The sequence below is a fragment of the Leptosomus discolor genome, chromosome 10, assembly GCF_034619465.1.
Source record: "Leptosomus discolor isolate bLepDis1 chromosome 10, bLepDis1.hap2, whole genome shotgun sequence".
Lineage (NCBI taxonomy): Eukaryota > Metazoa > Chordata > Aves > Leptosomiformes > Leptosomidae > Leptosomus > Leptosomus discolor.
In genome coordinates this window covers 10,405,138-10,467,294 of record NC_141400.1, presented here as the reverse complement: position 1 = coordinate 10,467,294, position 62,157 = coordinate 10,405,138, and the positions used below count along the sequence as shown (strand labels likewise).

At 43.2% G+C, this 62,157-nt stretch overlaps 1 protein-coding gene across 1 annotated transcript; it reads right to left on the bottom strand.

Moving 5' to 3' along the window:
- Nucleotides 1–3,639: 3,639 nt before the first annotated feature.
- On the bottom strand, nt 3,640–60,421 carry ERGIC1 (endoplasmic reticulum-golgi intermediate compartment 1). Its single transcript, XM_009949006.2, has 10 exons — nt 60,201–60,421; nt 38,470–38,531; nt 31,596–31,668; nt 21,221–21,315; nt 20,461–20,585; nt 17,844–17,948; nt 13,836–13,896; nt 12,554–12,654; nt 9,690–9,812; nt 3,640–3,987 (listed from the first exon to the last, which is right to left on the bottom strand). Exons 1-10 carry the CDS (start codon nt 60,419–60,421, stop codon nt 3,880–3,882), a joined length of 1,074 nt encoding a protein of 357 aa, XP_009947308.2. The 3' UTR covers nt 3,640–3,879.
- Between the last annotated feature and the right edge of the window lie 1,736 nt (nt 60,422–62,157).

Below are 62,157 nucleotides of genomic sequence, written 5' to 3'. Positions count from 1 at the left end.
ACTGAATGTCCAGACATGACTCAGTTCTGATTACAAAAGAGCCTCATGTTAACTTTCTACACAGTGACCTGGCTTACAGTGATTTCATTGTGCGATAACGCTTAGTTCACTGAAATAATAATTAAAAAAAAAAAAAGCCCTTTTAGATTGATTTTGAAATAGTAGTGCAACAAGAAGCCAATCAAAACACATGAGAGTTTTATTTTTAATTATAGAACTAAAAAGGCTAATATTTTATTAACAGAAGGTTGCAAATTAAAAGGGAAATGCCAGAACTCCTTAATAATCTCCACTGTAAAAATGCAAAAGACTTGTGCTTTGAACATCGCCATAACACACTACAGGATTACATCCTCCCTCCCCTGCCCCTCTCTCCCTTCTTTCAAGGGCTATTGACAAGTACCTCATTGACATATTTCACCTGAAACTCCAAATGACTATTCTAAAGCAGATACTCATCACAGTCGTTTTCAGCCCAAACAGTTTGTGCGTCACACAAATAAAAAGCAACTTTAAATGAGAAATACTCAGAAATTAACTACAGACATTACCATCTACACCGCAGATTTCACTTTTTACAGAGCAGCAGTTGAATGCAGGTATTTGATAGATCAAACATTCACAAATGCATCTCTTCCAATTTTTTTCTTACCCCTTTTCCTTTTTTTTTTTCTTAAAAAATAACCTTCAGCAGTCCACCAACTGCCTAGAATATACCTAAGCCTAGCTTTCCCTAGAGCTAAAAACTTTAACTCCATCATTGCAAGGCATCCTACCCCACAAGTTCTCACCGTATGATGCAGCGTAGCTTTAGAGGGGCTTATTTAAACTGGAACATATACAAGTTCTAAATATTTTACTTCCTACAGGGATGCCTTTCTTGTAAAACCACAAATACTTCTGTCAAAATCCTGACTTGAAAGAGGAATATGGATGAGCACCTATGATCGATGGTTTTCCTTCCACTATGGCTTGAAATTATTTTTGTTTGCAATGATGTTTAAAAGCATAACTAAGCTCATGTTGTCTCTAGAAAGTGTTTGAAAATAAAAGTAAAATCTAACGAGACACGTATGCATGGGATGGGACTGCTGTATCAGTAACTACCTCCCTTTCACATTTGGAGAGATGAAGAGCAGATTCTTCTGTAAACACACAATGCAGCATCGTTACGCAGCCCAAGACAGCCACGTCTGAAGGACAAGCATGCCGCAACTTACAGCAGACCCAGAACGTAGCCTTGGCTTGGCAGTACTTAGCTTAGACCTGGTTTAGACAACTAAGGTGCAGACTGTTTCTCCAGCAGTTTTGCCAGAACTTGAGTATAATTTGGTTTCCACATCTAGCAAAAAAAAAAAAAAGCGATTTATTAGGTTATTGCAGTGGACATTTTGGCACAGAAAGCAGGCACACTGAAGTATGCATCTGTTATTTCCAAAAAAGCCAAACAATTTCACTGGTCTGGTTTAGAGAACTGGCCTGGACTGCACAGAAGGCAGTGTTTAATTCAGACAGAGGACAGAGAGAAGGAGAAGGGCAGAAATAACATACCAGGGACAAATGAATCTGCAACCAGCTTTGCTCGTTTGTGTCAGGGAAACTGTACAAGGGAAGAAACTTCAGAAAACTAACAGTACAATCCACCACGCTACAAAGATCTCCTCTTGCACGGCTCAGGAGAAGGACACACTGCTAAGATATCAAAAATCACATCCTTGTAATCCACTGGGTTCACAGGCTGTGAGCAAAGACCCAACAAATTCAAGAGGGAAAACTAGGACATTTTTGCTGTAAGCTTCAGCTGGTCACAGTGGATTAGAGGAAATCCTTCGGCCAGCAAGGGAAGCAATTGCAATGGAAAATCCCGGCTCCCACCAGGCAGCCGCCGCCATCCAGTGGGTACCGCTCGCGGGCACACAGACATGCACACCGAAATGAAGACAAGCATCTCGTTTTCAAGTTGAATTTTGTAAATGGAAAAAAAAAGTATAAAATCTATCCATACATTAACAAATACAGGAAGTTACATGATCCAGTTTACACCTAAATAATAGCAATCAGTCCATAATAAGAACAGGGAAAAAATTCCAATGCTGTAATTTGTTCAAAGTCACTACAGGGCAGAGGACGGCAGGGGGAGGGTGGCTGGCGGCTTCTTTTTGGTGCGTTGATAAAACTGGCTACCTTCCCTACTTCCAAAGCTATGAGACAATTTCAACAGACACGCATTAAGATACTTTTGAAATGCATCTGACTCTAGCATTAACACTGAATATTCAAAGGTTCATATTATTACAGCATAATGTTTGCATACTTTTGCCTCCAGGAAAGGGCAGTGGGCTGTAGGTATTACCCAAGAGAAATCCTGCACCTGTCTTAGAATTTACAGCATTGATTGAGTTAAAGATTTTTATTTTATGATTTTTATCCATCTTGGAACGCTTAAAATTTGTGTATCCTCAGCTCAGACATTTACAAAGCATGCAGAGGCTGTTAGGGACATTTAGGAGGTTATGGAAAATGTGCTGGTGGGTATCGGTCTAATTTTAGTGAACTCACATCTACCGTTACATGCAAGCCACACCTGGCAGTAGTTTTCCCCTCACGCCTCCATTTATTGGAGGCCCCAGAAGACAAAGCTTGAATGAATAGGCATGGAAGCTCAGGTACCATTTTAAGGAACAAACCAAAACAACTACTAGCAGGGGCCAGCTTGTGGGAATGCCTGCCCTGCTACTGGTGTACCTGTGGGTGAACGGTGTCAGTCTAGGGCTCAGAAAAGACGCCTGACTGAACTTTAAAGGAAAAGGGAGGCACCTTAAACCCTGGAAAGACAGATTTCCTGTGTGTGACAGGTGTATCCAACATACACACACAAAGCAAGTGAGTAACCTGTGCTCATCCACCCAGAAGGCTGCACCATTTTTCTGAACACATAGAATACACAACCCCTTTTCAAAATAACAACAACAACAATAATAATAATAATAATAAAGCAGAAGTGCAGAATCCAGACTGTTGGGTGGTCTGTGTTTAAAAAACATAGGAAAGAATAAAAGCTAATGCTGTAAAGACAACTATTCCCTTTCAAAGCAAAGGCCACATAAAACTGTGTTGCTCAGTTTGGTTTTTACTTCATGCCACCTGTAAACACAAGACTGGATATTCAGTTTCTGGGAAGAAATGAAACCATTTTTACATCCAGAGTAAAAGAAAGGCCCTCCACTGCCTGGATCACAGATTACCCAGGAAAAGGTAGCTGGGGGAAGGCTTCCTCTTCTTGGTTACTCATTTCATTAGAAAGGTCATATCTGAACAAAAGAGCTTTCAATAAAAGCACAGAACATTTCTTGATGCTATTTCTGCCCTCTGTCTCTAAAGTTTGCTACGGGGACTAACACTTTCCATTCCTCACCAATGGATACATCACCTTTTTGGCACCACAGGTGGAATTTCTCCCTAACGTATAATTTTGCCTTATACAAAAGTCGATTGTCTAATCATGCAAATCCAACAGAATTCCAAAAAGTGCCACAAGACAGCTCAATTCTTTGCAATCTACTACCTAGTTTGTACACTGCCATAGGAACCTCCAAGAGAACAGACCGTCATCCTTACGGTGTACTTCATAATGGCGTTTCAACCTCTCTTTCTGGGGGGAGAGAATGGAAGTCCACCCCCTGGTTCCACTGATTTTTCACTCTCAGAGCTCTGAAATGCATGGAGATTTCTTTGATTTGTTGAAGACGTCTTCACTGAACTGACTGATTTGAGAAAAACTTACTGATTCAATTAAAGAGAAAATAAAGACAAAAACAGGTAGTGGTAGATTTCTCAATCTTCGCTCCTGTCCTTGGAGACTAGGGTAGAGTTTCACCGCTATTGCATTTTCCCCAGCTGGATCTTCTTCCAGGCCTCTGAAGCTGTGAAAATGCAGGAGTCAAGGATCCCAGCTACAGTGAATGTTCCTCCAATGATGGCACATATCTGGAAAGTACAGAGAGGAAATGGGTTTGTCAGTGATGAGGGAAACTACGCAGCTTGAAACTGAGGGGAAAGGATATTATTGCCTGCTGCTAGGGTATTTTCTGGAAGCATAGTAAGAAGTGGGTAACAGTACTGGGGACGTAATTACATGACAATCATTCAGGAAAACCATCCCCTACAGTGGAACAACTTAGTGCTATCCTGAACTCATCACAGCCTGAGCCAATCATAAATCCCAGCTCCTAGGAGCCTACAGCATGAATGCTGTTCCCTTCTGGGCTGAAGTCCACCTAAGAAAGCCTTCTAGAAGCTCTGTGTTGCTCATATCTTCCTACTACTGTTTTCTATTATAAATACCACGGCCTTGTAGTCTTTTCCCTATTTCACAAGATACAGCCTTTGCAAACAGGCAAAAGACACTTAAATAGCACGTGAAGGACAGTGACTAACAGACAAACCTAGCTACCAGTGACACCTACAGCTAAGTCTGTCTAACACTTTCCATTACAAGGGCTGCTTACAAAAGCACTGCCAACTTAACTGTTTGTGGGCCAAAGTTTTCCATGCAAGATGTCTCGGGTTGAATTATTTAAACACCAGTAAAAACATGTAATCATTTTCAAGTACAAAGCCTGATTAGCGTAACAGCCTACTTCAGTTCTCAAGTGCTAGAAAAGTGCAGAAGTATTCTGACATGTCAAACTAAAGGTACTTTGGCTTGGAGCACCCAAAATCAAGGGGCACCAGTTACAGACTTTGCAACGCATTGCTTCAATTCCCTTATCTATGAAAAGGGACAACGCCAAACTTGCCTCCCAGGGAAACTGCGAAGACAAACACATTTGAAGGGTTCAATGCCATGACAATAGTCATCCCAAAGCCTTTGGGGAAACATATGACTTGTACTCAGGACTGGGTTAGCACAAACCACCTGCTAGTAACAAGGCAGCAGTCAAATACTGTAGGATGTGAAGAAACGCTGCTCACAGGGCGCCACTCCACCCCACACACTGCACAAGGCAGGGTTCACACGGAAAGTATGACACACAACCATGTAACCTAATAACATTTAACAGCCAAGTTATAATTACACAGGACCTGGCATTTCCTAACTCCCACATTTTTGACTTCATAACTGTGATGCTCTTTTAATTTGGTCTTTACATCATGTAGGATTAGGGGGCTCTGAGAATAAGAGACACCAGGTCAGCGAGAAGGGGACAAGATACAGAACTCATCTCCTGAGAAGGACCTAGGACAAGAGGGATTTTGCTGTGAGCTAGAAGCCAAGAGAGAGAGAGGAACCCAAAATCAGCAAGCCAATGTAGGAGGGTCTCAGGGAAATGTAATACAACTGACACAGAAGGGCACCGGTGCCATGCTAGACCTACCATACCAGGTCTCTTCTCCCACACAGCACTACGCCCCATGAGCAAAGTTACAGACCAACGAGTAACGTAACAGCAGCAGCGTTCAGCTCGGCAGGAATTAGCAGCGGCAACAGAACAAACAGTTCATTAATGGTGAGTGAAGGCCACCAGAAATAAAGCGCTCATTTACATGCATATTTATAACTGGGACATAGGCGTTTAGTGAGCCTGGTGAAATGATGAGCTGCAGCAAACACGGCTTTTGCAGGACAGCTCGCGTTTCAGCAGCTAGAGGCTTCAAAAACCAGAGCACCAGCCTGAGGCAAAGTTGTTATTTTTAGGGGACAAGTCCAGCTCCTGCCCCCCTCCTTGCTATCCCTCGGAGCATGACGCAGGGTGACTTTTCAGGGAAAATGACCGCAATGGAGTTGGGTTATTTCAGTCCACAGCAGCTCAGCTGACAGGAGATGTTACACCGCAAGCAACAGAAAAACGGTCCAACACTAAGATTTTGCATCATATGGTAGGAAAATCTGATTTCAGTGCAGCAGTGCAAAGGGGTGGGGAATAGAAAAAAAAAAAAAGATTCATCTGCACAGCTCTGTACTGCTGAGTGTTTATGAGTCACACACACCTGGCATTCGCTTGGAGCCTGCCTCCCAGCACGCACACAGCCCTCTTGTTTCATCGCAACAAAAAAAACCTGGCAGCACCAGGGTTGGTCTCCAGGTCAGCACAGAAGCTGCACTACCGTATTTCTTTATCATCACAGTTCTAATACGTATGCAGTGTTGCTGCTTAGCAGCACTGAAGGAAGTTAGGCATCACGCACTTATTTATGAGTTTTATACTGGGAATGGTCTGCATTTGGCTCCATGAGGTTACAGTTTGACTGAGACCCAACTATTGAAGGAGGAAGGAAAAGAAATATAGAAGTGTAATAATTACAGCAGTGAGAGACCATGCAATGTGGGGTACACACAAGGGGTTGGAACAGAATACAATTATAGGATAGCAGCCGAGATGCAGGCTGAAGTCTGAAGGAAAACAGGAGTGGGTATGTATGAGGAGGCAAGGCTGCAAACAAGATGACAGAAAGGCAAGTGTCAGATACATAACTATTGACATCTGGGATGTCTTAACATCTGAAAATTACTTTTAAGAACAGAGGGGACCAGTACGACACCCAGGTAATTCATAGTAAGGTAAACTGCAGAATCCCACCCAGAGATTTCTGGCTGACCTGCAGCACATCTTTCAGAACAACACTATCTTCATTTTAAAAATGCCACAAGACTGAGTCTATGATACTTGTCGGTAACAGGTCCCACGGCTGAAATTATTCTCCGGGCAACCACTCCTCCCCCCGCATTATTTCCAGTTTAATTTTTTCCACATCTAGAGGGCAGACGAGTCCTCTTGTATCAGTAAAAAATTTCTACTCTTCTCTTTGGATTTTGAAAGCTTCAGCAGAACTTTGGCTTCTTTTCCGCCTGCTCTCCCCTCCCAGCCTCTAGACTGACCTCATGATAAAACCTTCTTTCAGTTTGGCCACTTACAGGAACTCATAAATTTTCAGAAGTGAAACTTTCGCCCTTGCTCCATAACCTCAACCATGAGGCCATGAATGGCGTCCCTTTATGGGGAGATGCCTTGATTTTAAGCAGTACTGTTTAACAGGCAAAAACTACCGTACTTAAGACTCTGCCAAGTGTCTGTGGCTAACCCCAGGATTCGTGGCAAATTCACAGCACAGTGACAGTGGCAGCACTGACCCACAAGCAACACAAAATCTTTAGTACTGAATTTTTTGAAGTAAAAAATTTACTTTATCACGTAAAGTAAAACCTATGCTAAACCAATGCCTCTTGTCCTGCACAGGAAGCACTTCTCACATAGTACAGAAAATTAGGATAATTCTTCATACCACAAAAGAACCAGAAGTAGGCATGAGTTAGAGTGGGTCCGTTGGGAACACAGAAGACCTGGGAACACTGCTGTGGTGCTATAAAGCTGCTCTTAGTGGCACTGAAGTTTTTGGGGAGCAACCTCATTACTAATGAAGATCATCAGATAACCTTCCCAGCAGCAGAATGAGATTCCTTTGTTTCTCTGCTGAACAGCCAACACTCCTCTCTCATCTGATCTCTCCACACGGGATCATCCCACCACAGTGTATCCTTCCCTCCAACATCAACACTTAAGTCTCCTTCAAGCCCATAGGATCCTCCCTCATCCCCGGGACACATTTACATTTACGAAAAGCCACAGTGAGTTGCAGGTGATCCTCCCCCTACCCCAGAGCCCCTCTTGTGGTTTTTAAACTAAGCAGCTGCTGCTCAGAAAAAGCTGATGCTTTCCACGGCCAGCCCCATTCAGCAATGACTCCAGATGCCCTAGCACAATCTCTGTCTGGACCTCAGCCCAGTGCTGATTATCACTAACTGGTCTCCAGAGCAACTGTGATGCAAAAGGCCACGCTGGAGATACAGGAAGGGGCTAACGCACTGGAAAGGACAACGGAACAGATCATGTCATCAAATCAGGGCAAGGAAACCTAGGACAAAAGGTGTTTTGAACCTCTGCAGCACTGCTCCCCCCCTCCAACCTTTTCAATGCCACTTTGAACGCTGTAAAGCTTTAAGCGTAGCACATACACAGCCAAGGCTGCCCTACTGTAAAACATTCCTAGCCTAAATGAGAGCAAGAGCAGGGGCCATCAGATGGTCCAGACTGATAGCCACGATATAGCATCTGTAACAAGGACCTGCCTCTAAGTCAGCCACATCTGCCAAGGGTCTGGCACACCTGTCTGACGCAATGCATAACAGCTACTGCACATATCACTGTCATCCACATGTCTCCATAGGAAGGATGTGCAGTTTGAATGGCCCCAAGTGAGCTGCTTGAGGGTGTAGACATTTACAAGACCAAACATAGACAAAAATAAATAGTAAAACTCTTCTTCAGCAGTCCAGCAGCTAGCACGTACCTGGCTAACTTCACAAACAGGATGGGGCAAAATTCTAGCTGGAGCCATCTCAAATCCAAAAGGTCTTTGTGGCAAACAGTGAGGAGTCCTGTGGACTCCTTATGTAAACTCTGAAGCATGGTATCAAATTCAACAAAGACGCTATTTATATGCATACAATGGCACATCAGCAGTAAACCAATGCTAGCAACGGACTTGACAAAGAAAAATGCCAGCTATCTATCATTTGCAAACAGTGTTTCCTGTTAAAAACACCTCCACACCCTCACCCCCAACAAGATGTGTAAGAAACCTATGACAGCATATTGCCAGGGAAAGTATTAGAGGCAGTATGAGACGCCAAGTCATAAAATGCTGATGTCTGACCTTTTTTAGGATTATGTTTTGAAACCAAACAGACGTGCTAAGAACAGAAAGTCTTAAACCACGACATTTAGATTTTGCTTCAAGTCCCGTTCTCTTGGTATTTGTGTATCCTAGAGATCACACGCATTTCTGAAGTTAAGTGAAGGGAACCTGGTGTTTATCAGAAGCTGCAAAATCAAAATCTTCAAGTGCAACACAGCCGCGCTGTTTATGTTACTTGCAATTAAAATAAACAGTTTAAAAATAAAAATCTAAGGTTTTCATTCCAGCCAATTTATCCACTACTTCTACCATGCCTCACTGGCACAGCAGACTGCAGCTTAAATTTTAAGCCAACTCCCTCAGGACACATTTTTTAAAGTTCTGGAAGATCTTTAAATAGCTCTTTCCCTAACTAGCAGTTTGGACAGTACAGCTTTGTTATAGATGCTGAGATCAGTACTGCAGGATGTTATCTGGGCAGATTAAAACATAAGTCGTCGGAAAGCACCTCTGGAATTTGATAATGCAGTTCTCCAGTCTACTCAGGAGTAAATGCTTGGAACTAGTATACCCATATTAAGCCAAGCAGCAGCACTGAGTAAAACAACTGCCCTGCATTCTCTGCAAGTTAGATCTCATCATTAGAGAGCTGGTTTATTGCAGCACGCTTTACTGCATACCACATTAGCTTTACTTCCAAGTTTCTGACATGTTGCAGTAGTCAGCTCATCCTGCCTAGACAGAGTCCGGCACATCTGGAATAGGGTAGTTTTCTTTCTTCTCGTGCCTAGCTATTAAATCAGATTGTCATTGCATAGGGCTCACCAGTTACCTCACTTACACTTCAGTACAGTTGCGGTGATGTACTGCTTTATTTCAATCATGTCACAATGCTCTGAAGCAGAAACTCAATTCTTCTGGACAAGAAAGGCTCAGAAGAGAAATGAAAGGCAGGCAGGAGAAAGGAGAATCAGAGGTTTAGAGTAACTCACCGATGTGATAAATCTGTACAAAGGCTGTCGCCTCTCTGTATATTTCACTGTGATGGGGCTCAAATCATAACGAAACCAGATAGCTGGGATAATGCGGCCAGTGTGACTGTAGGCTACGTACTCCTAGAAAAGAAAGTGGGGGGAAAAATGGCAGAAAATGTGAGCAATCTCATTCCAGATAGTGTGTCTGCAATAAAACTGCTTTTGTGGATCTGGCCCTTACTCCACTGTTTGGTACTAATGATCAGACTGAAAGAAGAAAACAGTTAATTCCTGTATAACCTCCTAGCCCTCATTTTTATCAAATAGGAAAACGAATTCTTTACAGTCTGATAATGATATAGCTGGGAACGGAGAGTGATGGTGCTTACTCTCACCTTCATTCAAAGTTACAGAAGTAAATAGAAAGGCTGTCATTGATTTCTCTAGTTATATCTGCTCCATTTAAACACAAAGAGCCTCTAAGTGGTTGCAGGTTAAGTTTTTGAACAGCCAGAGTATAAATTGCATACTGGGATATTCATCAAACAAAAAGAATTTAGTTTGCAAGAACCTGAAAATCCCTTGTCCATGCACTCAGAACAGCAAGCAGCAGCTCCATTCTGTAAGGCCCCTTCACATTGGGACCAACAACGTGAATGCTTTGCCTATTGAGTATGAATCACATAGAGCCATGTTTAAACCATGTTTAAAAATAATGCTGAAAGCCAAAATGAAGTTGTATACAGAAGAATATTGGCAAAGGTTCAAAAAATATTCCAGACTGGTTCGGGACAGACATCTTCAGACTGCCAGTGATAACCTCCTTTAATCCACTTCTTCAACAACAGGTACAGTGCAATCAATCAGCCACAGGACAACACCCCAACAAGACATGCTGCACAATGCCAATGTAGAACAGACACTAACATCAACTCAGTATCAGAAGTCACATCTTTTTGAGCCAATATTTTGTCCGTGCTCTCAGTGAAAGTATGTATCACTTTTCAAGGATCAGGACATTTATCTTGACAGACTGAAGAAAAGTCAAAGAAAAGTAGGCTGGGGACTCAGCAATCCAGTGAGAGCCATCAGCACCGGCATGACACACATTGCCTCTTTACCCAGCTGCTCTTCCCTTCTTTAGCCCTGTGACATGCCTGCCAGCTCAGATGACCTCTTCTGTTTTAATTCTTCTTACATAGAGGCAAAGATAACCTCAAATACTTCAGAAAGATGAAGAAAGGACAAGCAATAGGACATTCATGAGCATGATACAAAAAAAGATAATTTTACTCTCTGTGAGCTCAGAAGGAGCTAGTGAAACAGCACCTATCTCCTTCATTAATCTCACATAAATCCCAAATTTTCCTCTATTTTTTTTCCCCATGGATGACAAGAGAAGCACAATGAGGCTGAAGTCCCAAATCATAACATTTTCAGGGCTCTTATGGCAGCAGTTCTGCAGCATATCTTGGGACAGTGGCTACTTGGGGAAGTGAGGAAACAGAGGGTTTAGGAGGTAAAAGGGCAGAGGAGACAGACAGCCCACACTTAAAACTCTTAATCTCTCCTTACTAGTCAATCTGTGCCAGACTATTCCAATGGCTTCCAATTTCTGTTTCCTATCAATCAGTATGGGAGACAAGGAATAAAGCACTGACAAGAGATTTTTATATTTTTAATGAGAAGAAAACGCAGAGGCAGCATGGCTTCTCTGCACTTCAGTTTTGATAGAACTGACCTCATTTTTTCCTTCCTCTCCCCTTTTCCTCACCAGCAATCCTGCCCTAATGAAGTCAGTCTTGGCCAAATGCCCCAATCTGCAACCATGCTCACAGAAGTGTCAAACGCTCCTGCTGCCTATTTTCCAAATTACTTTCAGACCTTGCATCGCAAGAGTCTTATCAGAACAACAGTTGTGACATTAAGCAGAACAAATACATTGTAATGTGAATAGAGGGAGACATCCAAATCATTGGGACACACTGTACAAGCAAGCCCAAAAGTCACTAGACAGGAACATTAATCTGAGAAATAGTCCATGAGAGTGTACGCTTGATTCTCACCTATGGCAAACTAGCAGTAGTTAGATTTTATAAAGAGATTCTGGACTGTCATTTAGCACCTGACTGGCAAATTGTTTTAAATTGAAAGAGGCTTTTTACCTTAAAAAGTAAATAAGGTTTTGGTTTTTTTTTTTTAAAGTTCCATACATTGAATTATTAAAATACAAATATCTTCACATTTCATGTGAATTAATTTAAGATTTATAATTTTCATAATCCACTCTAATAAAGTAGGCACTGTGAAATACTTAACCAGTACATATTTGCTGCTGCAGGTTCAGTGGCTTAATATTCGAAATCAGTATTTGTAAAAAGCTAAAAACTGTACTAACTTATTTGTCTGATACATCCATCACAATTGAGACTGTTTTATTAATAAAACTACGTGTAAGTGCTGTTTTGTATGTTCAGCTGAATTGCAATTTCCATCCAGATGCATCTTGACACAAATCACAAGAGCTCCTGCAGCATGAAAAAGTCTCCCACAAAATTTATAGAAATCTAGGTCAGTTAAACCGACATAGGAAAAAGTCAGGAGTAAGAATACCTTTCTAGAATTAAAACAATACCACCACCTGCTCTGACAAGCCCTCACAACCCCAGCCCTGGTAAACGCCAGCACCAGGAGCAACAGCAAGCCCCACTCTGAAGAGCTTCAGTTCCTCCTTCTCCCAGCAGAGGCTACTGCTCACCCACAAACAAATGTACATGGCTGCGGAGCAGAGGAGCGCGTGAGGAGGAACGATGACTGAAGATCCTCCATGCATCCACTGGGTTGCAATGAGGAGCTTCTCTGAGAACTACCTGCTTCTTTACCTTATTTGCTACAGTATATTGATATGAGTATCGCTGCTTGCCGCTCATGTCTTCGTACACCGTCGGGACTATCTTTAAAATGTAATCGTGAGATGCAAGAGCTGTGGTCAGGAAAGGAAAGGAAAATATGCGTTAGCATTCCGAGAAGGAAATCACAGCCTATACAACATTTCAAAGTAAATGTGCAAAATCAACTACAAGTCGGTCATAGAAAAGGTATCTCCCTCCTCCTTATCTCAGGTTCTGTGACAAAGTGACAATTTCACATCCTACATTCATGCCCTTCGTGCAAAACTTTGTAAGGCAGTTGTATGACACCAGCACCTGCCCACCATTCTAAGACTTCTGTAGCACCACAACCCACGGGGATGAGTTTGGGCCACTTGAACTCTTCCTAACTGCTTGCAAGCATAAATGGTAAGCACCACAAAAAGCTGTCCTGGTTAAATCAAAAACTAGCTACAGTTCGAGCTGCAGCTCACTAAGCTTCTATTGACAGAAAACGCTACAGCATCACAACTTGTGTAGTCCCATTTCTTGTGCACCCATCTTTCTTTCTTTCTCTTATTCCTTCTCCTATAGCTGCTTAACTATTTTTTTTTTCATGATTTAAATGGCTTGTGCCATTTTTTTGGTGTCTGCTGAAACAGTTCTAGAACAGAATTCTAAACCATTTATCTGCAGGATCCTTTGGACAAGTGTAACACAATGACATTTGGCTCCTGGAGGGTAAAAAGCTGTCTAGCTTCAGGAACAGCCACAGAAATTTTGTTCCAAGAAGTGGACAAGACTAATATCCTGCAGGAGCCTGAACACTTGAAGGAGAAAAACTACACTGAATTGTAGCATGCACTGGAAATTTCCTTTTGTGTTGCTAGGCATAAAGAAGGGCAATGGAAACATCTACTCGTCCAGTCACGGGGTAGAACTTAAGCTAAGAGCTAACTTGCAACATAAGAACATGGAAGAGTTCTGGTGGTGGTGACAGAAGCAAAGGGAAGCTATAGGAACAGGATATAGATAAAAAAAAAAAAATCAGTAATTCTGAATTGGTCATAACAGAGCTGGAGACAATGTTCAAGTTGCAGAAGGGCTGTAAAGGACTTTTTGGGCTAAGCCTTCTCTATGGTACTGGAGAAAATGGAAATGTCAGTCAGCAATGTCAGGATCACTTTGGTTAAAGAGGCAAATTAAAGACTCCTGGATTCACCACTGTTGCATGAATGGCCCTGTTTTCCCTCCTGCAGAGTGGCTAAGACCTGTAATCATCAAGAATACATACGATTTGAGCTGAGTTTGTCTGCTCCCTCCAAGGCATTGAATGCTCCATGAACATTATGGACCTGGAAAGCAAAAAGGTGTATGAAGAAACTGTGCTCCAACTTGATACTCTTGATCTTTGTTTCCCTATCCTAGCCTGTAACCCAGAGATGAGCCTGATTCAACCTTTCCAAAAACAAAGCCTTAACCCAGTAAAAGATGACTTGAAATATCTTTCAGTGACCATCACCACAGAGGTTGGTTCCAAGGAAAAAAGTTGATTTCACAATGTCTTACAAGATGAAACTCCAAAACCACTCCAAAGCTAAAGGAATTGCAGTTGGAAGAGGCCAGTTGTGAAATTTCTTTGTGAGGTATTTCCTAAGACCTTTGCATAGTTAACCGTGAAATGATCAGTCTGAAAGGGAAATAAATGGGAGTCACATTCAGGCTAAAACTCAAGAGTTCTCCTGTAAAGATAGCTCATGTCAGAGCAGTTGGGCTTGTGCAGCTTTAACTCGTTAGCCCAGTTTTCACACCACGCACACTATGCCCTTGGAGATGGGAAGGACACATGCCAACGCTGCCATCCATTCAGCTTTTCCTGCAGCTGGTCCCAGGCACGCAAATATCTGCCCAGAATAACAGGATTTCCCTCCCAGGCCTTCCACATACTATGATCTGGAGTCTGATGTCCACCAACAGAATAATCAATTTGTGAACACTCTGGACAAGGAAAATCCCACAGCAACAGCTGTAGATTAGAAGTTGCATCATTCACACAATGTACAGTAACCTATACAGAAAGGACAAATAACTCCACAACCTAGAAACTCCCGACCTTAAGCCAGACAACAGGGAAGAAGAGTTTAGAAGAATTATTTGGTCATAGGTGTGACAGAGTTTCACCTCACTAACACGGCAATGCAATCGCTTTCCCAGACCCTCTCAACAACTGACAGCATGTGCACGTATTTGTCTCATCCTAATGGCTTTTTCCCTATTCTGAATGCTACAGAGTGAATGATGGTTTGGAGGAAGCAGTAACTAAACCCATTTCTCTCCTTAGAGGAAATTCTAGAGAGACAAAATCATCAGCAAATTCAACTGTCAAGGTGCTGGTAACAAGCACAGAGCAAAAGCAACAGCTGAACCTTCTACAGTGCCTTTCAGTCTGCTGGCATTTCAAGTATTTCACACAACAGCAACCATTTCTGAACTACACATGCAGACTGTACATATTCTTTACTCATCATAAAAGCCATATGATGAAAGAGAAGCCCCTGAACTGGGCTACAGTATTACGTTCCACTCTCGATACAGCTGAGAAGTAAGTCTCTTACCGCATATCTGGGCCAGAGACTTTAAGGTCCACTACAAACACTCTAACAGTAAATATTTGAGTGGCTGGCTCAGCAAATGACTGTATCTAACCTGTGAGGTACCTGTATATCTGAACTTACATTCTTGTTCTTGGCTCCCCAGCATCCACACTTGTGTTTATATGTAAAAGTTGTCTGCTCTGCATCATGCTACACAGTGAGTTTGCAAAGCTGCGAATTACAGGGATACCACACAGACAAGGCCCAGACATCTCCACAACTGTCTGTTTCTGTGCCATCAGGTCCTTTGGTGCATCTGCCTCTCTTGTCTTTGCAACATAGATGGCATTTGTAATTCCCAGTCTGATGTTTTACCATGATTTTCCTTGTGGAATATTCTCGACTCTCATTACAATACTTGCTGTCCGTAGATTGCTAATTAATCTCTGCTCTACAAAGTGCACAGGTGTGTTCCTTGGGGGAACATACTTGTTTGTACCTTGTTAAGTACCTGGAGGGACTTCAACAAGGAGTAAGCTTTTGGCCACGGCAACAAAACTGCTTTGCAACAGAGAACTTAGGCAAGCCTGTCTAGCCAGACATTCTCAGGACCGTGCCACACTACCAAGGCCAAATCTAGTGCTTGGAGTAGTGGCACAGGAGGCTAGTCAGGGGTTTAACAGTGCCAACTCTTTATTCTCCTGCAAGACGGACCTCGAAAAGAGGCTTGCCAGGGCCTTGAACATCCTGGGCTTTAACCTCTACAAACAGATGCAAAGACATACAGCTGGACACGTAACTTGGGCAGAGTCCAACAGCAGGCTAAAATAACTTCCTTCCAACCTTGCAACTATCAAGGGAAGACAAGACCTCTCACAAAGGTTAAAACTAGGATTATTCAACACCAGGATCTAGCACTCAAGAGAATTCTATGATTAAAAATGTATAATCTCCTACTTTCCACATCTCTCTCTTTACTGGTTAATTGTCATGCAAGAACCTCATTGGTTTGAACTTTGGTCTCGTTTACATGAGGGGAAAAATCTGCCACTATTGTGCATGAACTACTGTTGAAGAACTGAAGCTCATTCAACGCCAGATGAGATTTAAATCTCTATTTCAAACAGACTGTTTCTTCTGGAGAATACAGCATGTACCTTAGTGGATCATTCTGGCAGAGTTGGTAACAACCTACAAAGAACTAACTACCAGCATATGACACAAGTGAATGAGAAGCTCCTCACCTTCTTAAAGACATATGAGCACATATTACATCAAAGCAGGTGGAGACAACCCAAAATATTCAAAGGTGTATCTAGATAGATTTAAAGCTCGCCGTACAGCTCTCTACACCGCTTGCTGAGTCTTGGTAGCACCTCTTTAGCGAACGTATCCTTCTTTCATTTGTGCTGTTGAACTTATGTCTGCCTACAGGATCAGCAGCACCTACATGCTCCATTCTTGGGTAAGGAGATGATGAGTAGTTATTTTGAACTCTGAAAATACTAATCAGAACTGGAGCCAACTACATGTTTGCTAGACAGGTTTCTCACCACCAGAACAGAGGACGCTCCTTTGCCCCCAACTGTCCAGGCTTCTCATCTTATTCATGCTGATTCGCACTTCAGCTCCATTACTCAAAGACTCCATGATAAAACAATGGGAACGCTACCTTAGGAGTACTGATTTCCCACGCAAACTGCAGAACTCCCTATTAGCACTTAACTAATACTTTTCATAATCTCAGTGTGCTTTACAGACATTAAGCCAAGCTTATTTATATGCTAATATTTCAGCGTTCCCACACAAGATATTTCCTAAAAGAAGCCGGGAGCAGAGTCAGAGGACTACAAAGCAACGCTTAGACTTGTTAGCATGAAAAAGGGTTTTGGAAGTGGGTGTACAAGCAGCAGACTAATGAGACGTCTGTGCTGAGGAAAGAAGATTACAGAGAGACTATGGGTAAGCAATGTTTAGGGTGAGTCGCAAACTGGGTGTGCACATATATAACTCCCACCTATGATGCTAGCTCCTTGCAAGTAGGCTAGAGAAGTGCTGTAATCTGTCCTTATTGAGAAATCAGGAATTATTACATAACTTGCAACACCTGGTGAAACTCTATCCACAGGGCAAACACACACATTCAGCTTCTTCCCAGCAGGGAACTGGCAGTTCTAAGTCTAACTTGTGTTTCATAGAACAAATTTGACTAATAGGTGTTTGCTATAGAAGTACGGCGAAGTGAATTAAAAAGAACTTGACTGGTGCCATGGTAAAGACAGTAGCGAGCACACATCTTTCCTTAGTATACTCACTGCTCTGCAAAGGCAGTCAAGATTTGTTTGCTGTATTAATACCGAAAAGTCCTGCGTAGGGTTTTGCAAAATCCTCATTTCTACTCCCTACAGGAAGAGAGCCCCCCCAGTTTTCCAAAAGCACTTTCAGTTTCAGATGAAAACAGCAAAGTTACTCTATGACTGAACACTGCTTCTTCCCGAAGCAGTGGCACATAAACAGTTTGTGAACTCTTCCAGACTGAGTGTACATTGCATGAATGCAAGGGATGGGCTTGCTTACCCAGGCAGTCCTTTCTTACGTGCTCCCCACCCTACATGGCCCTTCCACAAAACCAAAGTGTCTAACATTAAAGTCATTCTCATTGCATTCATTCCCCTAGAGCCAGGGAATTTTCAGGAACACGACCTCACCTGTAACTTGTCCCCAAACGAGAGCTTGTGGATGACATGAGTCATGTCAGGATTCTGAGGCTGTGCAGTGGCACTGTGCGTCGACACGTGAAAGTTACCAGGGACCTAAAATTAGTCAAGACAAGGAAGACAGGATTTCACATTTTATCCCTCAAGGCATTGTAAGGCTCTGTGATAGGAAGCAGAAATGCCTGGATCCATCCAGCTTGGCAGGCTGTATCTACTCAGCAGTGGACAGCCTCTGGCATGTCAGAGAAAGGCTTTGAAATACTTTCCTGCACTTGACCAACACCACCACACTGCATACAGAGTGGAGACTGGTTACATCCCACAGCCCAAGAGTCTGGCACCCTCATATAGCTACTGCTGCTGACTAGGAAGTGATGAGTGGACCACTCCCAACTTTAGGGATTCCTAACACTTAAGGCTATGTCTTTCATATCTATTAAAATAAGATTCGTGTCTCTGACAGGCAACAAACAGTTGCATAACATTTTACTCCCACATCTTGCATTTGTAAATGGACTCACTGCTGCAGAACAACCCAAGAAAACTATGGATACATTCTTATTGTAGTATTGCCCATGAGCAACCTTACATTTGAGAAGACTGTGCATAAGAATGAGTTTTATATGACATCAGAAGAACCCCACCAAAACCAATGGGGCTGCCCATACAAACTAAGCTAGATCTTCAGCTTCTAGCCCTGGCAATAGCCAAGTACAGGATTTTCTGGTTTTAATTTTTTAAACAGAGGGAAAGAAAAAGTTCTGAAAAACACAGATTCCACCTAAGCACTCAGTTCCAAGACAGAAAATGAGCACTGGTGTCATTCTGACAGGATCACTGTAGCATGCACACACTTTTCAGGTCACTAGCCCCGCTCTATGAAGTCTTTCAGCAGATTCGGCTCAATCACTGTTACAGAGGGTGCAAGAATTTTTTTCTGTTGAGAAAAGGTTGGGAAATCAAGCAACACTGAGGAGCAATCTGAAATGGCCTAAGATGAGAGTGGGAGGATGGTTATACAACTGGCGCCCATTCTGCACTCTGCAGAGCCACCTCACCAGCAGGGCCACAGGAGGCCACATGCCAGTTCCATGTGCTTTCAAGAAAGCTAATTTAAATGACTTGAGGAACAGCAGGGCACTCCTGGGAACACTTTCAGGTGTGGACACAAGCTGTGTCATACACAAGCTCGGTAAACAGGGTGGCAGACTCTGCAGTAAGTAGTGCACACACTCATCTCACTGTTACCTTGTCCTCACTCTTCAGGTTTGAGAATAACACCCAAGTGCAACCCTTGGACAAGTTTCAAAGCCTGGCCATGTTCCACTCCAGATACCAGTTCATATAGAAGCTTATACAATTTCTGCCAAGGGACTGAAGACTTCCAGCTCACACATGAGAGGTTTAGGTTTTCAGAGCTAGAAGCCCTGGGTCAGGTCCCCTATCCCTGACAGCAGTCCCAACCACTATATGCAACAACGCAATTAGGGGCCTTTCACAGATTAAGCAGTGCAGGGAGCTCCTTACTGCCACATACAGCAAACACCTTTTGAGTCGCTTTGGTGAGAACACACCACATCCAGCAGACAAGATCGCAAGTATTTCAGCTCTGCGCTTTGGGAATTAACAGAACAAGAACTACCTTTCAAGAAGCCCTTTCCCAGTTTTGTGGACTACCAGCTGCCAGTAATCTTGGTGGCTTAGAGGCGAGGAAAGAAACGTCCTCTTTTTAAGTCCCTAATCCTTTCCATGCCACAGAATCAGTAAGAGGTTCTGCCTGTTATTTTTAGATGCGATTTAACATGACCTGGGAGGAAAAGAAGGAAGTAGGATTTTGTAGCCTGTGGTACACGAGGAGGCGTGAATAAAGGGTGTGCCCTTCTTAGGACATCAGTGGGCCCCACCACTGCCTCCCCCACCCCAGCTAGTCATCTCCAACATTACATAGCAAGATTATTCAATTCTGAACACACCCATCCCAGAGAGGAGCCTCCTCCAGGCCTGGATTTTCATTCTTTGAGCCAGAAGCGGAGCATCCCGACAAAGCATGCGCAGAGGCCGCAGGCATGCATTCAAAACATCTCAGCACGGAGCTGCTTCTGTTCTGCTGGCACCCTCTAGTAGGGAACATTCCTGTCATTCTGCGGCTCTCGGAACAAAAGAGCACTTGGATAGAGATGTTGCCAAAGTCCTCTGCACAGTGTGTCACGTTTTGGAGGTGCAAAAGTCATGACGAGTAAACACAGAAGCCATTCAGCATTTGTAGGGAGTTCATACATCCCCTAAACATTAGGCTGCTGCACTGGAAGAGACAGCACTGGCCACGACACAGAGCTGCTCTCTGCTGTTAAGCAATGCTATCTAGATTACCTGTTTTGAAGAGCGAAGAAAAAGCCTGATCTAACACATTCTCTGTGGGTCTAACTACACAGCCACCTCTGCCCACACTGTTCTGCAGCACTGAGAGACTTGACCTCACCACTGATTAGGGCCATGAACGTACACTCTACAGGAGAGACACTGATGCACAGATTTTCACGAGCATTTTACAAATGGATCTTGCTAGCATTTCTCCAGCCAGCACACACTCACCCACTGCCATACTCACCTTGTTGATGCTGAAATGGCCCTCAAACCTGCAGCCATCCCCATTATTGAGAGGTATCTTCATCGAGTTGTCAATATGACCCACTTCATGCCTTCCCATTTCATCTTGGATGTCTAGTCCAACTACTGCATGGGTGGGAGGAGAGGAGACAAAAATCAAAACAAAAGAAATAACAGGAATGTTGCACAGAAAAAGTATGCATTGCTTTTACTGGGAAAAAAAATACACACCTTTTTTCCTGAAATTTGACTAAACTATGCTAGTAACATAATTCGTGAAAAATTAATTGTTATACCAGCTCTTCAGAAAGAACTTTATAACCAAACTTTTCAGACTGCCTGACACAAATACCCTGCCGGCTGACTGAAATCTCAATTATACAAATAGAAAAACTTCAGGTGGACAAGGCAGGTGATTTGTGAAAAGCCAACAATCAGCTGGTGCGTTCAGAGTTACAACTGAAACTTAGGAGGTTTCTTGTTCCCAGAGACAAAAAGGTCACTATGGAAAAAGAAAACAAGATTTAGAAAGAAGCCAGCGAGGGAGGTCAGCCACTAACACAGGCTGCAGAGTGAGCACAGGGTCCAAGAAAACAGGTGTCCTGGCCTGGAACAGAAAGTGATGGGGTATTGGCAAAGGCTGCAGCTATTTGATCTCCATCCGCTCTATTACAAAAGAAGGGCCACTGTACCAGTTTGGGCCCATTTCAAGTATTACTTAAAATACAGAGAAAAGCTGGTAAGTGAAAAGGGCTACTCACGTTCACAATGCAGGTTTGGCAAACTGATGTTCAGATTCACTTCTATTTTACCTCCACTGTCTTTGTCTGGGTCATCTACGTAGAGCTCATTGACTCTGTAGGACAGAAAACACAGATGGGTTCAGGCACATAGCTACTTTCCACAGGAAAACCCCAACAACTTGCATGGGAAGTGAAAAAAGGAGACTTGGAAGCACGGGGTTTGACTGTGTGACAGCTGCAACAGAGTTACAAGACAGGAAAAGCCCTCCACAGCTGCATGGGGGCAAATAATGATTTAAATTTACTTCTTGCTTGGTGAGTGCAGGAGGCTTTAAACAAGTCCCTTGCACCAGCAGAAAACAAAACTCCTGCTCTGATTTGTGCTTCCTGCCCCCTTCCCTAACCTGAGTTTCCGGAGGTAATACAAAACAAGAACCTAATGTTGAAGAGTGGCATGCTCATGTGCTAGCCCTCTGCATACCTAGGCTGTTACTCCTTTTAGGAAAGAGGGAAGCATGTGCTTTTTGATTTGTTTCACAAGTAGTTTTAGAGAAAGGCCACTCTCAACTATCCTACAGGAAAGTATATTTGTGTAAACTAATTGCCATTTTTTATTGCCACCCAGTTGACAGAGCAGTGGCAAGAGAAGGCAGTATGGCATACTTGTACCTCCCTCCTCGATATCTCATTTCAATCTGTGAATGGTAACCAAAAGCAACAACTAGAATTGAAGAGAAGAGGGTTTGAGCCAGGAACAGATGGGAAGAAACATCCTGGACAGCAGGATCTAACACACTACACAACCGTCTCCCAAAGAGTAATGTTGTTTCATAGCACCCACAGTGCTGGCACGTATTTCACAAAGACAAAATACAGATACAGAGTAAAAGAAATACAAGAGTATAAATATTTATTGTTGGCATATACAATCCATCTGACACGTAAAATATAAACACCAATACAAGCACAGCCGAATTAGTTGAACGTTCCTAAAGAAGCCACTCCAGGGAAACCCACCACACTGAAACGACAAGGTGGCGAGATTACCTAGCAGCTCTTTCTCCCTCAAAGTCCAACACTGTTCAGCCTCATCAAATAAGAAGATTTGACAATTTATCTTCCAGACGGACAGATTATAAAGCTATGGGAACTTATGTGCAAGCCACATAAAAATAAACTACCTTCCCTAGTAAGCGCTCTGTATTATTTTTATTTGATGCTCAAGGTGCGTGAAACCCTTTGACAAGCCCTTGCCGAAAAGTCTATATGCTAATAGACAAACCTGACTAAGGGCAGCTACAAGACGGATTCAAAGCGATTTTGCTCTGGTGATCCATCTCTGGACCATAATGAACTGTTTGCCCTGTGGATTCAGAAGAAACAAGCCTTCACACTGAGAAGTGTACAGCTGCCAATTTTTTTTTGCAGGTAATTACTCACAGGTCAGTGGGGTTTACAGACACTAATTTAAAACCAGCACAGCATTTGTCTTCAGCTTCACAGCCCTACCTTTCTCTGATTTTAATTGGCTTGACAAGTTGCTTGCAATCGTTACTCAAGGTATTTTTCAAGTGATTAATAAAAATGACACAGAGGGAGGGGAAAGATTGCTCATCAGTGACCTAGTTAGAAGCTTCTTGGCTGAGCCCTCTTCTCTCCTATGGAATGCTTTAAATCTTCTACGTGTCTATTACTGGTAGATCAGGTAGTGATGGGGATTAAGTCATATGTCCAAATATGGTTGTGAGGAGCAGCTCCAGCCAGGACAGGCAATAATCCCCCAAAGCAATGCACCTTTCCGTGCTTCCCGAGTCCTCCCATCAAGATCCCAGTTGCCAGCCAACCTGTTTCATAACACCATCTGGCTTCTTCCCAGCTCTCTGCCATCTGAGATGTGGGCCATGCCCAGCCAGTGCCGCAGGCAACTTGATGTTACTGGCAAAAAGGAACATTTGTGCTGGGGCTGGCAGAGAAGTGCATCAGCTTCAGCAGCGTTGCTGAACATCCCAGCTCTTTGGAGGAAAGCTCTAGGAAGGTCAATGTTTGTATTTGCGGATTCCCAGTTCTGAACCTGTCAGAAAACGTGTGGTCAGGTGTAGTCTGTAAGCAAAGGCACATGAGCCTTTCAGTGATAAGCGAGTGAGAAGTGGTTGCTCGTAGAAGTCAAAGGATAAACTGTACACAGGGAATCTATGGAAGCTCTTACATAGGAAGGCAAGTGGTGAGGTCACTCAGTTGCAGACTGGATCACTGAGGCAAAGAGAAGTAGGCCAGTTTGGCCACGTCACACAGCCCATTAGTCGCAGATAAAGGAAACTGGTTTCCTGTCCTGTACTCCGGTCACTGGACCAACGGTTCCCAACCTGTCCCTTGGGCAAGGCTCATGGCCACTTCCTCCTCCTCCTCTTTACCTAGTAGCCCCTTGCCCCTCTCCTACTCATGTTCCCAATTTCAAAACCCTATCTATCATGCCTTAGATATCTGACAGCTCATGACAGTCTGTCCTTCCTTCCCCTCCCTTGGACCTGCAGTGCTGCCTTCCATGGAGCACCCTACCTGCTGAACCCTGGTTCTCCCTCCCAGCTCTGGCCACTGCCTCCTCCTGGCAGCACCAGCTCTTGCAGAGGGCCCACGCTAACAAACCCAGCAAGGTTTCTTATCAGGGGCTCCAAAGTGCACCCTTTGTGCTGACCTGCTCTGCGTTACTGAGGTTCCCTCTCACTCGCAGGGCACAATGACAACACACCACAGGCTACGTTTGCTGGGGCAAACCTCAGAAGAAATGTCATAATTTTCAACAAACTGGAAATTTCACTCCCAAAATACATTCTGGAAACCTCACAGGCAAAGCAAACTTCCAGGGTCAAGGCTACTCTTTCCAGGATCGATCTGTGAACCACCACCTGGATGGAGCTGGCAGAGAACTGGCACTCCTGCCTCCCTTGCTATCCTCCTCCCCAGGGCCAAGGAGTCAAATTGCACACAGCCTTCCTACTATTTAATCAGACAATCCTGGGATGTTGGGAAAAGCACTATTTACCACCTCTGGCTGCTCTCCCTGAAGGGATAATGTCTCCAGTGGAAGAAATGAAGCTGGCTCTGATTTATAGCTGTCCATCCTGGAACACAGAGTATCCCAGGAGTAACAGTGAATCTGTTCAACAGTGAATCTGGGACAGTCACATGGGAAATAAAACCCAAGGTCAGGCAGAAGGGCACTGTAAATGCAGCTGCTTCTATGGCTGTTTAGAGAGGCAGAGTATAGGGCTGTATTGTGATCCAAAGATGGCACGTATCTCCTTTGAAGACCCTTAGGAGCTGGTATTGTACTGGTTGCTGTTAAGGGCTATTTGAATAAAAGTGACAAAATAAAGCAGGGGTAAGGTGCAGAGCTATGAAAGTATGAGGGCAATAGGACAGGTGAGAGGTGGACCTCTCCCCCTGCCGGCCTCCCACCTCTGAGTCAAGGAAAGGGAGGAAAGTTTCTCCATGCAGCAGGAGCTGTGATCCACACAGAAAGAATGTACTTCACTTCTAGAAAGAGCCACTTCAAAATACTTCACATTCCCGAGTGGTGCTGCTAGGCTTCTCAGTTACTTATCCCATTCGCTTACAAACTTGCAGCATTACACAGAAAAAGTTGGAGGGACTCTTTGGCTAAGATTGCAGATCATGCAAATGGCACGCGAGAGAGAATGAAACGGGGAAACAACAGCAAGAAGGCTCAGCATTTAAGAATTTAACCAAAGAAGGCCAGACCAGTTCCCCATGCTTTAGGACTTAGATCTGGCACAACAGCTTTATTTCCCCAGAAACAAAATTTCCCCAGTAACTTATTTCCACCCAGCAGCCCTGGCCACTAACAGTACACTTCAACTGAAGAGTCTGCAGCCCTTTGAATACAAGAGGAGACACGCTCCATGGACCTTTCAGAGCTTCATACGCTGCCTGGGTGCTCTCTAAACACATCTTCCTTGTCCTGCGTCCTCCTTGTCTTAGTCTATGCTTCAAGTTTTAGCCTTTTTTCTCCCTCTTTCACAGCAAACAACCAGGCACCCTCCTCCCCAGTCATCAGCCACACAGAAAATACAACCACTTACTCCAGCAAGCTGCATTTTACCTTGTCCTCCAACTCCCAGAAGGCACTCTCTGATCTCCAGGACCCTAAGCCTAAGAGGGAAAATAATTATTCTTTCTTGAGGGAAACCAAAGCTTCTCAAAAGACTTTCTCCAGCAAGCTCACTTGGCTTCACTTGCTGTTTCAGGTTTCATCAACCACCTTCCAGAAACACAACCATCCGGAGCTGAGATTCCTGCGCTATTGTCTTTTCAGCTGCGCCAGAGAAGACCCAATATAGGACAAACAACCCATCTTCTCAATTTGTGCAAAGAAACAATAAGCAGGTCAGCAAATTCTCTACCGTGTAATAAACTGTGCGTATATCTATTGCTCTGCCACTTGTATCTTCCTTCTATGCCCTGAATCTCAATCAGTTCTTCACTGAGGAGGTCTTTGTCCCAGATTAGGTCTTGGCTCAGCTGTGAAGCACAGAAAACACACTGTCCTACAAAGGAAGGAATTACAGGAGGCAGGAAGAAGGAGAAGGGTTCGAAAGACGTCAATGTAGATTTGAGTCAGAAATTGCGAATGACATCATGACACGACCTTCCGCTTCCTGCTAACCCACACACGTACATTAGGACTAACGGCATAACAACACTTCACAAATATATAACACCTTTATTAGGTAATCTCCAAGTTACTACGCAAACATTAATTAAGCTTCTTAGCACCCCTGAGAGGTAAGCAGCTAAGTATTACGTCCTTCTACAGAAAACTGTCTGTCTCAAGGTCAGTCCATGGCAGGAGCAGGATTACAACTCCCATTCCCCTTTGACTACTAGGCTGCATTCCCTATGCTGGTCTAGTTTGCTCCAGCATTTCATCCGCCTCAACTGGATGAGCTGGTGGAGTTGGAATTGCATCTCCAGCATAGCGGCAGAAGATATGAGTTGCAGCATTGTGCTCCCAGTGCAGACGGCTTTTGCTCCGAGGTTATGGTTTCCAGCAGTAGGAACTATTGTTGCACCAGGATCACACTCTGCTGCTTACAGCAGGTGCAGCTTGACCCTGCAGGTTGTTATGAGAAATTTCCATTGCCCAGGAGCCACAAGACACATTCCACATACCTTGGAGAGCTAAGGGACAAAAAAACCCTCTGAAGGCAGGTATGACAACAATTCTGCTTCACTGAAGGATTGGTCTTGGGCATGCAAATGAATCCAGTGTGAACAAGCTCCTGGCATTTTGCTTCCTCCCATATTCAGGGTACCTGATGGCCTGCATGAACAGTAAAGTCGGGCTGCATGTGATACAGCCCTGGTATAGAAGCTGGGCTGTGTGATACTCATAGACTGGCCATGGCATTTTTCATAAAGATTAAAGCAAGCAGGTGTCCCCAGCGAACGATCAGGTCACCTTAAATGAACAAATGATTTGGACATTGCTCATGATTTATGCTTTTATGCAAAGGCAGTATTTTTATTACAGATATCCTGCCTAAGTAACTAGATGTCTTCCAGGGGGCACAGCTTTCCAAGCGGCAAACTTACCACTTCAGACTGGTCTTTGCTGTTACTACATTAAAAAGAAGGAAAAAACACTGTCAGGAACAGTGTGTTGCTTTCTACAGTGTGCTGTGGCAGATGAACTATTGTTAAGCGCTACATTCATACCACAAGTATCACATTCATACCCTCCTACCCCTTCCCCTGGCTGCCAATGCAAGGCAGACTAGATTACTTAATTACATCTTTCCTCCTTAATAATGGAATACTTGGAAAACTCTTATTGATCCTACAGAACATAATTCATGTCCTAATTATAGTGATAAAACTGCAAGATTATCATCTTGCCAGCTATTAACTTCTAGAGCTGATCTGTGTTAATTAGAAAACAGATAGGTGATTTCTACATTCTTGATTTGCAACATAATAGCACAATGAATGAGGAAGGCTGCTAAAAGGTATGCCAAGCAATGTCTAGCCCTCAATCTACTCTCAACTCAACCTACTACAGATCCTGCCCAGGAAATACCAGACACATTTAACAGTTTAGCTTCATTTCTTCAGCCATTTGAGTTGTATGCTCAATGCAACAACCACGTTTGATATTGTCAATTTTGCAGAGGTTCAAATGTGAAGCATGGACCTCTGTTTCTTTATCTGTCTCTTACAGGACTGAGGAGGTTAATCCAGGTTCTTGTTTTGGACTAAGCCTTCAGTCACCCTCAGTCTGGACAGAAAAGAAATAAATTTAAAAAAAATCAAGATGATCCTTTATTTCCAGAGTTAAACTCACCCTCCCCTTAACTGCAATGATGGGCTGTGGCTGAGCAAAGAAAGAACAACCCCTTCCCTAACCAGCCCTTCACTGTGCTTTTCCTGAAAAGGATGTAGCCACATCTAAGAACCAAGCACTGACTTCCTTCACGGCTGCTCAAAGGACTGCCTGTTAGGGTCATGGAATACATCTAGAAGATGAGAAACTAAGAGTTTTCTACCCTACTCAGGGCTTGTCTACACAGGAACCTAGTCAGCAGCAAAATAGGATGTGCATTTACAGTGCATTACCTGTGCCGCTTGAACCTCCTGCATGCCCGCTGCAATGCCCACAGTGTCTTCGTTTGGCCTCCTAACTGAAATAAACTCCCGTGGCTCAGACGTAATCTTAGGGCTCATTAGAAATGCCCACACGAGTTATGACATAGCTACTGCGATGCACGCTGTCTTCCACACATAGGTAATCTGTTTGGTTTTAGTGTTCTGACTGTTATCCTCAAGATGAGGGTGTAATTTCTTGGCCTTCTGCCACCCAGACAAGTCTTTAGCAGTTGAGACTATAAACGCTAAGACAATGGGCTGGTCAAGGAAAAACAGCTTTGAAGCTGGGCAAGACTGACCAAACTGAGATATATAGTAATACCAGGAATTTAAGTTGCTACAGACATATCTGGAGATACTCAAAACCCGCCTGGACGTGATCCTGTGCAACCTGCTCCGGCGAACCTGCTTTAGCAGGGGGTTGGACCAGATGATCTCCAAAGGTCCCTTCCAACTCTTACCATTTTGTGATTCTGTGATATGAATGTAGAAGAAAGTCCAACAGTGGGTAGAAGCTAGCAGGTATTAGTGGTTAGTGTGGTGCAGAGCAGACCTTCTTTTCTCATGTTGCAGCATGAGTTAACAAACCACATCAACCCCTCACTTCAGATGCAGATACCAAAAAGACCTCCCCTTTGTGAGGGTTAGACAGTTAATCCTGTGGGTGCCACTGCTGTTGAGGTTGCTGCTGACTTGCCCTGAAGCAGGCTGTCAATGCACACACGCCATGCACAATTACTTGGCATAATAGCACTATGAGGTAAGCCTGAGTCCGTATCAGTGAACCTGGTATGCCTCTGATGTAAGGCACCAGGTCAAGTGCTCTTGATTTCACCTTGCCATCAAAAATGTGCAGCTATCCCCATGCAATCTGGCTTTGTCAAGCATATGACTGCTTTAAGGGAAGTATGACACAAGAGGATAAAGACTGGTGCAGTCCCATAGTACAGCTGGCACTGGCAAAGCAGGAAAGCTCGCCCCATGTAAGTGTACATTCTAATCATTCAGATCCTGGCTGACACCAGGAAACTTCAAGCTGGGAAAAGTATCTGTTGTAGGAGATTCTCAATACAAAAGAAACTTGAAGCTTGCAATAAAAGCTGATGGGAATCAAACAGTTTGCACATAATGAATCTTCCATATCTTCAAAAGCATTTGATTCATGGGCAAACAAGGCTCAAAATATCTTTGAGAGAATACCTCCCATTATTTGCTACCATCCAGTTTAAATGGTGGCACAGAGTTCTCACAGTTTGTTCCAGACCATGTAGAGCCCCACACTTCTGCACCCTTATTCCAAATGATGAGACTATACTGCCTCTCAACGCCCTGCCAGTAAAACACACTTGAAAGGGAAGTGCAATAGGTTGGCAACATCTTTGAACACCTTTAAGGTCCTGGGTTTCCCAGAAGAGAAAGAAACGAGTAAGAAATGTAAAAAGAAAAGTTTACTTCTACTTTAGAAGTTGCTGAGCTGGGAAGCACTTTGTTATGTGACTTTCTGAAGTATTTCCGCTGTCACAGGGGGAGCCTATTCACAAATGCTGTGGGTGATCTGTTCCCAACAAGGGAGATTTTGATAATCTATAACTCATCAGAAGGAGGTTTTCATATTCTGTGAGCTATTGTGTTGGACGGTCAATGACGAATCAGTTTCCTGCATTCATTTGTTTCCGTCTCTTCCATGACATCCTCTCTAAAATTTTACTGCTTTATTGCTTACAAACACCTCCTTCCCACGCAGTTCCTGCTGGAAAGGCAGTTTACCATCTTTCCGACATTTAATGAGAATCTTGTCAGCTGAGCATGCAGGAACTTATAGCACCTCTAATACCTTTGTGGAAAAAGCATCATCTTGTTAAGAAAAAAGCATGAAGAGGCCTCAGAGAATCATACAATTTTGCTGTTAAAAAAAAGAAATTTCTAGGCAGGAAACTACAACTACATAAAGGCATGTGCACTCAAATAATTGGATCAAAAATAGTTAAATGTTACTAATTCCTCTGGTAAAGCATTAACTAAAAAAAAAAAAAAAGAAAACTAGATGAGAGAATGAGATCTAAGGGGAGAGCATGAAGAAGTACTGTTTTACTTGAAGCAATTTGTCTAGCTTTTCTCTATTTTTCAAAACAAGAAAACTCGGCTCCTGAGAGAAGTGGATTGATAAGGTGACCCTAGTATTTTACAAGCAAATGCTTGGAACTGAATTCAAAGAAACAGTGAGTGAGCAAGATACCATCTCTGAAGTAAACGTGCAGTAGGCATAAAAAATTAGTTAGAGCTAGATTACACTATTGTCTTACGGTTAAACATTACTCAAGGTTAAAATTATTCTTGAAATTATATTCTTGACCCAAGTCAGAGCTGCACAAAAACAATTAAAAAGCCACATGGTTAGCAGAAGCCATGTAAAGCATGGTCAATCTAAATATGGCACATGAGCCCAACACATTTCAGAGCCTTTCTGCTCAGTAGTGACATCTGTTGCTATCTGGACCATCACGTAAGTCTGACAGAAGTTCCACCCTTCCTAACTATCCAGGAACTGTGCATGACAGCCTAGTGAGCTCACTGCCACATCAGCACGATGATGGAGAATGTTTCCTAGAACCCAAAACAAAAGTATCTGTGTTAATAGTTACTAAAAAAAGTTTACTTCAAGGCAGGAGCAGCATAAGAACAGGAAAAAAAAATTAAAAATCTGATTAAATAAAACACTTGTTCTATGAGCAATTTTTTTAAGTGGAAATAATTTCCATTTTGCTCAAAGCAAAGTCCCAAAGAGGTTACTTGGGACAACCTGTCTTGAGGCACAAAACCTGTCAACTAAGTTTCCAAGTAAGGCTCAAGTGGAAAAAAGAAAGAACATAAAACTCACGCATGAGTAAAGCTATCCACATGTATCAGAGATTCAGCTCTGACACTAAAAAAAGGTATTATTAACATTAAACTAATAACCATTTGTATTTTACGCAATTTATTTTTCCAAAAAGCATCTCCAACACCATCCAGTGAAGACTGGCAGAATGTGATACCCATTTTATGCACAGGGAAGCGAGGGGAAAAGAAAACATCTTGGCAGAGATCCCACCATATCTGCAACGGGACCCCACAGTCTCAAAGCACAGACCACGTGGGTTCAACCAGTAGCTGCCACACATTTAAACATACGGTATCACTCATGAAAAATACACTAGTTTTTGAGAATCACTTTGGATCGAACAAGTATAGACGAAAGTGTCTATTCAGGAGGAGAGGAGAAACAAATCTCAGACGAGGACAAGAAATCAACAGCCTAAGGAGGAAGAGGGAAGCTGCAACAGACTGGCATTGATCATCGTAGCATTCATGCTGTCTTACACCTGATCACCAGAGAACTGAAAAGGGTCAGAAGCTTTTGGTGTGATCTGTGGTCACATGAAAAACATCCACTGTGCTCAACAGAGAAATCCAGTATGCAGCTAATAAAGGATCAAACAGGTCTGGAATAGTTTTCTCTATCAGAGTATTTTAGAACCAAGTTTGCCTAGGATACTTCAGCAAATTAAAAAGCTGAATGAATGACTGAGAATTTGGACTCAACCAAAAGGAATCCAAAAACCATTAAACAACTGACCTAATGAATTACAGGCACATTTTTCCAGGACAAAAGAGTAAAGCCGTAAAAAAAAAAAAAAAAAAAGAATTTTGCACATACATTCAAACAAAGGAAAACATGATTTTTACTTACATTTCAGTGGCTATGAATCCGGTGAGCTCAGAGAGGAAGAGAAACAGTATGAAGAGACAGCAGCAGACAGAGACTGGAAAAGAGGTAGAGAGAGGAAAAGGTTAGTTTCATATCTCTTACAAAGACAAAAAACGTTTTCACACAGGCATATTATTCCCCCCATGGATATGCCACCCAGACACACTTGAGAACTAATAATCTTCAGTGACAATGACTCCGATGAGGCCATCAGAGCAGTGATTTCAATGGCATGCCAATACCCAATATCCTGTTGGGTATCTTAATGCTTGGGCCACCTTTTCCATCACGATTTCCATCTCCCCATGGCTCCTGCATTCTCCATCTCCAGCACACAATGTTGGTCTGCCAGCTTTCCCTCCTCCTTGATAAAGCTGCTTGACAATACAGCTTCTTTGGAACCCTTGTTCCAAATGTAATTTTATTACTACTAAAACCTCCAGAAGGAAAAAGAATCAGCATCTCCTTACTTCAAAAGGACAGTCAGCTACACAGTATTTTGTGGATTAGGAGATATTTTGGTTCTTTGTCATGTTCTAATGCTATCCGCAAGTCATCTCACACCCTGCTACCCACTAAATAGAGCTGGTACAGCAGAGACATGGCAGTAATGGACTAGTCTAGCCAACGCCTGATACTTCTTCAATTTCTCCATTTGACGATACATTGACTCTTCAGAGAGGAAAAACTCCCAGTGAAGGAATTGCAAAGTACCTGGACAAGTCCCATGTCTTTTCTAAGAATGCCAACCTAGAGTTAAAAGGAGGGAACCCAATGGAACTGGCATATTACTCGTTACTCTTCATGAAGGAACTATTCAAAACATTGTACAGTGACATTCACGCAACAGTGACAGTCACTGCCCCACACAGGATGGGCTGGAAGGAAGGACAGCTGTAAATCCTATTGAGCAGGAATGATTGGAGTAGACAAGGATGTGCCAACTCAAGGAGACAGGGCTGCAACGCGTATTTGCATTAAATAAAATACCCAAGTTCACCATGAATCACCATACAAGAGTAATCCAGGAAATGGCATGTTATTCCAGGGCTGTGACAACAGGAGTACAATCTAGCTCACCCTTCAATCCCAGCAGAGTTGCAATGAACAAGCTCTCTTTCGAAACAACCACTTTACCATAGCCACTAATAAGGACTGAGAAATACATAAGAAAAACCCTGTTCCTCAATTTTATTCCACATGAACTACAGAGCCTGAATACCCGTTCCTTTGGGAAGCTCAGGAAACAACTGGTTGGGGAGCAACTTTATCATACAATTGTGCCTGTCCAAACTGCCTTGGTAGAGAATGTGAGAGGCAAGGGAAGGAAAGACGAGGTACTTAAGGCAAATACTGAAACAGACCCTTGAGTGACGTAAAGCTTTGTGCCTCTTTCTTCAGATTAGTCAGTTTATAGTTCTGAGGAAAGAGAAATGCGTTGCTTCCCCTTCCTCATCAGAGTAATTTCAAAGGTGGATTAATTTACTGACCCTCTGAAAAGTGCAAGGGATGCCAAAAAAATTCCATCAGCTAGGACGAACAGAGAAATGGGAAAACCAAAGACAAAGGTCAGTAGGAAAATGGGAAGCAAGGAGGGATATCTATCTCTAAAGAGAAACCTCACATAGTTACACAGTTGCTTCCAGGCCTTGGCTTGGAGTGACACCACCACTGCTGTAACCCAGCTAAGCCATTGGCATGGTGCACCATGCAGCGTAGGGGAGGAGAAAGGTCTACTTAAAGCACAGCAGCGAATTCTTACGAGAACATGTACACCTATGTAAGAGCACAAAAAAAGCAATGTAGACACAAGACTAGCTGATCCAGTGTTTCTTACTGTTAATCACCAAACAGCAGAGCCACAAGATCTCTGATCTTTGGCAGTATACAGGGGACAGCATTTGATGTAGACAACCCTTTCTTCTTTAATTGCTGCCCATATTCCTCTCTGCTTGTTATCATCCTGTAAGGGCTTCCCACAGCATCAGCTAGACCTCTCTGCTCTCCAGCATTTCTATGCAAGCCTGGTATTACTAAGTGTAAATCCTCTCCCAGAGCTTTCTCTGTCTTCCAATTCTTTAACTTTCTTCTCTGCCATTTGCATCATCAAATTATCTTCTCCTTTTTCAGTATACAAAGTATTTGCTCCCTCAAGTCCATGTTCCAATTCAGTTCTTGCAGTAAAGGCCTGTGACAACACTTACCAAATAAAGTACAATAAAATTCCACTAACCTAGATCTAAAAAATCCTGCAAGAATGCCCTGAAACACCTGGCAGGACTGACTTTCAAAGCTCATCAGTGCTTTTGCCAGTCTTCAAACTGTGTAGTCAGTTTTCAACCTGTAAAAGAGATTACTGAGGGTGAACATAAGAGGCATATATAAAATCATGAGCGGCCTGTAGGAGATAAATAGGGAACAACCACTCACTGTCTCTTCCAGTATAGGAATGAGAAGGAAGGGGGAGGTGAAAAAACACAGGAGGTTTTTCTTTACACAACACTTCAATAAATTCTGAAAATCCTTGACTATGGATGTTGAGGATGCTTAAAAACAAAAATCAAAAAGAAGTCCTACATGCCCTGAAGAAGAAATCCATTGAGGGCTACTAAACACAAAGGAACCACCTCTGGCTCAGGAAGTTCAGAACTGTCAAAGGACCAAATCCTGGCGAAGTGTTTAACCTGTCCCTATGCTCTTTCTCAGGCATCTGCTGTGGAACACTCCCGTCAAGAGGGCACTACCCTACATGGACATTTGCACTGACCTAGCTAGCATAGCCACTCTTGCGTTAAACTCTTCTTGTACACATGCATTTTCAGGAAACAGGGGTGCCCAGCATGAGACTTACGTGAAAGTCTTATGCACTAAACTGTCTCTAGAGCCAACATTTTTTCACAGGCAGAACTTGAGCACCTCTCCTTAGTGCAGAGCTGCAGGCACATATGATGTTCACAGCATAAGAATTTACGCACAGTGCTTCAGCTACTCATTTCATGGTGAAGGCCTTCACTTGCTTCCATGCAAACGTGCAGTTCCCATCACCCACATTTGACAACTGTATTGTATTTGGAAAAGTAGATTAAAGGCTAGGATCAGACAGAATCAAAAAAATCATGCATAAAGCTTAGCTTAACTACAAGAACACTGCGATGTTCCCACAAAGCTCAAAGGACCATCTACGACAAGTTTCTTAAAACTCTAATATGATAACACGATCAATTTATCAAAGGCTGCCGGTGTTAGACACACTGAAACACACTGCTGTTGGCTAACCAGCAATCCCAAAAGGATGGGAAATTCTGCCAAGGTTTTTTTTCCTGCACTAGCTTTGACAACCTAACCTTTTCATACATATCCCTCTGATACACACCCCATCTATGTACATTCCTGACTCTTCCTCCCCACCCAAGAAATGAAAGAAACGCAAAGTGTTTAACACATCATACAGACTGAAAATGTGGATCCATGCCTATATTAAGGCATAAAATTAATAGTATTTATTATTCAATGGAGTAAACTGTTATGAAGTGCAAGTCTTGTTACAGATACCATGTGAATCATAACTTTGATATTTCCTGATGTGTATTTAAAACTCCAGCCTCAAAACAGCATAGAGTATTTCTGGATAACATTACCATGTGTGCATACAACATGTGCACGCAAACTATGCATCCACACTGACTGTTAAATAGCAGGATTGCTACAGCAGCTGTCTGAGTTGCAGGCCCCTCTCTCAAGAAGTCAGACTGCCTCTATCCAGCCAGATGCCAACTGTCAGCCAGCCAGGGCATGTGCTGCTGCTGCCTATATAACCAAACATGGCCAAGTTGTCACCACGTTAGTCAGGTCTGTTACCATGGCCGTGTGCTGGCACCACAGACACGCTACACGGGGTGGGAAGGCCTGCAAAGACTGGCACAAGCATCTACTGGAGGAGGGACAACAATGGCATGACTGGCTGAGTGGCACAGGGATTGCAATACTGCCTGAAATAAAAGATTTTTATTGAGAAAAAGGAATGAGTAACTTCTGCACGCTTTTCAGAGAAGTCCACAGCAGCGAGTACGTTGTTCTACACAAACCTCGCTCCAGAGAATTTCAGTGCACTGTTCTCGGATCCTTTGTTCCTATGAATTTTTAGCAGCTGGAAGGGTGGCTACACAGATCTGAAATATCCTGTATGCTGCGTTCACTGCAACTTTTGAAATTACAAACCCATACATAATAGAAAGCCTCAATAACCCTCCAGTTAGCTTTTGAACTTGCTTGCACTTGAGATTGCCTGCTCTTCTACACCAAAATACCCTAATGCTCACCTTCCCTGAGCTGCTTCTTTCCTAGAAGAGTTGGACACTTTAGCCCTAGGTGGTCAGAAGTAGAGCTGGTATTTTCCATCTCTTTTCTTCTGTAATCTGATCTACCCCTTCTTCCCTAATAAACCTCAAACTTTGCAAAAAAAAGGGCCTTTTTACAATCCAAAAGCAACTGTAGGAATCCTGCAATAAATACATTCCTATTCCAGAAAGCCTTCGGCACCAGAAGTGATACTGAAGTTTCAGCAGAAATCATGTGGGAAGGGCCTAAATTAATAGTTGGCTACTACAAGCTGCTTTATACCTGCTCCATAAAACTTGGAGGACTTAAAGAAAGCCAAAATACAGTTACAGCTATAGTCATTTCACATATTTACTAGATCCTAAAAGATTTTTTGAGAGGCAGAACCTTCCCCTACCCTCAAGCCCCCCATGTTATTACAAGCTGACTTCCCTAAAGCATTTATCATGAAATCATGCAACCTTCCCAAGCTTCAAACTGGCATGGCAATGGGCTGGTCTCATTCATGGCCTCCTACGACATGCAAGATTACTGGCTTTCAAATTACAAGTCACAGGCTTGGTCAGACAGAAAGCCCATTAGGAAAGCTGCACACAAGATCCTCACATGCAAAGCCACCACAGTTTGTTGGCTGCCTGTGTGGTTCAAAAGCTTATATCAGCCTGTCTAAAAACACTCTGACAAAAAGAAGGAGAACCAGTTAGAGAAGAAAATCAAAGCCTGAGAAGCTGCAAGTAACAATAGAGAGAAATAAGTCAGCTAATAATTTTAAGTAAGAGTCACAGCCTTCAAGCCTTCCCACAACAGACTTATCACTTGAGCTGTTTACTGCAGATCAGAAAGCCTAACACTGGATGGCCTTTGATGGGTTTTTTTTTTGTTTCTAAAACATACTCTTTTGCAGGTGATTCATAACGAGACGTTCTCAAAGGGAACCCAGTTATAGTGTGGGAACTCTTTAAGTTTCCAAAACAGAAGAGAAGGCAGGATCACTAACAAGTTCAAAGTGTTCTTTCAAAACACCAAATCTCATACGCCTCTAAATTAGCAAACAGTTTTATTCAAGCCCTTTGTTCACAGTTTCAGCAAACCTAAAAGGGAGTCGACATACAAGTAATTCAGCGGTCAGGAGAACACAGAGGACAAGGACTCTCTGAAAGTAAATATTTAGAGTAATGTGCTATCTTCACAGAAGCACAGAATAGTTGAGGCTGGCAGGGACCTCTCTGGAGATCATCCCGTCCAACTCCCCTGCTCAAAGCAGGGTCAACTAAAGCAGGTTGCTCAGGGCTGGGTCGAGTTGTTTTGAGTATCTCCAAGGATGGAGGCTCTACACCACCCTGGGCAACCTGTTCCTGTCTTTGGCCATCCTCACAAGGATGTAAGGAGTGAGGAGTTCCTTTAGCTCACAAAGGGTTTTCCATTGATTCAGTGGTATTGACTCAGTTCTATTTGATGCCTGCTGTCACCAAGGGATATGACATCACTCACGCCAGCAATGACATAGAAGGCTACTGACCCATCTACAAGAATGGATGAATGGAGCACGGCTACACGATCAAAGGAAGTCACTGTTCAATGGAACAGGAAAGCTGCATTAGCAGCGTCTAATTACAGGCCTGGCAGGATCAACCTGATCAATGTTTACCACTGCGTACAGCCCGCTTACTGCATATAATTGTGTGAAATAGCATTACTCAGCCTACAGCCTCCCTCAGGAGGCGGAAGGAAGGAAAAGGGGCCCAAGGCAAGAGATTTATATCAGCCAAAGTCTATGTATTGATACACAGGAGTGAGAGTGGATGACCAGCAGTGGTTTCTGACCAAATAATTTTTCTTCTTTAAAAGCAAGACAAATAACAACAAAACAAGATGTTTGCTCGTTAGTCCCCGTCTACAGCATCAGATGAATCCCCTGAGTATCTTGTAAGAGAAATACATGTTTCCCAAAACATATTCACAACTGGCCACTGCATATTGTCACCCACACTGCTCCTTGCTGATCCCAAACCTGGATTCCCTGTCTGCAGTAGTCTGGTTCCTCAAGACTCTTCAGTTGGCAAACGCCTGAGTGCATTAACTGTAAATGCAACTGTCACCATTTGTTCTTCACACTGACTGAGGGGATGCCTATCTGAAATAGGTAAAAAAAAAAAAAAATCTATAGTCATCCTCCCCACCAGTGTTTCGAGCAGACTCACAGCTTCTGTTCATGGGAAGACACTAGCAAAAAGCTCACTAGCTACTTCAGCAGCTAGCAGAGTGCGTATTTCAGCACTAGATTTAGGAGCTCCCTTTCATGATAATATATCTTCACTAATTCTTGTTGCTGAGATTTCGAATCCATGCATTTAGCATGACTTGGCAGACTGGGCAAAATGAGCTGTCTCAGCAACAAAGGATACCCTTTCCAGTGTTTAACACCCCTTTAAAAACACTCCCTGGAGACAGAGAAGCCAAATGATCTTTAATTTTAGACCAGGGGTATGCAAGGACATCAAAAAGAAGCATTACTTACTAATAGCCCCTGTGTAGGTTGGCTGTGTAAGGTCTTTTGGCACCTTCCTGTAGATGTCAAACCTGAAAGAGGAAAAGCAACAGCCATAAAACAGGTGGAACATTTCAATACGTTTCATACCCCCACAGGGATGAATGATGCTGAAGTTTTTCCATCCAGCTCTCCAACAACATTTTTTCAGTTTGCAGAAGGATATGAGAAGGAAAAAGCAAAACAAAACAAAAAATTCTTTTTCTTTTGTACAATTATGTAACTCTGCTCCTTCTTGGCTCCAATTTCCAAAGCACTTCGCCTCCCTCCGCCTTACTGTCATGGATCTGCGCAATCTGAACTGAAAGAGGTGCCAGGGAAGAAGTCATGCTGGATAAGTTGAGACCCCCGTAAAAGGAAAAGGATACTCTACAGACTCCTGAATAAAGAGGTCTGGCAAAAAAACAGGGAGACACAACCTATATTGCCCCTTGTAGTTTGCATCCTGCAATATCCAGGAACCGACAATACCTAAGTCAGAAATCTAGGTGTTTAGACAAGAAACCTACACTTGGACACCAGATACACCACAGAAATTAACCCAAGAAGTTTGCTACTCCCCCAGAAAAATCCAGTTTAATATTAGACTGTTGTTTTGATTCAGTCATATCTTTTAATATCCATATGGCTCAGCTTTGCTATTTTAAACTCTCCATGGTTAAACTTTCACTGCCCTTATGATGTTAGCTGTATTATTTCCTACAACCTCGTGTTCCTGCACGTCCAACCGCAATGCAGGTCTGACATCAGTTTTTCCACCACTCAATAAAAATTAATTAGTGCATTAAAAACACTCACACACCCTAAAGAAGGAAGTTACTGCTTCTCCCCCAAAACAGACTTTTTTTGGATATCACATCTCACAAATAGGTAAGATTTGATGTTTTTTCCAGCCCTGGAGAGGCATGAGAGACACTGGCTTCCCAATTCCTATTCCACACTGCACTGAGATGAAACACCCTCATTTTTATTTAGTAGTTCCTACTACACCGAATATTATACTGAGAGTTCAAAAACTAGATCACATCTTTCTTCACTCTGCATTTGTTGAGACCACTTACAACTCGGAGGTACTCTGGGTGAACAAAATAGTGTTTGTCTTGCATGAGATTAGAAGGACATCATTGCTGTGTTTCATTCAGGAGTTGAAGATGGAGGAAGGAAGAGTAAGAGAGGGAAAGAAAGCAGGTATAAAGATAGTTCACTTGCCCAGCTCAAGTCATGAACAAGCTATGTAATCACTTAACCACTCCAACAACCCACTGTGATACACTTGACAGAGGATGCTGCATAGGATATGCATGAAGCCATACGTTTTTATGACTGTATTCAGTGCCATCTCCTAAACAGGTTAGTAATATTCCTGAACCAAACAGCCCATTTATGGCTCTCCAGTTGCCCTGAGAACATCTGGAAAGCGCTGTTTACATTCTTTCCACATACACCAAAGCAACAGCAGCAGCAGATGGTAGGGCAACCCAGAGTAGCTGATGACATCATGGTCTCACAGGCAGAGGAAGTAGCTGATCATTCCTGCTCACAGGCCATTAAACACTGAAAGCTGGTGCTGTCTCACCAAAGTCACAATAACAGATCAACAAGGCTAAAAAAGCTGAGAGAGAAAGAAATAGAGAGAGAGAGCGCACATGAACACGCAAGAGCTGCTGAGTGTGAGTGAACAATCAGAAAGAGGAAATAGTTCTATGCTGGATTCACTAAAACCAGCAACATGTGGATACTATAAAAGGAAGTTTGTTCTTACAATGAGAAATATTTACTAGTATGATGACCCATCACAGGATTTAAAAAAATAAAAATCTAGCTTTTTAAATAACTCAGTGGAAAGTTGATGTCATTGCAGGCTTCTCTCCTCTCAGGCTGCCATTTTAATCATGCAAGTAACACCCAAACACCACAAATTAACTTTTACATGGCATAAATAAGCTAGGATTAAGCAAAGACACTACAGAAAGTGAACAACGGCTCCCAGACACATTTATCGCCTGGCTTTAAGTGCTTAAAAGGCAGTCCACCCTCTCTGTGCTATTCTGCTTCCCATCTCTTCTACTACATCGTTACATTCCCTCTTTCTTCCACTACCATGACACACATCTAAGAAGGGCTTTAAGCAAGTCTCTGGATCTGATTTACCTGGAATTTTGAGAACTCTTGGGTCTACACTTACAGGCTCAAGCCACCCTGCAGGCACAGTACAGCACATGCACAACAGTTGTCACATGGAGGCCCTTAACACACTTTAAGGATCATTTCATGTATAAGCACAGGGAGTGTACATAGCTGCTAGGCAAAGAGAACATCAGGCAAACAGCGCCCCAGCCTTGAACTTACAGTCTAGAGGCACATACAAGAAGAGTACAGAACAACCCAGGAGAACTCAATGCTTCTACAGAACAAGCTTTAATGGCTTTGTTTTGTAGAATCAACACATTTTTAGGTAAGGACCAACACTACAGAATAACATAGAATCAGGGGTGGACAACATATGCAAAAGAGGCAACCAGAGCAGACCGGATGGTAGGGAGGAAGGAGGACAGCTCAGCTGAGATCTTACGGATGAATGCCGAAGCTTGAAGAATGACATCCAGAACCTGACTCAAGCAGCAGAAGGGAAGGCAAGCAGGAGAGGTGTATTTAAGCTTGCAGAAGGATGCTGGAATGGTCACAACTTACGTTAACAGCAAGGGAATGGAAAAAGACAAGTTTGGAGTAAGAGACAAACAATTCTGGCTAGATTTTGCTCACTGACATGTGATACCAGTAAGTCCAACAGACTACCTGACCAAATGAAAAAGAACTGGCTATATGCAACTATCCTGGCAGAACATTCATTCACTTGGAAAAGACACGCTCTGGATTAGGAGGGTTTATACTTTGGCAAAGGAACAATATCTTCACAGTACCAGGCATCTTCCCATAAAGCATAAGATACTTGCCACAGCTTAAGAAAGTACAATTTGTTTAGTCTGATCCAGGATGGTAAAAACAGCAGTTGGGTTTATGCATTGAGAGAAGGGCAAGTTGGAGGTCCAAAAGGACAGCAAGACATCAAACCTTGAAGAAAATGATGGAGATGCTGTCATGGCCAGGGAACAGAGCTATCTTGTTAACTCTGATTTAAACTCCAAGTTAGAAGACACAAAATGCATAGGACTCAATGACAGCTTGAAAAGTATGTTTGTGAGACACCAGAGAGGTGAAATCCCAGCAATAAGTAGAGGATAGAATCCCAAAGGCGGCCTCGTTAATTACATATAATTATAAAAAATAAGTAAATCAAGCACACTTCTCAAACAAATACACGAAGTTCACAAGATTTATTGTAACAGGTGACCCCAAGCCCCAAGAAATCAGAGATTTGTGAAAGCCATAGCTCCTATCAGACCTGAGGGTTAAAAATCTGATTAACTTCTAGATGCCACTAGACAAACCCTTCTCCTTTTGCCACCGGCTTCTTGCCTACTCACAGAGCCCAAAGCAATTTCAGGTGATCACTTACACTGTCCTGGGAAGAGAAAAGAATGAGGATTAGACACCACAGATGATTTGTAATGTACAAGGGAGGAGGCCATGTAGTTGTATGCATGGCAAAGGGGAACAGGTTTTACTTGCCCTCAGGTCAGATGTTCCTGTAAGTACCTGCAGTAAAAATTCTAATAAGTCTCCAGGTTCCGGAGGCATTGGTCACTTGGAAGAGTATTTGTACCCTGGCAACAGAGAGGAACCTTGTGCTCTGCATGTTGCAGAAATCTGCCTTACAGATTTCTGATACTGGCACATTCAAAGCAGTGGAAGATATTACTAACACTGGAGGAAGACTAGATGTTCAGAAAGGTTACACCAGCCAGCTCATAACGCAGTGAGACACATTGTACTACACTGTGAATATCCACTTTGATAGTCTTGTAGTCATATCCCAAGTGACCATGAGAAACCAGGGTGTAGATCTATAGCACATTCACTGCCTCGCAGTAACTGCTAAGTGAACTCTCTTAACCTGCAGTACTGTGCAGCAGTTTACCCTGCTTTCACACAGGGATACATTACTTTACACTTACAAAGCATGCACATGTACAGTTTCCACAGGACAGCCAGCACGTTACTTTATATATAGCTTTTGGCAACTTTCTTCCTTCACTCAGAAAGGCAAGACTTGTAAGGTGAAGTAATATCTTTGAGTTAATCAAGCGACATAGTTGCAGACTGGAAACAACAAACTTTCTGCTAGGAAAGTTCTTCCAACAGGTCATACATATCCTCATAAAGGGAAGGCTGGACCTTGCAATACCAGAACACAAGGCTAAAGATAGAACTAGGCTGTCATCAGTATAACAAAGGAATTTCCTGACACATCTAGTGTATCTATTGTCTCTTCTTTCAATGGAGAGCACGGTTGCAAACAAAGAAATAAAAAAAGGCTGTTTGGCAATGTCAGAGTTTTGCAGGAACCACATTCATAACTAACATGAGTGAGCTATAATACTTTTTTCTCAATCCAATGCTGAAAGGACATAACAAAAAACTTTCTCACCTTCCTGACAGGAATGCCAACAAACTGGTAAAACAGCATTGTCAAGAAAAGCAGCACAAGGATGCTTCCTAAATAGGTTCAAACAGAATTCACAAACCTTAGCATGATTAAGCCAGCTCTGAGGCAGAAGTCCAGCTGTCAGACGGACAAATGTCAACAGTCCCCTCAGAAACACAGAAATTACATGTTTGGTCTCATCTTACTGCAGTTGCACAAGCGGATGGCAAGGTAAAATTGCAGATGGGTGCACCTCGATGGAGACGAACAAAAGAATGGCAGATTTCAAGTAAGTATCAGAAGGACTTCAAAAGCCAATATTAGACTAATATGGGTTGTTGACATTGAAAAATTTTTTCTTGAGACAGAAGTATATGTTCTTCATGTTCACTTCTCAGGATCTCCTAGAGCCACAGAAAGCATCAAAGTGTTTAACAAGCCTGAGCCAGATGCAGTAGTAATCATCCGAGTGGACAGCCACAAACAATCACATCCAAGGCTGGCTATGGAGAGGCAACGGTAGGTCAAACCCAACAGAATGAAGCAAGTTGACATCATCAGCCCTGGGATGATTCCTGACTTTCCTTTCAAATCCATCTGATTGACTGCGCAAGATGAGTGACAGGGAGGGTAGAAGACATCTACCCAAACACTGTGGGTTTTTTTCTAGAGTAGATACTTCAAATGCCTGCCCTGAGAACAGGGATGAGCTCACTCCCTCAGCAGAAGCTGCTATGGGCACAGCTTCCTGCCATGGTGTGCTTTATATACACCTGAACAGTTTCAAGCCTGGATCTGAAATATTTCAGGAAATTAAGGACTAAATACGCTATTTCACTGAAGATTACCACCCCTCCGAACAGAAAAATCCTCTCTGACATCTTTGGAGTCTGCGAAGAACCTCAATAAAATACTACAGTAACATCTCTGTAAGATGCTGTTATTTTTTTTTGTGAGCAAGAAGCAAAGAACTTGAGGCAATTGAAAAAATACTTGTAAGTAGAATTAACTAGACTGTGATTAAATTTTAATGTCTTGTAGCAAAGGGAAACTCTGATATCTAAAGGAGTTCATATTGGAGAAGCAAGAACACTAATCCCTCCTTCAGTTTACAGCACTTGTTGCAACCCTCAAGCATGCCCACTCCTCCCGGGCACAAACAAAGGGGCAACGCACTGGCCATGTCACCTAGGGTAGTCATTCAGAGTACAGCTTATAAATCTGCCTGGACTACTGACTCACTGCGTGGAGTCACTGCAAAAACACAGCAGATGCTTTAGCTCTGTCTGTGGAGCACTAAAATACAACTCTGGAGCCATCAGCAGTGGAATGTTTTCATATACCCTTCTGCAAGGTCTAGTTTTACTGATTTAATTAAGAGGCAAGGGAAAGATTGGTTTGCAGCTCTTGGACTGTATTTTGGATTCCAGTTAATCAAGCAGCCAAGCAAAAGTGCTACACATTCACATGTGGCACTTGGTCACAGAAATGAATTCAGGCACCACAAGTCAGCAGCAAATACATTAATTTTCATCCCTTTCCGTTCCTCAGATGATTCAGAAATTTAGTTTTAATGCTTACCGACAGGGGAAAAACATTTTTATTCTTTAGGCAAATGATGTTTTTCCCCAGAAGAACTGGATATTTAAACATGAGTTGTCCTTTTGAAGCATACTGGCGCTACCATAGGTACTCCTGCAGTACATACTGAAAAGGGGATGGTATTTCGAAGACACAATCATTCATCACAGCAAATTACATTTCTGATGTCAAAGATGATTTAAAAAACCACAAAAATCAATATCATGGCTGACATTCCACCTTTAGCAGGTCAATGGTGGCGTAAATACATCATGTCATCTTGCCTTAGCAGCAAGGGTCCATGGCTGTGATTCAAACAGTAGAATGTGGACGTTGAAACAATGCTTGATTCTCCACCTCCCATATTAACCAGCTTTTAGAAGTGGCACCTATTATTCAGCAGATACCACACTTGAAGTTGAGGTCACTAATTCCTGGTGACATTACTCACTCTCAATAATGAGCCCGGTGCACAGTGAACAGCTACCTTAATTTTATTACACATCAGTAGCTTTGAGATCTCTCTGAAAGAAGAGACAGCCTGGTGCTGCTGAACCAATTTGCTTCAATAACAAATAACTCTACTTGAAGTGACAACACATTTTACAGCAGAAATGTAACTTCGCTATTAAGTAAACCAAACAACTGACAATTCCCACAGCAGATTTGACTAAACTGGACAAAGGGAGAATTATCAAGTACAGATACAAAAAGTTAACTTTGAAAATACTATAAAGATTATGTTGTTGCTGCAATACGAAATTTGAAGAACTGCGGAGCCAGTGTTTGTATTGCAACATGCTGCATATTGGAGACCCAGTGCTGGACAAGTGCTCTTTCATTGTAAGTAAGCAGCAACATCTCCATCAAAATCTACCAGATACCACAATGTCTCTCAAAGAGAAGAAAAAGGGTGTGGGAGAGATGTCCCCAGGGTTTCCAAGACACAGTGAAAAACCCAGATAAGAAAACACCAACTGGCGAAGCTTCGAAGCCTAAACTGTCCCAAAGGGCTTTTAGGATCACCAAAAACTCCATCCCTGATTGCTTCCTCCTTGGCAAGAAACACAACTGCTCTGAGAAACAGAGGGGCTGTGGTTTGAAAAAGAGAAAGGCAAGGCACCTATGGCGCATATACAGGGGAACAGGTTGGTTGTCTGAAGAAATGAAGAATAATATACCTTCCCAAGCTGAGACGGCTTCCTGGATCAACAAAAACTCTTGGTCATGGGCTCAAGTCTAAATCACAGCACAATGGAGCAAAGAAATAATAAACTCTGTCTCCAATGGCAGTCAGCACTTCAGTGGGAAGTTGTGGGGCTGTATCACTCAGATTTCTGTTGAGATTCCTTCTTCTCACACAATACTTATGTATCTGCAGTACAGGTTAATTGACTTCCAAGATAGTTGCTTAAGTCAGAAAGCCGGAATACGTCTGTCTTTTCAGAACATTTCAAAAATGTGACTGTGTCACACTAAAACCACCGATTCTTTCCTATACCAAGAAAGCAAGCTCTAAAACTTGGCATGCCAGCTAACACTGAATTTGTAGGCCAAGCCCTCTGCTCAACAAAGTGACACAAGATTAGGCTGGCCTTTTAAGAATTGCTTCATGCACGAAATGTTTTGTTGCCACTGCATAGGGGAATACAAGCCAGTTAAAGCAGTTTTCAAAACTTGTTTCCCTTTCTGCTTCTGCTCATGTGCCGGTAATGCCCTTACTCAGTTGAACAGCAAGTAGCACAGCTCCTACAAACCACAGATACATTCGAGTGCAATACTGCTGCCGTTTCTTCCCATTTGTCAAGCCATTCTTGCAAACCAAAGAAGAGTGGATCAGAGTATGACTGCAGGCCCCAAATACCAAGAATTCGAGAAGGCATGATGTCAGTATTTCTCCACACACACATCAATTCCTGACTGACGTAACAAAGAGCTTGCCTGCTCCTTACAAAGTTCATTCATTACATACTCACCCGTAAGTGGAGTTACAACATGGAAGAGAGAATTTCTACCGTTACACACTGTACTTGCCACATTCAAGAAATTTAAACAACACAGATATCCCACATAGAGGAGACACATTAAGTTTTAAGAAACTCATTCTTCAAAAAAGAAGATGAAGCACCCTATTTGTTAATTATACTGAGTTTCTTTTTCAGGTGGATAGAAAAACTGCTGTATGGTGCAGTTCTAGGAAAACTTCATTCAAAACAACAATCCCAGACTGGTGTTGATGAAAACTACATGCACTATAGAAGGTACACAAAGAGCAAGGCAGCAGCCAAACACAACCTTGGACAGTCAGGCCTATGCCAGCGTACATTTCATCTTCGATAAGAGTCATCTTGAGGCAGCTCTGTCTGATAACAGGTTAGAAAACACCTAGTGTCTTCCCTTCTTTGAGAGCATCTACCATTTAGACATTGTAAACAAATTCATTTTTAGGCCACATCCCTCTGTATTACACCAGTCTCTTTAATTACTTCATGTAGACATCAGTGAATCCATCCAACTAACAATTTCTATTCAGCTGCCACTGAAGAGACAAATCATCCTTAACTTTGAGAAGGATTAATTTTCCCTGGAGACAAGGACACACGCTTGGGATTTGTCACTCTAAAGGCTTCTGGTTTTCCTCTTACTGTTTCCTATCTGCCTCCTTGAACATTTCTGTTATATTGCTGTATGACAGACATATGATTCAGAGAGCAGAGATGGTTGGTTCAGTCACCTTTATTTGGTTCCCCACAGAAGCTACAGAACTGATGCAGGGACAGACAACCAGCTCTTCCCACAAGATTTGTATAACTGTTCTATTTTTAATTTTGTCATTTCATGACAGAAGAGGTGCATTAGCAGTTCAGGAAACCAAGGCGGGTGTGAAGTGGGGAAAGAAGAATGAAGAACCTCAACCCCACTTCAGGAAACATGTTTAAGTGCACATGAAATGAACTGGAACGATGGTTCTGAAGAGTTTTCAATCAGTCCGCAGTATGGGCTACCACACAACTAACTTTCCTTATATTACTGCTGCTACCTCCTCTGGAAGAAGTGTCCCTAGAGACAGCAGAAGAGTTTACAGACTACGAATCATTCAATACCTGCTGCTATGAAGGCTCTTAGCAGAGATACCACTTATAGGTGAGAATACAGCAATTCACTTTGCATAAAATGCTTTATCATTTATAAGGAGCACATGGGAAGCAGGAAAAAACTCAGTCATGATAAATGTAAGTTGGATTAAGTCCATCTTACATTCAAAGACAGCTATGCACAAATAGACTCCATCTTCTCTCCAGGAAAACTTTAGCGGAAGTTCGTGTTACAAAGGGGAGATCAGAATTTAATCACCATGTCTGTCTCAGAAGCTTCCTTCTCCTCCCCAAAATCACTGCAGCTTGGAGGCAGAAGGGAAAAAGAAAAAAAAAAGGGGCCACATTGGACATCATCTATGTAAACTGGTGGAATCAAAAGGAAGCTATAGAGAGACTGTTGTCAGAGCAAGATCATTTGGGCTGGAGACTAATGGCAAAAGGGAAACACCCTTCCTTTAGTACTCAGTGGCATTTCTTGAGAAACCTTCCCATCAAAGGCATGCTGGTTTGTGTCAAGAAGCGTTTATATCTTTGTGATCTGGTGACCACTCAGGCAAAGAGGTGTCCCTCATCTAACCAAAGCTTAAGGATCAGCAGTACAAAGTCCATAAGACAATACCTGCCTCCCCAACAGCTCAAGGTACTGTGGGGTCTGCGTTCACTGATGTGTTTCAGAGGTTTCATGAAGCAACTCGGCAAAAGAACTCTTACAAAGAGCACCAACTGAAACACCCAGTAACTGGCACTCCCCATCCACCTCCCCATGCTCCACAGCACAAATACGAAGTAAAACAGATTCTCAGGCTGTAGTTACTGGACTAAGAAGGGCAGAAATTGCTGCCCCAGGACTTTATCTCTTGGTGCTTCTTTAATTGAGACAGACATTAAAAGAAAAGAAAACAAAAAAAGAAAGAGATTACAAGGTGCTAGAAAAACCAAGAGAAACTAGGAAGGCATATAGAATACTCCAATGCTACTAGAAGAACAAAAGATTTTAAAACCAAAAAAAAAAATAAAATCACTTAGCTAAGAACTTAAAAACCCCCATTGTTCAACAGGCAGCAAGTGTTCCTCTGTTTTCTTGGGTCACTGCTCTCAAATAAGGACTTTGGGGCAATCCATACCTGCTTTGTCAACAAAGCTGCTTTAGCAGCCTTTGAACCAACCACACCAAGTGAACAGCACAAGCCGTCAGGCACTCAGCGGTAGGTAGCTTTTAACCTCTTCAGAGGCCATTTAACTCTAAGTTAAAACAAGCAGGCTTATAGGTACACCCTCACTCCACCAAACACAGACAGGTACCTCTAACACAGGTCATACCTTTCTGGCTTTGTTCCTTCCTATAAAGCACATCAGACACTCGCAGTAAGAACTTTTGTATAACAGATAAATCTAAAAACTAATTTAGTTTTCAATGTGACTGTTCAAGCCAAGCAAGACGTAAAGGTAGAACAAACAGCACAGCTGAATCAGGTTTGCACACATAGTGCTCTTTTGATTAACAAAAGACCATCTACTTAAAAAATAAAAATAAAATCCCTGGCACCTGTTTGAAGTTGTTGGGGAGACTTTTATTGTTCACAGTTGTTAAAACCATACCTAGAACTACTGTGACCAGGACCAGAAAGGAAAAGATTAACCTCTTTATGTGTTAAATTCATTTCATTCAACAGCGTAACAGCAGGCTGACTCCTAGGGTATTGCAGAGATGGCCTGAAAGACCAGCTACCCCATTCCATGTGCCTAACAACAGAATATTTGAAATAATCAAAACAGTAAAGAAGATGGCCCTGGAGAAGAGCTAGTATCTGGACAACAAATGATAAAGGAACAAGTGGGGCAAGACTCCCCTCTGCCTAGTGACCGAGAGGGGTAGGACATTATCAGACTCCCCTGGGACAGAGAGGAATGAGCAGACGGCTGGGCAGGTGACACAGGAGACTACTTGGCAATTTCATGGGCTGGATTACGTACTCCAGGTGCTTGAAAGCTGCTACAAAAAACAGTCAGACCTGGTCTGACTAGCAGTTCGGAGCAAGACCCTAAACATGGAAAGCACGGGCTTGAGCAAGATGCAACTCCTAAGCAAGAGGACTGGAGACCTCTAAACAACAGAGAGAGGGAAGCTGTCTGAATTATCATGTTACCTCCAAAGTAATGTCAGAATGCAAGAGGGTCTTTTTCTCTTACGGACACTGAAAGAGCATTAAAATCAAATTACAAGATTTACAGACTAGAAGTTCTATCAGAACTAATTCTCTTGGGTTATTTTGTTCTGTTTTTAATTGGGGAAACACCAAGAATAGCATGTCTTTAAGTAAAACCTCTGTCACTTTACTCTAAAAGAGCAGTGACTTCCAAGTCCCTATGCATTTTCAACTTCTTACGGTCTTTGCTGTACTTGTGCTGGACAAAAATGCAGAATTTTGTTCCACAGATCTATCAAAGAAGAATTTCTACACACCAGTAAATTAACTCTAAAACAGTCCAAAGGAAGCTGGGGTGCCTTATTCTAATGCCTTCCTCTATACATGTATAGGAAGCACTAATATTTGGATTTATATGGAGAAATACTAGTTCAAGATTTCATTCTGAAATCCTTTCTTTAGACCATTCTGCTTTTCTTCCCACCCAAAGGCAAGCGTGTGCTCTGACAACTCTGCAAGAACACTTAGCTCCTACACAATCCAGCACAAAGTAGTAACTCTTCTTCCAACAAAGTAGGTGAAATCTATCACCCTGTTTTACAGAGTGGGAAAACAATGGCAGGAAGTCAGCGGCAGAGGAAGAAGACAGGAACTACAGACTCCGAGAGCTTCATTTTGCGATTGTTAATTCTTTGTTTAAATGAAATTTCTATGTTTCCTGTCTGCCAGCAGATGAGAACATAATGTGCAGAGAGCAGCTTAGGACAGCTTCTGAGACAGCTATGCTGCGATCCTGTGGATGGGATGCAGAAGTGGGAGCCAACAGACCTCAATTCTGTTCTGCTCCCAGCACTGACTCACTGTGTAATTTCTGCTCCAGTCAATTAAATCTTTCTTCTTCAGCTTCTTCATTTTGCAGAGTGGCACCTGGTAACATTTGCCCACCTTTTATCAAGCATGTTGAACTCTACAGATGAAAACTCTGCAAATATATGAAGTATTACTGATCAAAGTTCCAACTTCTTTGAAGGTCTGCATAAGGAAATGTATGAAGATGGGCTTATGAAAACAAACTGGATGTGCACTGCAAGAGCTAAGCCTTGATGCAGTAACAGGGTTGTGCCTAGAGTGCACGTTTACAAATAATCTTGATCAGGAATGGTTTTGTGAATTGGGACACAAACGTCGAAGCATGTGGAAAGTAAAGTGAGTGATCCTGTTAAGTTCAGTTCCACACAGGAAGTAAACACTGAATATATAAATACCAAAGCTTGGCCCTGAATGTGAGTTCAAGATGCAAATACAGATTCAAAGCAGGACTAATAAGCCGATACTTGTAAATACCAAGCAGTTATTAACGCATTTTATAAGATTAACACCTGCGTAACAGCAGATAATGTGCAAACATCATTAAGTAATCGGCTAGTCCTCATTTACACACAATAGGATATTAACACACATACTGCAGAAGTGGAGCTTTAATGGAGAAACTCTCAAGGCTTCAAAATTACACTGGAAACTGTTTAATCCTGAACTACTTTGGGCAAGATCTGATATGTGAAGGACCGGACCAGGAGGTGGAGGGGCTAGTTTTGAACTAGTTTTTCTGTACTGTAAGCAGGTGAGACTGCAATTTTCAAATTCTGTATAACTGACTTTTCATTCACACCATCACACCAGTTTTCAAAGCACGATCCTCCAAATATTTTTTTTTTTTTTGACCTGCTGACTCTCCTCACTTTTAAGCCCAGGAGTGAAATGTAGGAATAGGTTTCCTTGCCAGCCAGCTCCTCCCTCTTAATTCTAGTTCCAAGAACATAATGAAACTACCAGAGGAAGTTTCTGAAACGAGGAGGAGTACTGAGAACAACAAAACAAGGTTAGCCAGGAGGGCTGTCATTAATTATATAATCCAGCCTTTGGGTAACTGGACATTTAGGGAAAGGGGCTGAGAGAACGTCAGAGGCATCAGCCTCTGCAGCATTATGTCATCTGGTCTGCTAGTTACTTAGCAGTTACAGAATTTATATAGCAAAAAAACCCCAACAAACCCACTTATTTCTAGGACAAAAGACTATGAATCCCCACAACGCTTGCAGAAAGAGGGCACGAAAAATGAATACATTCTGCTCCCGTTTAAACTGATTTCCTTCCAAGGAGCTAGTTCTCCTGTTTTCTCTCTTCTGCCAGCCTGCCTGACTCCATTGTACTGTCCTGCATAACACCTTTTTGTCAACCATGTTCTAAATTTTGTGCTCTTATTCTCTCTGTGCACAAGAAGCTTGTCCTCTGTTGCCCAGGAATACACGGCAATTGCTATTGCTGAAATGCACCAAAAGTGCAAACTATTTCAGGTGGCACTGAAGAATGGAAGAGAGGAAATGGTACATCACAATTCTTTTCACAATAAAATGTTAGGCTCAAACATATTTCAAAAGTAATTAGGAGGAGGAAAGTATTTATAATCTCAAATACTCAATGGTGGAATCTTGCCAGCAAGCATTTTATTTCCTTTTAGGCAGAGAAGCAGGTGTCAAAATGAAGGATGGAAGAGAAATGTATTTTTAATAAAGTGAGCAAACTATACTCTGCTTCATCAAAACAGGAGAAAAGTGTCATGAAGAAAAAATGTTCAAGTAAGGGGACTGGTATTTAAAGGGATCCAGCCCTTCACCGGACTGTAAGCAAGAATGATTGTACTGAGTGGTAGTACCGCATTCTGAAGGTCAGAAAGAGAGAATGGAGGCAGAGAGATCGGGGAACAGGATTAAACATATATGAAGAAAATTGTTCAGATATTTGAATGTCATAAGTAGACTGTAACCCTTCCTGTCCTGGAGCCTTTATCCCCCTTAAGCTCAGAGATTCTTGCTTTTGCAGCTCCCCATCACATCCCAGCGTCTCCAACCATCGCATCCCCCAGACACTTCCTCCAGCTCTGTAGCTCACCCATTCCCTCCTATTTGAGCCCGCCAGTCCTGAACATCTCTCCCTTTCCCAGTTCGAGACCTCCACCTCCTGCCATATTCCTCCATCTCACTGCCCCGCCACAGCTGCTGGTTCCCACTATTGCCAACGCTACTGGCTTCAGTAGCTAGCTCCTCAGCCCTCCTCGCAGACACAAAGTCCCAATCTCTAGCAGGCATTGAACAAAATTCAAAGTTGAAGTGTGATTTCCAATAAATCACCTACACACAACTCAAGAGCATAACTAGGGCACAGCTATGTTAAAAAAAAAAAAAAAAAAAAAAAGTTGTACAATATTCTTTCCCGTAGCTTCTAGGAATCACAAAACACTAACACTCTGTTGCTGCCTTGTGCTGCTGAACACCTTGAAAGAAGATCTGGTAAGATTAATTTAGAATCAGAACCATGTAAATTTTATTTGTGGAAGCTGCTTTCTGAGAAGTTCACGTTCCAGCTGCACTAGGACAGCACACGAATCTGAGATTTGTACAAAACAGCATGAATACAACATCTGGAGGGAAAAAAAAAAAAAGGAGGGGGTGGATATGTGAAGAAAATAGCTCCATCTTTATAAAGCTCCCCTCAGAAGCACACAGGCCAATCCATACCCTACAGTACGACAGAGAGATTTCTCCACATCAATAAGGGAAACTCCTAGATGTCTTGCTAGGCTCACCATCTCATGTTGGACCAGGCAGAGGAAACCACTCCAAGGAAAAACTGGTCAGCCACTGCTCTGCAAAGCAAGCGAGCAAAGTACGGTCCCCTTGAAACGAATGAGTAACTGGGGCTCAGAAAGGGATTGTCACTTGCCCGAAGCTGACAAGAGTTAAAAACAGCAGAATGCTGACTTGAGAGAGTAGACAGTGGCATTCGCTGTTGTATACACACACACCACCAAGTCTTCCTCCTCCTCCAATGCAATTTCTATACGACAAATGCCAGGCTCAATACAAAAGATTTAGGGGCAAAAAACCATACCCTTTCTCAGAGCATCCAGCAGGGATTCAAATATATTGTACTTTTTCAGTATCTAACTGAAGAATATTAATAAACCTGCAGTGATCAGCTCAGGTTGTCCCATTTATATCTCAATTAAAGAGGCAAGAATTTCCGTATGTGCTTCTACAACTGAGTCCCATTTTTTAGTTGCATATAACTGTATTACCTACAAGCAAGTACAACTCATATGCATCACCTCGCTTCCAAGTGAAGTTCCTAGTTTTGACTCAGTTTCCAAGAAACATCCATATTGATGCTACCCTACTAAAAAAACGTGACTGACACAGACTCAAGACAGAGCTGCAACTTGTAGTTAGGGAACCAGGTTTACCAGTGTTAGCCCAGATATAACTTGTTATAATGCAGCAGCCAAATTCAGATTTCAGTTCAGTAGGGTCACATTTGATTGAGAGTGACATGGAACCCAAGTGAAGCTCCACGACATCAGCTTTATCAGAAAACACGAAGTCATATTTACATTATTGGCTGCACTGATGTTTTAGTGGGCTCTCCAACCTTGTTTTATTCATAGCACACAGTGGCCTACAAAGATGGACAACAATTAGGAAGCCAAGTGATCTGCCTTAGGATATGACTGTTAAATAAACACTAAGAAACCATGACTGCCTGAAATCCTGTTAGCAGTAATACATGCCTGTCCATATTAACATAGCATTTTGAAGGCTGTTCTAATAAATGTCAATCTTTCTGGCTTCTCTGGATTAAACTAGATACATCTTATTTTGAAAGATCCTTAAAAACCAAGCAAACAAAAAAGCAAACATCCAAACACACACAATTCAAATGCAGCAAATCACACTGTCTGACCAACTGCAGTCTTCACTTGTTTGTGTCTGCCGTGATTACTACTAAAATGCTGAAATATTTTAGTATAAAGAAGATTTTGTAGATCGTGGCAAGATTGTGGCTAATTTTTTGGCAGAACAGGTTTTCCATTTTGGGAGCAGCTGTCTCCGTACAGGAATACCTAGACAACACTTCAGGGCTTATACTTGGATAGAAGACAAAAACCCTGATGATTCCACTATTTCTTCTTTCATTACAAGACTATTCTTTTCTCACCACCTCCACCATTTGAATTACATGCCTAAAAAAATACACATGCACACTTCAAAATACAAGCTCAACAACTTCCACAGCTTCTCAGTCCACACTGGTGGTATTGCTTCAACTCTGTTTGCAGTGTGATTCAGTCATTTTCACAGCAATGAACTATGATGGCATGAAGAAAGCATCCGTGTCATTAACGAGTGAACAAAGGAGGACAGTTAAAGTTCAGAAGGAACAACACAAAACTTTCCTACTAAGCCAGACCTTAATACTTCTGTACTTATTCAGGTACTCCAACTACATTTTAAGAGAAATAAAGCATTAGGGAGACTTAGAAAGAAAAATTTACACATGCACGCTATGTATAATCAGTAATTTGTGGCATGAACATCAATAGACTCTGTCTGTACAACCCTGCTTGCCCATCAGACTGCTGTGACTGCAGAATAATTTCTCAGGTGCCCTCAAAGGGCTATTGTTGAAACAAAGTTAGTCATGGTACTGCCTGGCACCAAAATCAACTTTGGTAATTACGTAAGGTGGCAGCAATACCACTCGGAAGGCTTGTTTACCAGCCACATTGCACAATGTGAAGTGGAACATGCTTGCCAGACGTGGCTGCAGTTCAAGATGAAAATATGCTTGCAGAGTCACCCAGCGCTCTGAAGCAGTCAGCTATCACTTCAGTAGCTAGAGAGAAGAAGTGCAGGTCCTTGTGCAGCGAGGAGAGGCAGCTATCTAACAAACGCAGAACGATGTTACAGCCACTAGTTATAAATGCAGACATTAATTTAGACAGCGATGGCTACCAGCTCAACCACATACAGGATTTAAGATTTTGAACAAGTGGCAACATCTACAGCGGTGAGTGGGACTGTGCAGGGCACATGCAAACCTTTCTGAGATGCCATGGCCACACATGAACCGGCAGGCACAACTCACCTAACCAGGAGAAGCCGTATCAGCTGCCCTTAGTCGTTTACTCTTGCTTGCCCTCCCCGCAGTGTTTCAGCCAAGAACACGCCTACCTGCTGCTATCACCACCATGTACCTTCTACAGGAGAGGCACTGTGAGATCATTTGTTAAAGTAAATTCAGTGAGTACTTTTGCCAAGTGAACTAGTGTGTGTTAATGCAGCTAGTTAAACAACGTGCTGGGAGAGAGCAAGCAGGTGCATGGAGTACAGAGCACCACGATCTGATGAGGAACACAGACCTGGTTGAGACTCCAGATTAAAGCTCCTGAGCAAACATATACATTTCCACTAACATTTGATATTTATTAGGCAGTGCGAAAACATCATTTAGTCACCATTTCTGCTTAACAATTCACAAATGTTCAAACACAGGCCAAACAAATCCCATACAAGTTTAAGTGAGATTTGAGGGGTTACAGAAAGACTTTAAGTTGACACTCACAAACCTGTCAGAAGAAAAATGGTAGGGTTACAAAAGACAGCTTTGTTCCTTCTTTTCTTAAGCCCGACACTAAAATAAAGTTGTTTTCCTTAGGCTCACAAGTGAATGAGAAATTGTTGTCGAAGGGGTTGCTTAGTTCAGAAAAGATTTTTCTCCTTAGACTCCAAATCACCTACAATCTACCAGTTTGCCCTCACTAATCTGGCTGTGAATCAAAGGCAGACGAACAAACCAACCTCCCCAATGTTGCTGAAGCAGTCTGTATCACTGGTTTCACAACTGTGCCAGGTCAGATGTCTTGAGCATCAGTTTGTCTATTAGCCATCACAATTCTTAGGTCTAAATTAAAAACAAAGATACTGCCTCTCCTAAAAGTAATAAGGTTGGAAGTGTGTCAGCTTTGGTTAAGACTGGACAATTTGATTTAAAAAAGACATATGGGAACTGAAGTAAAGACCTGCCTGTGTCCCAAAACAACAAAAATGTTGTTTATATCTGAATCAGAATACCCACGTAAAAAGTATCATTTATCACAGATGTGCCAAAGAACAGCTGGCTCTGGGGGCCTGTGGAATAAGAGCCTTTGCTGCAAAGAACTTCCATTCTAAATCAGCATTTAAATCTAAATCCCTTCTAAGCCTGGCTCCTTTCCCATGACCTCCAAAATCCGAGTATAACATTCTGTTACTTCATTCAGGTTATCAAGCTGTAAAAAAAAAACCAAACCAAGCAACAAAAACCCAAAACCAGCTAACCAAAAAAAGCCCCTAATGAAAACATGATGATGATTAATTGTGGGAAATAAATTCTGAATTTCTCAGTTAAATATAAAAATAAGGATTCACAGATACTTGCCACCCTATGCCAAAAACGTGGCCAGGGCACAGCTGAGAATTGCCCGCAATTAGAACAGAAACTTGATTGCAGAGCAGTCTATTTTAGCTTTTCTCAATCTAATCAGTTAAAGCTACCAAAATAGTTCAGAAGTTTCAGTATCTGCTACAAACCCACCAATAACTCTTTCATGCAAATAGGCAGATGCCAAGAAAAGCCAACAGATTCAAAAAAACTTGCAGCAACGTTTCTCTCTAACATGTCCATGTCCAGTGGACAGGAGTCACTTAATTTTGACTTCTGTAATTCTCAACACCACAGCAGTCTGAAGTCCAGCACTAGCACTGCTGAAGCTAAGCCTCCCTGCTAGCTGGATCATACAACCTGTGAGAAACCTTCTAGCCCATGATCACCATTCAAGATGACCCAGGCTTAACAGTTTAATCTAATTATGATTTTAACCACCCACAGATGCTGCAAGTATGCAGGTGACACTGGGTCTTAAAGGCTCGAGGGGGAAATACACTTTGAGCTCCAGCAATACAACTCAAAATCCCCAAATAGGTATGAAGCTGCTTTGCTGACCCAACTTCTAACAAACCTGGGGGACAGGCAACAAGGAAAAATCTGTCTCTCTCTTGAAGCCAAATAGGTTTTAAAAAATAAGAAAGAACCAGGCCTTCCGGAAATACAACCTGATTTAGCAGTCCTGTAGGAGGGCTGCTGTCTCGTGACATGCATTGAACAGACCTGTACTGACGGCTCCAATCTGGAAGCTGAAAACTTGGTTCCTTACCAACATCACAGCAGGACTGTAGAGATTAGTGCGAATGAAATGCTCAGAAAAATGAAAAGCCTTAGGTAAGTATTAAGTATTATTAAAACCCTAAAGATACTTGGGACGGAATAATTACTATTCACTTGAAATTAGTTTACTGTGAAAATACTATTTTATTTATAAATTAAATGCATTTTATAGTAGCAAAGGGAACAATTGGTAAGTGAAGTCCTACAGGAAAGAAAAAAGTACAGTACAAAAAAGTACAAGTAACAAAACAAGCTACTTCCATATCTGATACCAACCAATATGCCTCGGACTGCCCCATGGAGACAACTCCCAAGAAACATATTCAAGCACTTTGAGTTCTTCAGTCTGGCCAAATATGAACCCATAAGTCTAGGAAATAATAAAGTGATCTGGTGACATAGACAGAAATGCTTTCTTTGACTTTTAGTTGGTGAAGAATAGGGACTTTTTTGTCATGGGCTGTTTTTATTACTTGTCATTTGTATCTCTGTCTTCTCCAGATGAGACCGTGGCAGCCTATTCCTCCTGGAGCTGGTTTGTGTGGAAATAGAGCTCGTGTTCTAAACTCGTAGCTGGTCTACTATCCCCCTCTCTACAACCGATGTTAGCTGTCAATGTCCTGCCACTCTAAAATATCAAAAACAAAAGTTCTAAGTGAGGAGAGGATACAACTACTTGGAAATCTCTGAAAGAAAAACCTTGCATTTTACATGATGGAAAACTCCTCTTCATTCAGAAACTTACTATAGGTGGTAATCTTATCGCTCCAAAAGCATTGTATTGTATGTTCTATAGTTGTCAGGAAGTAACTGTACATTTTTTTTAACGTATGCATCATACTTTACCTATGACAGTAAAATTTTCCAACCTCAGCAGATTTTGTTCCACTGACTGCACAATGAATAAAAACCGCAACAGCTAAAAGAGAGTCTCTAACCTTTGCAAAAATTTTGGTCCTGAACTCTGTTCATGCTTCTAAAACAGGAAAGTGGTTTGTTGTGTGTAACAACGGTTTCTCTGTACCTTTAAATATAAAGTTCTTGTTATCAAGGGCAGTCTTTTAAAAATTCATCTTTGCAGAAACGCTGAACTTCAGAAAGCTTATGTTATTTGAGAAGGTGCTTTGAAGTGTCTATTTCTAATCCTCCAATCTGAATGACAAAGAAGTTATTTGCAATTGTGAATCTTTAAATGCGGATCTAAACTGACACCTCCATGTTTTTGCAACTCATTAACGCCAATTCTGCAACTCAGCCTTTACGTATTGTCTTTGTTCCATTCCAAAGTGAAGCACTAGTACTGTCCCTTAAGATGATTACCACATGCACATTCTGAGACCCAACAAAAATTACATTTTCAAAGACATCTGAAATAACATTTTATCTGCTATTACAAAGTGACAGCCACAACCCAGGATCTCTTATTGTTCATGTGTTGTACAAGCCTGAAAATAGACGGCAATGGGGTTTGCAGCTGGCAGAACGTCTCCAAAGCTGAGAATAATTTTTCTATCAAATTTTACACAAAAGCAGAAACAAGGCTCTGGGCCCCGGATCCCACATGATCCAGCAGATGCTGTTTCCACCTTCAGCAAGTTTTCATTCAGAAGCAACTGCCTCCATGTTCAATAGTGCCCTATGGATCACATACAAGATCCTGTTAGCCTGTATGAATGAGAGGCCTGATTTAGAATTACAGCAAAAATACAACATACAGCTTTTGTTTGGGAGAAGTAAAAAATCGCAATATTACCATTTCCCTCTGTCATCTCAGAGGCATGCAAATGTACCGTTCATGATGGCCCTACATGAGAACCATCAACCAACAACTGTATCTCTCAGTTAACAAAAACGTGTGTATTTCTTACTGTAATGTTAATGCTGCAGTAAACCTACATGGGAAAACTCATCTGTTCATCTTCCCCATGGCATCTATGAATCTGGAAAGTTACAAATCTTTGGTTCAGGAACAGCTCAAAACCAAAATGAATCCAGAGTTGCTACTTCAGCTCCATTTGAACCAAAGGGGTCATCTTTGCTTCTGCTTTGGTATCTGAAACTGACTCCTATCGCCCACAGGATGCAGGAGCCCCGCAGCAAAGCCAAATCCCACAACTCACACCTGCTCAAAATGCCAAAACCAAAGGCGAAGGCGCCAACGTCGGTTCCCAGCCATCAGAGCTGCGGCGTGCAGCTTTACTCACACGTAGCTTCACCGTAAGGAGTGACCTCCTAAAGCTCCTCTGGGAGCCCGGGGACCTGTAGGAGGAGAAGAGGCCCAGCACCTCCACCCCGACACCTGCCACGGGGGCCTGTGCAATACCCGCAGCGGTCACCCCCAAGGCCCCGCTGCTCCACCCGTCCTGCCCGGGGAAGCTCGAAACTCCACACACCTCCTCCTTCTTGCTTTGCACAACAGTGTTATATAATAACAGCCACTCGCTGGGCATAGCCTCCCAGTTTCCCACGTCCCTTCCCTGCCCAGACCTACGTCTTCCTTCCTTCCATCCATCCATCCATCCATCCATCCATCTACCCTCCCCTCCCCCCTCAGCTTTCACCTCACCCGCAGCTGGTCACGGGCCCAGCCCCAGCCTCGCTGTTGCAAGGCGGCCTCGCATAAGCGAGTGCTCCCGGGCGGGGGGCGCCCACCACCGCCCGCGCTGCCTGACCCGGCCGGGGGCGGCGGGGCCGGGGGAGGCCAGAAGGGGAGCGGGCGGCCCCGCCGAGGGACAAGCGAGGCCGAGCCGCGCCCCGCGAGGAGGCGAGGCCGGGCGGTTCGCCCGGCCGCACTCACCTCCTGAAGTCAAAGGGCATGTTGGTGGCGGGCGCCGGGCAGGCTGCGGGCCCCGCCGCCCCCGGCCCCGGCTCTCGCCTCGCTGCCGCCGGCTGCAGGGCCAGGAAGTGACGGACCCCGCCGCCGCGCAGCACCAGCCCATTGGGCGGCTGGAGCCGGACGCCGCTTCCGCCGCCGGGTTACGGGCAGCGGCGGGAGCGGCGGCCTCCGGGGCGGCAGGGCTGGGGGTGCGGCCGCGGCCGGGCCCCGCGGCACTCCGCGGGCCTCGTCTGCCCCGCCGCGCCCCAGCCCGCCGCCTCGGCAGCGCTCCGGGGCCCGCTGACTCCCCAGGGGTCCCCTCAGCCCCCCCGCCCCCGGCTATGAGGGGCCCTTCAGAGCTTTCAAGGGCCCCCTCGATGCCCACACTGCCCCGCAGCGCTGAGGGCCCCGCCGGCACCCCCATGGTGGTTTCCTCACTTCCCGCCCCCCCGGCCCTTCCCGGCACTCCGTTGCCCCGGTGGCCCCTCAACCGACCCTCTCGGTGCCTCCAACACCCAAGGGCCCCCTCGGTGCCCCGCGGGCCTTCGCAGCACCTCTCCGGGCGCTGGCAGCACCTGCCGCCCCACAGCCGCAGGGCTCCTGGCCTCCGGGACTGCCCGGAGAGGACCCCGCCCGGCAGAGCAGGCTGAGCCCTGCGCGGCTGGCTCTCCGCAGTGGCTGGCTCTCCGCAGTCGCTGCCCGCGTTAGCAAGGCGGGTTGGAGTTGGCCGGCTCCTCCGCAGCCATCCGGACCTGCCCGCGGACACGGGCTGCCTCAGCCGGTCCAGCGGGACTGCCCGGGCCTGCAGGCCAGAGCGTGGCGGGTCGCGCAGGTGCGGTGTTTCAGGTTTTGTCGGGCATCTCTTGCATTCTCAGCATCGCAGTAATAACAGCTTACGTTTGTGTATGCAGCGTAGAGTTTTCTCTGTCTGGAGACAGAGGGAAGCCACAGTGACAGGCTGGGGAAAGTCTCACGCTTCAAAGTGCCCACAAGGGAAGGAGGAGCACCCCTGCACCACTGAGATGGGCACCCCCATGCACCCCTCCCCAGCAGAGGGTGAACTCCTTTGGTGCCAGCATGGCTTTTTCACTTGCTCTTGAAAATCGTTCTGCAGCTTTATCGGAGGCCAAGGAATTACAATAAGAAAAATCTGCCTGTTCTTTAGGTGAGACATTTCCCCAGTCTTGCCATTTTCCCTCAATGCTTTTGTCTGACTGTAGCCCTGCCAGGTTTAATGCAATGCATGAGGCTAATCTCACAGCTCCATTCACCACCCTGGATCCTTCCCTTAATAATGTCACCAGCTAATAGCACCAGTTAGGGACTTTTTGAGACGGGTAGTGTGACCACTGCTATGTTAAGAAGTGCTGT

Coding starts and splice junctions, on each gene's coding strand:
- ERGIC1 (XM_009949006.2), bottom strand. CDS start 60,421: ATGCCCAGCGAGTGGCTGTTATTATATAACACTGTTGTGCAAAGCAAG. Junction 38,532..60,200: donor TCCCAGAGGAGCTTTAGGAG/GTCACTCCTTAC, acceptor TTCCTCTTTCAG/GTTTGACATCTACAGGAAGG. Junction 12,655..13,835: donor AGACAAACTCAGCTCAAATC/GTATGTATTCTT, acceptor TCCTGACCACAG/CTCTTGCATCTCACGATTAC.